This window comes from Panthera uncia, assembly GCF_023721935.1.
Source record: "Panthera uncia isolate 11264 chromosome B2 unlocalized genomic scaffold, Puncia_PCG_1.0 HiC_scaffold_24, whole genome shotgun sequence".
Classification (NCBI taxonomy): domain Eukaryota; kingdom Metazoa; phylum Chordata; class Mammalia; order Carnivora; family Felidae; genus Panthera; species Panthera uncia.
The window spans coordinates 45,545,738-45,617,826 of record NW_026057580.1 but is presented as its reverse complement, the minus strand read 5'-3'; the positions used below and the strand labels follow the sequence as shown (position 1 = coordinate 45,617,826).

General features: G+C 38.7%; 1 pseudogene; it reads right to left on the bottom strand.

Annotated features, from left to right (window-relative positions):
* Positions 1-31,449: 31,449 nt before the first annotated feature.
* On the bottom strand, positions 31,450-70,634 carry LOC125939103 (putative teratocarcinoma-derived growth factor 3; annotated as a pseudogene).
* Between the last annotated feature and the right edge of the window lie 1,455 nt (positions 70,635-72,089).

Sequence of the window (72,089 nt, the reverse complement as noted above, 5' to 3'; positions counted from 1 at the left end):
TTGTTCATTAGCATCATATTGAGAAATAGTTTAAATTTACTTGGAGGAATAATTATTATCGTTTTGAGGGCACCCACAAGTTTTGAGGGCACTGTCTAGGCACTGTGAGGAGTATCAGGACGACTCACTCTCCTACCCAATGGGACGTGAAAGAGACAGGTCAGGGACAAGAAGACAGAGAAAATAAGGTTATAATAGAAGAGATAGAGGAAGAGATGACAACAGGTGGAAAAGGAAATTAAAACAGAAAACCAGAAAATGTCAAAGGCAAATTTCCTCTCTTACAGTTTTGCATGGCATAGCCAAAGAACCAAAATATAGCAACAATTTGTCAAATCTGCTTTCCTTCACCTGCCCTTTTGCAGACCAGAGAGCCTTGCAAGAATAAGAAAAATCAGTCATGCCCATGAATATGTTTTTAATTGCAGAAATATCTGACATATTTACCCAAACATTTGTCTCTATGAATAAAGGGATGCTATTAAGGATTGCATAGAATTGCAAGGCTTTTGCATAAGGTTTTAGGAAATTTTAGTTATTAATATAATTGCTGTTGAAACATGAAACTGAGACACATCTCTGCATGACAAAAACATAACCACTTCATCTCTGCCTGATTCTTTCACTTGTGTGCTAAAATAAACTAGAGGTGGCTGAAGTTTAGAACAGTTTTTCAGAACTGTAAATCCTGTTGAGTGTAAGCCACTTAGAGAAGGGTGATTGGTCGAAGATTATTGGTCTCTTTCAGATGGTATCAAATTAAGGGCTGGATTCAGCTCCTGGAGTCTGTGATAGCAATTACAGATGGAGCAAACTTCAAACGCTTTGGAGCTTGTGTCTAATTCAGAGTAACACATGACATCTTGGACAGATCCCGACATGCTTATGAAAGTATAAATGGAGTTGGAAATCTCACGAAATAAGTTAAAGATATCATCCTTTATGAGGTATGACTATAAAGTAATAGAACTGCTTTTGAAACCAACATTGCAGAACTTACACGTGCAAGTTGAATGTTGTCCCTTTAAAAACAGTCATGTGAGAGGTTCTACATTCACCCAAATGTTGCTGCCAGAAACGGCCATGGTCTTTCCTTGCCAATGGAAATGCCTCTGCTTTGGAGTGTATATTGGAAATTTAAAATGGATGAAGATGTGCAGCCCAAGGTCTGATGAATAAAGTTAGTAGTTCAACTGAGGGATGGAATTCAATGGAGCAACAAGTAAATGAACCTTGTTAAGAAATTTTGCATTGTAACGTGTAACAAAAATAGCTAACACTTGCATTCTTACCACGTGCCAGATGCTGTCCCGAGCATTTGACACATGTGATTTCATGCAATGTCCACACTAACTCTGTGATGCAAGCTGTATCAACACCATTCTAAAAGGAGGGAAACTGAGGCACAGAGGAAAACAAAGCACCAGACCAGGCAGCTAGTGAGTGGCAGAACCAAGGATTCAAGCCTGGGGAGTCAGTCTCCAAAGCCCTTGCCTTTAAGTACTGTGCAATATTACCTCCAAGAGTCGCCCTAAAGGAAGACCTAATCAAGTTCCGATTTAGTGGAACAGGCTGTTGGATGTAACATTTGCTCATTATCAACTCTGAACATTCATAATGTATTAATGTGCGAGTATTCAAAGGCTTGGATTTGAAGTTTATGGGCTAGCTTGCAGGAGCCTATCCTGTAACGAGTGATCGAGCCTGTTTCAGTCAGCTTTGTGGCAACTGTGGGGGAAAGTTTATGCCACTACTATTCCCTCTGAATTTGGGGTTTTGAAAATTCTCTAAATATAGTGTTTGTGAGTGTCAGACTCTCTTATAGGTTCACAAACTTTCAGGGACAGCATTTATTCGGATGCTGTGCATTGAGAGTATTTGGAAATATTCAAAACAGCGAGGGATCCAGCCGAGGACAAGTGGGCTTGTGAGTGCCTCAGGACTCATGCCGGCCAAGGAGAGCCAACAGCAAGATATTCTGGCGCGAGTGCAGGCTTCATAATCAATCAGACCTGATAACATTGAGTAACTTTGTTGACTTCTCTGAGCCTCAGTTTCCTCACCTGCAAAGCAGGGGTCCCAATGCTCACAGGCTGTGTAAGGATTAAGTAACATATAATTTAATCTAATTTTGCATGGTACAATCTGTAACAACACATCTTTTATAAATAGGAGTTTTCTTCCTTTTTCAGAAATATCCTTGGATTCTCCAGCTGAAAATAAATTACCTTCCAAATCATTGACTCAGCTTTCTCAGTGTTAGGAGTGTAATTGTGATACGGTAATTTAGACGCACAGAGGAAGGTTATTTTTACTGGTCTTGTTCATGATTCACCCCTGCTATTTTATTTGCCTAAAGTTTAGTGCCTGCAGCAGGCACCAATTGGGTTCCAACTGATAGAGACAGCACATGGGAGGAGGTGTGGGGTCTGACAAAGGGCTTGCAGCTGTTGAGAGAGCAAATGGATTAGGCAGCCAAGACCAGAAGCATCTGGTAAAACCGACATTTTTTTTTCCACAAAATTGACGTTTCTGTCATAAACAATAATTCCTAGCTTTCTTTTCACTACATTTGGAAACTTTTTTTTTTTAGTGGGGGGATGAGAAGATAGAGGTAGTTCTCTGATTACCATTTTCTTCAGAGGAAAAGAGGAAGACAACTGAAATACAAAATAAAGGCCAAGGAAAGTGTGTATATTTGTGCGAATGCTTGTGTGTGTTGGGGAGGGGGGGTGCGGTGCGTTTGTCTGCAGCACAGAATAGGCATAAGGGGAAGCGTGGGCCCAGAGAGGCTGGGAAAATTCACTGAAGTAAATCTTGGGAAAAACAGTGGAAATGTTAAGGTATGCATCAAGATTACCAATCAGATAGCATTGATCATCAAACTGATGTCCCAGGATATCTCCGAATTTGCACTGTCACATGTTGTCCAGTTCTCCTTTCCTCATACAGACCAAGTACCACCTGAGCCTTGAGGAGTGACTCCAGGTGGAGAGACAGGGAAGGAAGCAGTATCTAGAACAACGCTGAGTCATTCCCCCAAATATCCCTCAGGAGGCTGAGGTGCTCACAGCGACAATGTGGTAATTTTGTCCACTTTAAAGAATACTCAGGTCCAAAACCCAGTACAATCTGAAAGCAAAGCCAGACCCAGGCCGGCCCAGGACTTCCCTGGCCTTGTGATGCACCCCTCCCCAGGAACAGCCCAAGGCGGACCTACCATTCCTCACAATAACTCATTCAATAAACACTTCAGACTGAATACCTACCCTCTGGCAGGCCCTGTTAGTGTGGATAGAGATCAGCAAGTAATCACAAAACCAAGGCACGAAAGCCTCTGCCCTCCCAGAACTTATATTCTTATGGTAAGAGAAAAACAATAAACGAGCTAAATAAATAATAAATAGATATAGTGTAGTAGATGGTGATAAGTGCGGGAAAGGGGAATAGCGTGTGAAAGGAGCAGTGTCAGCCTCAAGTAAAAGTGAGGGAAGAAGCCTGATGTAGCTGCAGGAAGCAGTCGCCAGGTAGAGGCAGGCAGGGTGCAGAAGCTGGGGCCAGAGTATGCGAGAAGGGCTTGAGGGACAGCAGAGAGGCCAATGTCAAGTGAGCAAGGAGGAGAATATTAGATGAGGTCAGAGTCATGGAAGCAGGACACAGACTATTGCTAAAAACAAGACAACATGGGGGCACCTGGGTGGCTCAATCGGTTAAGTGTCTGACTTCAGCTCAGGTCATGATCTCATGGTTCGTGAGTTCAAGCCCCGCGTCAGGCTCTGTGCTGACAGCTCAGAACCTGGAACCTGCTTCAGATTCTTGTCTCATTCTCTCTCTGCCCCTACCCCACTTGTGCTGTCTCTCAAAAATAAATAAATGTAAAAAAAAAAATAAAAAAACAAAAACAAAAACAAGACAACATGTCCCAAATGGAGTCACTTATGCTAAGCCTCACATCACCAAACCAAGACCTGACTTAATTACAGTTTTTGGCTCTTTCAGAATTGGAGTCTTAAACCAGCCAATCAGAAATTCCCTGGTCAGCAGTTGATCTAATAGACTCCTGCCATTCCCTATAGGAAAGTAACTTTGTAATAACTAGTCTGTTCTGTTGCTGGTGGTGTTATTGTCATTGTTGCCTAGTGTGGCTTCCTTGTTCTTGATTCCTTGCACCTATAAAAGCCTTTCATTTTGTACAGCTTCTCAGAGCTCCTTTCTATCTACTAGATTGGAATGCTACCCGATTTGTGAGTCACTGAATAAAGCCGATAGCATCTTTAAAATTACTCAGTCGAATTTTTTTAACACTGGGGAGGGCTTTTTGGCTTCTACTGTGAGTAAGATGGGACAGAGCACCTACTGTGTGCTAGGCATTGAATGGGGTTCTGTCTTATGAGTATTCTCTGGAGTGCTACCAAACGGATAAAACTAGCTCCTTTATCAGACAAGGCAAGTAGAGCTGAGAATTCACGATTAGCCCAAGATAACACTGCTGCAAGATGGAGGAACAAAGGGTGCAAACCAGAGCCCTTGCAGAGCAGAGCCTGAATCCCCACAACCTGTAGGGCAGGTAAAAATCAGAAACCCTGGACAGGGTGTGACCTGCCAAATTGCAGGGTTGCCTAAAAGCAATCCTGTTGTGAAAAAGTTGTCATAAAGTGTTGCCATAAAGTATTTACATCTGTCTTAGTGCCATCCTCTCTGGAGGACTCTAAATGACTCATGGTTTCCAAGACTGGTTTGTACGGGAATCACTGCGGGGATTATTTGAAAACACTGGTTTCAGAACCCAACTGGAGACGACTGAACCAGGAGATTGTGGTCCGTAAAACTTTCTGATGATGGACCTATATTTTACTGAAGCACTTCATAGATAAAAGTATTAGGAAGAAGGCATTTTGGAAATGAAGCCACAAGTACAAATCTCGTGGTGTACAGTCTTCGATCCCAACTAATTAAAGGACAAAACTCAAAGCCTTTACTGCCTTGTTAGTTGTTCACATAGTTGATTTGTTGCTTTATCTACTGAGTTGCTTTTACATTTTGGAATCATAGCTATTAAGTGTTCAGTAAATGTGCTTAGCTGACAAGTTTTGCAATAACCTTTTTTTATGGTCTACTTACTACTTTAAATTTTTTTAAATGTTTATTTACTTTTGAAAGAGGGAGAGAGAGACAGAGAGAGAGAGACAGAGACAGGGAGAGTGTGAGTAGGGGAGGGGCAGAGACAGAGGGAGATACAGTATCTGAAACAGGCTCCAGGCTTTGAGGTGTCAGCCCAATGCGGGGCTTGAACCCGGGAACCATGAGATCACGACCTGAGCCAAAGTCAGAGGATGCTTAACCGACTGAGCCACCCAGGTGCCCCTACTTACTACATTTAATAAATGCACCATTTTAACCTGTTAAAAACAAAAACCCAAAAGCCACGCAAAACAAGTGGTTTAAACCACTAGTAAGTTTCACCACCTTCCTCTGTGCCTGTAATCTCACCACACCTATAACAAAGAAGTAAATTCTGCTTTCTTAAGAACTAATAAAATAATCTCCGAAGGACCACCATAATCAACAGTTATTTTAAAAATCCAAATTGACGTACACCGTTCTGTTTCTTTACCAAAAATGTTTCACTTTTTATAGTGACCATGAGATAGCTTTGCCTTTTACATTACCGAAATGTGAATTGCTTCATGTGGTATTATTTGCTAATGCTGCCACACAAGCCATAGGTAATCTGCAATACTGTTCAGATACGGGGGAGGTGGAGAGCTTTGATGGTTCACACCATGGAAGAACCAAAGCAAGGGCGTGTGCCCTGGAGCTGTCCCAACCTTCGCATCTCTCTCACCACCCATTCTGCCACCAGTGGCCCGATCTCTAAAATCAACTGAGTCCCACCAGTTTACTGTGGCAGGGTGAAAACCAGTTCCTTTGCTTTTTGTTTTGTTGTTTTACAGATTTGTTCCTGTATGATCCCATTCCAGTGCTTGAAAAAGCAGAGCAAACATTACATAATCCCTGCTGATTGAAGGATAATGAATATTCAGTTTTCAAAATCACTTCCAGATAACATCGGCCACTTAAAATTAGTTTAAGTACTTTAATGTGTTTTAATCGGAAATGGTTGAAATCGAAGTGGCACTTTTCTACTAAATGAAGGTGTTTGGTTTATAGGAATTATTTCAGTAAGATAGTCCTAAATGTTACCATCTGAGAATAAACAGCAGCCTATCAACACTTCTTACGTATGTACACGACAGACCAGTGGCACTCAGAATGCAGGCCTCCTTCCAGTGCTGCCAGGCAGGCCCTGTACCCGCTTCTGGTTGATGGACTGGGAAGACTTGGCAGAATGTAATCATCCAGGAAAGGCCTCCTTTGTTCTCTTCCCCTGCTGAAGCAGTCATAGGACAGGTGAGATGACAGAGCCCTGACATCAAAACAAATGGGCTCCTGGGTGACCACATGGAGGACAATTGCACAATTGGTCTGACAAGGCAATCAGACTTCCAGTAGACTTTGCACAAAAGAAAAATAACGCTTCTTTTGTATTAAGTTGCTGTGATTTAGGTGCTATTTGTCACTGCACCATAACCTATCCTAGTCTGATGAATACAGTATGGACTGAAGAAACATGTTTAACAATGCCAGAATGCTAACAACACAGTAACCTCATTTAAAAAAATTTTTTTTAACATTTATCTTTGAGAGACAGTGAGAGACAGTGCGCAAGCAGGGAAGGGGCAGAGAGAGAGGGAGACACAGAATCTGAAGCAGGGTCCAGGCTCTGAGCTGTCAGTACAGAGTCCGACGTGAGGTTCAAACTCATGGACGGTGAGATTGTGACCTGAGCCAAAGTTGGACGCTTAACCAACTGAGCCACCCAGCACCCTTCACAGTAACCTCATTTTAGAGGATTCTCCAACATTCTGTCCATTTGGACCTTACTTACTCCTTTTTGGTTTGTTTGGTTTTTGATAAGTTTTTCTTTTCTGTATCTATGTATTATAACTGAACATTTATAATATACTTTTTTCATTGTCATCTCCAAACAGAGTTCAATATACATGTAAGAGAATTACAAAAATGCAAAATCCTTCTGGTCCCTTACTCGGTCATCCCCTACGTCATTACTACCTCTTCCGTATGGTCATAGGTCAGTCTCTTTCCACGGCATACACAGTGGCTAAGAGTACAGGCTGTAGGGTCAAGCAGATCCAGATTAAAGCCACCTCAGTAGGTGTTTCCATGCTTCGCTTTCCTCAGTGCTGAAGTCCGATGATTGGAGAAATGATCTCATGAGTTCCTGTTTTGGGTTTTGTTTTGCTTTAAGATACACAAGACAAATAGGTATAAAGCATTTAGCACAGTGCCAGAACAGATGTTTCATCACGTGATTTAAAGAGAAGGGAAACGAATGTTTGCTGAACGGATCTTGCTGTTCTACATGAATTATCTCACTTAAAACTCAAAACAGCCCTGCCATTAGGTACCATCCCCACTTTATAAGTAAGAAAACGATGGGGCGCCTGGGTGGCTCAGTCGATTAAGCATCCGACTTCGGCCCAGGTCATGATCTCACAGTTCGCGAGTTCAAGCCCTGCATCGGGCTCTGTGCTGACAGCTCAGAGCCTGGAGCCTGCTTCAGATTCTTTGTCTCCCTCTCTCTCTGTCCCTCCCCAGCTCATGCTCACACTCTGTCTCTGTCAAAAATAAACTTAAAAAAGAAAACGAAGATTCCGAAGGGGTTAAAGAACTCGCCCAATCTCACAAAAGCTGTCAGTGCTAGAGCTGTGAGTGGAGCCACATCTGTCAGAAGCCCAGCCGATTGCTCCTTTCACTGCACCAGCCTTGTCCTTACTCACCGTTAGGGATAAAAATTTTCTGGGCACATGTTTTTATTTACTTATTTATTTATTTTTATTTTGAGAGAAAGAGAGAGAGAGGGAGCATGTGAACATGGGAGGGGCAGAGGGAGGGAGAGAGAGAGACAGACAGAGACAGAGAGAGGGAGAGAGAATCTTAAGCAGGCTGCAAGCTCAGCACGGAGCCTGACACAGGGCTTGATCCCACGACCCTGGGATGACGACCTGAGTCAAAATCAAGAGTCGGATGCTCAGCTGACTGAACCACCCAGGCACCCCAGGCACATGTTTCTAGAAAACATTAAAAGGCAACAGCTCAAAATTGTAAAAATCCAACCACAATGACTAGATATTAGTTTAAAACATAATTTATATTATATATTAAAAATATTTTTAAATCATGTTAAAAATAAATTAAGCTTATATAATCAAGTTCACTGATGTTTCTTCTTCAACTCCTTAGCTCCTCAGTCTAGTCTCCTGTCAACAAAGATTGTACCTTTTTATTCATAAAAATGGTTTGTTATGTTGGAGCCATTTGAAGGAATTATTTCAATCAGCACAACTAACATTTTTCTCTTTAGGTATTTCCCTTATTAAATACAGTGTTTACAAAAATTTTCTAGTCAAAGTCTTTCACAGGAAACATGAGGCAGTTACAAAGTAGTAACCACTTTACTTGTATCCCTTCCTTCTGTAGGCGTTTTATTTTTCTATGTTTCTTTTGGGGCCTTTCCCATCATCTAAAGAACCCATTTAATCACGAATTAATAACTTTCAAAGACTTCACCCAGTAGATACCAGAAACCAAAGTGCAAGAAAAATCAACCAACTAAAGGAAGGATGTTACTTTGAATTTCGAATGTGTTTGGATTTAAAGTACATCGACCTCTGCCCGTGCCCTCATTTTTAGAATGCACCTCATCCTGGCGAATTATTCCTGAAATAGCAACACAAACGGCACCTCCGTGTATGTATTAAAACCTCAAATAAAGAGCTGCTAATTGTGATTTGAGGTGATTTTTTTAATGGCCGGTCCTGGCAATTTTTTATGACTCCCAAATGAATTTTAGTCTGAAAGGGTTTGGAAATCAAGGTGATAAACAATATGTCTAATTGCTGGGGTAATGTTCTACACACCCTGAAAATTTGGGTTTCGTGTAATTAAAATTTTATTTTTAAATAAACAAATAATTGATGCCGGGGCAATTGCCAATGCCAGTGGCATCCCTGCTGGAAGAAAGGCACAGTCCCCCGCAGCTGGGGCGGTGCCTGCAGGCGTCTCCACTTCTTGAGGAGACCTGCTTCAGTCCTTGACCCAGAGAAACATACAAGTACCTTAGGCAACAAAGCTTTACTTTGTTTCTTTCCATAAGTGGTACATATATTTTAGCTTTCAAAATAATCTCCTTTCTGGAACCAAAACAATCTTCCTTTTAAATTTATGACCTGCTTTAAAGGGTTTGATTGTCAAACTAAAGGTTAGTTAATGTCTTGGCTTCAATAAAACTTGATTAAAGCTGAAAGATATAATAGTTACAAAATCATAAGAAATAGAAAAAATGCCTTTGGATTTTTAACCTAAAACTCAGCAAAGTATCTGGAAGGTAGACTTTTCTAGAAAGAAACAAATGGTAGTTATTCTTTATGCAGTACATTTAAATTGTTTTGTAATGCCCTGCCCCAGCAGAAATTTTATTTTTAAGTTAAAAACAAAAAGCAAAAGGATATAGTACGTGTGCATTGTTGATAACAGAAAACGCAAGAGATCATGTTTTGTAAAAAGTATCTGTTATGTAAACCATTTTGATCTTACCTTTAAAAATGTATTATAAATGCCTATACTTTACAAGTAAGTGCTATATTATCTTGGAAGTTAAAACTCAAAATTTAATTGGGAGGTAAATGAAGAGCTGGAACTTTTTTTTTTTTTTTTTTTTTTGGTTTAATGAACCTACTTAAAGTTTAGAAAAATGCATCAAATTAAAAACAATCCTCAATTTAGGCTGCAACACAAAACACCCACAGACCTCAGGAAATCACCAGGCTCATTCACCTTGACCTTTGGCCTCTCACACATTCTAACATTTAGTTTTCTTCCTTCTGTCCATCTGCTTGAACCATTAGTAAAGTTCTTTTGCAACAGCTCGCACAAGTAAGCCAGCTGTCATCGGAGCATATTTAAACTCTGCCTCTTAGTTTCCACTGAATCATGTGTTTGCCCACAGGTCTCATTAAATACAAGGAAGGGCAGTAGTGCAGTCTCAAAACGCTCTGGGGGAACAGACCGTGTACATAAAAGGGTGGTCCAAAGGCCCTTAAACTAATTTGCTTACTTAGCTTTTTTTTTTTTTTCTTTTTTCTTTTCAATCTTCAGAGGAGTTTTCTGTGGAGAAACAAGATAAATGAGAAATGTATGCAAGGTGATCTATAGAATAAAAAAAAAGGATGATAGGTACATTACCAGAAAAAGAGAGAATGAAAGAGAGAGAGAGAGAGAGAGAGAGAGAGAGAGAGAGCCTTTTTTAAAAATAAGCTTTGAAAAATACAACTCTTGCACAAACTCCCTTTGATTTGACTTAGGAAATAAATGAATCGTTCATGGTAAGTTCCTGATTTTACCAGAGAGTACAGTGGAGAAGCGGATTTAAGAAAATGGCCAGATGCCACATCAGAGTTGTCAAACTTACTGCTCAAAGGTTAATTGAACTGTCTTTAGTAAAACCCAAAAAAGAAAATGAAAACGTGTCCACTTCCGTACTGTGGAAAGGGTTAAAATGCTGGACTTCCAAGTGAACAGGATATGAAATTTCAAGGCCCATTCTAAGGAGGAAGGCCAGGAAGCAATTAACACCAGGTAAAGCAGGCAAATTAGAGTGGATATCAGGGCATTTGGGGTTCCATTTTTCATAGGGGCAGTATAGATATTTTGGCTGGTCTCCTAAATACTTTTCATTTTCACTGCCATCAGTCTGCTGAGGCTGAGGTCAGACTGTAAAATCAATCACAATGAATATTAACCAGGGCACACTCTGCTAAAGCCAGCCCATCAACAGAATGATCAGAAACACAAATCAAAAGTAGCAAGGCTGAGATTTCACTTGTGCGTCACAGGAACGGCCAACATATTTGCATCTCTACTAATAGAGTCCATTTCAGAAGTAAAATTAACAGTGGCATTTCCCAAGTCTCTCCAAACTATATGGAGCTCTGATGGATCAAGTCACATCTCTTGGACCCTGTTTTCGATCTCGCCCTCCCCGTCCTTGTCAGGCAGACTCCTATGCATACCATACCTTACCACCCAGTCCCCAGGTACTACAAAATAATGTGTCATTAGTGATTTTACAAGGAACATTATTTCATACAGAAACCCTCTCTGTCCTAGACACATATTTGAACTCAAATTCAGTTTGTGATTCTGTTTCTGTACACTATTTTTCTTGATTACTTTGGGAACAAATCCTCAATGGGAATTTTCAAGACTGTTCAAGATTGGTGGGCACGTGGGACCTACTTATGCTCCCTTCCTCACATTTAAGTTTCTGCCCTTAAAACTGCATCTTCTCTGGGAGTGTAAGATAACAATAGATAAGGGGCATATCCTTCCCTCTTTCTGGCCTTCCCCTACTTCTGAGAGACTGAATACCAACAGTCCCCAGATCACATATAACAATGGAAATATGATCCACAACCTGCAGCAAGCTTTTCAGGAAAACAACCCCTTTATCTGTAATAAGCAGCCAGGAAGCCAACCTGCCAGAAGTCAGACTTGTAAGAAGTCCGAGTGTTACCTCTAGTAATAATCCAGGAAGCCAAACAATAACCCCTCTAACAATGGGTCCCAAATGACCAGTACTTGATTAATAACTGACAGCTCCCCTACTTTTTGTTTCCACTTCTGCCTCAGGACCAACCAGAGAAAGCCAAGTACACACTCTTAACCAATCAACTTAACACAACTCTTAACTAGAATGTCCCACTTCTAGTTAGCACACTGACAACTTCCCCACACCAACAGCCTCTAATCAGGGCACACGCGAAGCCTTCCCTTTTCTCTACCATAAAGCTTTCCCACGCCTCTGCCAGCCTTTGAGTCTCTGCCACATGAAAATGATAGTGCTGACTCTCTTGTTAAGCAAGCTCTGAATAAATAGCTTTTGCTTGTTCTCATTTGATCGGTCATTGTTTATTTCCACACTTCCAAGAAAGAGAAGCAATTCATGAGTATCCAATTCATGTCTTGGCTAAAGTACATTTTTCCAGTCTTTTTGGCAGTAACTGAATTCACACAAAAAATAATGAGATCTGTACTAATTTCTCTTTTTTTCCTGCATGTATCCTCCTTCTGCCAAAACTCCAGAAGAGAGGAGGTTATCGGCACTTCCAATCTCAGTTCATTGTCTTGCCACATGGAGTCCAGTGGTTATAAGTTCAGGCACTAGCATTTTGGGGACCAGAATATCCAATGAGGAGATCAAAGCTCTTTCCTCTGACATAGACAATTGCAGCACAATCGGCCTACCTGGCTTTAGAATGTGGCTGAGGCAGCTGGTGGCTCCTGTGGGCTAAGATGATTCATATTGTGGCTGTAACTGTGTTGCAGGATGGCGCTAGATTACCCGAATTTGAATGCCAGAAGGGGCAGGAGGATACTTAAATTCTGCAAGAATTTCAGGGCACCAGTGTTTGAGATTTGGAACATTTAAATGGCTACTCTTGAGCATTTCATATGCTTAATGGCATTTAGTGGTTCTTGGATTCATTATGTAGTCTACAGGCTCCTGGGGTACTCAATACCCCGGCCCCACCGTGTGTTCTCAAACTACCATAAAATTATTCACTACATAAATGCTAATACAGATTGTGGGTTTAGCCGGGTAAGAAGATGGACTTCATCAATGAATCATTTAAGAGAATGGGATCATTATGATAAAATATGTGCATTATATTTTAGGTATATTAAGGTAGAGAAAAAAAATCTGTGTAATTATTACAAACTTGAGGACTAAGAAGAAAAATTTAAATGTATATGTCATAAAACTCTATCTCTAGGAACCAGGGAATCAAGAAAAAAGAGGATCCTTTTTTAAATCAGGATTTTTAGTCTTTCTTTCACAAACTGGATGGCATGGATTAGAAAGAAAGAAAGAAAAGATAGAAAGAGAAGGAAGGAAGGAAGGAAAGAAGGAAGGAAGGAGAGAAAGAAAGAAAGAAAGAAAGAAAGAAAGAAAGAAAGAGAAGGAAGGGAAGGAGGAAGGAAGGGAGGGAAGGGGGAAGGAAGGGTAATAGAGAGGAAGGGAGATGGATAGAAGAGAAAGAGGGAAAGAGAAATAAAGACACACTGACTTACTCTGAGAAAGAATTTTACTCAAGAAAAAAAATTTCAATGCCTAGAGGTCAAGTTAAATGGATATGAAAAATAGAAAGGAAATACACTCTCTATGTAAATGATTTTGGGGGACTCATCAGGCAGTATTGGATTTAGATCAGGAAAGGTAATTGGAGACTTTCAGGCAAGAATCTAACTGACAAAAATCTGGGGACCCTGTGGAACATTCTTTAAAGAGTAGGATCTTGGATCAAAGGTATTCCAAGAACACACAGCAGTGGAAGCAACCAACCGGGACACAGAAAGAAGAAGCCTTGGGACCCTGCAGAGAACGGAGAATGCAGAGAAAAGATCAGACCATGTATTTGGAGAAGCCAGCCCTTTGAATAATGCTCAGGGACATGCTGATACACAATGGCCACAGAATTAGAGCCTGTGGTCACTAAACAGAAAGTCTACTCTTGTCAACACTGGATTTCCCAGGAACACAATAGGAAAAGGAAAATTAAGTAGTTTAAAACATATATGTAATTACTAAGGGAAGAAGAGAATTCCGGACTTAATATGGAGACTGCCACCATTTTGTAGGAAGACAAGGTTGCCTTCTTTTTGATGTAAAATGCCATTTAAACAGGGGGTTTGTGTTCCTGCATATGAAATGCATAGAGCTGCATTTAAGTTAATGATAGGGATTTCTCCCAAGTTCAAATGAATTTGTATTTTTAGGTCACAGGTTCAGGAAACTAGGACAAACTGATTGATTCCAGTAAGGCTGAAAAATACGTGTACACTTTTTTCTTTTACTTTGTTTGGAAAAGGCTTTTGCTACAAAAATTACCTTGGTCACGTTGGTTGTGGGTTTCCTCCTGTAATATGTTCTATCGGTCCTTTGTAACTTTGGAAAACCAAAACAGGAGAATGACAGAGTAGGGTTAATTAACCGATGGGACACTGAAGGAGTGGCATCTATTACTCAGCTGCCATCTATTCTAGTCCATGCTGTAGGTGCCACAGGTACCAGGAGTCTGAATGGGACAATCTCCATTCATGCACACATCCAGCAAATACTTACTGAACACATGCCTACAGTGTGCTGGCAACTGTTCTAAATTCTGGAGATATAATGGCGAGCAAAAACACAGACATTCACTAAATAATCACTCAATGAATGTATTCTGTCCAGTGGAAATAAATGTTCTAGAGGGAGGAAGCATCTGTGGTGTGAGAGGTTTAAACAAAAGAATCTACGTCAGGGAAATCTCTCCTACAGAAATGCCATGAACTGCGATCTGCAGAAGAGTAGAATTTAACTAGGGTGAACGACAGAAGAGCTTTCCAGACAGAGAGAAACTGCCACAAAGAGGGCCTGATTCCAAGGATATGAAATAAGCCAGAGTAGGTGGAATACAAAGACTGAGAGGTGCAGTGAGAGAAAGAGACAAAGGCTCAGTGAGACCATGTAGGGCCTCAGGGCTATGTTATAGATCTGAGTCTTTATCTTAATAGCATTATAAAACTATTGACAGGTTGTAAGCAATGAGGATCCAATTTGTTTCTGAAGTTTACTTCAAAACCCAACAGGCTGGGCAATACAAGAAGAGAGAATGTAGGAGGATTACATTTAGTAAGAATTGAAATAGTACAGATAAGAAATGAAAGCAGCTTGGGCTAAGGTGTTAAATGCAAATCAGTTGATGAATTTTTAAAACTTTAAAGAAGTAATAGTTGACAAGCCTTGAGTGTAGACTAGAGGTGAGAGTGTGGAAGGTACCCAAGATTACTCCTTAGTTGCTCACTTATGTACGTGAAGGACCAGATACTGATGCCTTCACTGAGACCAGAACACTGGGAGGAGAGGGAACTTGGAGGCAGTTGTAATCTCAATCTTGAATTTGAGGAATCTTTGTGACATCTAGGCAGATATGCCGAGGAGTCATGATGTGTGAGTCAGGAGTTCAGATGAGAGGTCTCTGCTTGAGAAATAGATTTGTAACTTACAGTCGTATTATTTACGAGGCAAAAGTCAAGCCATGGGCATTGAAGGAGATTGTCTAAGGAGAAAGTAGATAGTGGGAAAAGAAACCGTAGAGCTGAGACTGATGAACTTCTGAAATTTAGTGTCCACATGAGGAGGGATGAGTCTCAAGGTGACTGAGGAGGCAGGTCCAGAGAGGGAAGAGGAAAACCAAAGGAATATTCCACCACCCTGATACTTGCTCCTCCCCAGAAGAGGTAGGGTGTCTAACTGTTATACCTCTTAAAGCTTCATCTTCATGGCGTGAGGGTGTTTCAAGTAAAGAAAACTCTTCAAGTGGAAAGTTGACTATTTTCAAATGTTTCTGCTAGATTGTATGAGATGAAGATTGAGAACTACCCTTTGGGTTTAGTGGTAAGGAGGCCAGTGGTGACCAGGGGGAGAGGTTTCAATCAATGAAAGAATGAGGAGGAAGCCAGACAGGAGTCTTTTGAGAGGTGGGAGGTGACCAAATTAGATCTATAACTGTGCAGTCAATTGATTGGAGTTCCAGTTTTCTAAGGGGCCTGGCAGTGTTCAGCTGCTGAAAAAGATATCGGTTAATGGAGAATTTGATAAGTTACAAATGCATGCTAAAATGATAGGAATAACCAATCTGAATGCCAATATCACATTTAATCTCCCAACAAATAGAAGGCATGGAATAAGAGAAAATACTCCATCAGTCCAAAGGAAAGCAAGAAAAAGTTACAAAAGAAACACAGAAAAAGTGTAAGAAAAGAAAGTACAAAATAATAGTACTAATCCAAGTTTATCTGTAGCGGTAAGTACAAAAATACTAATTGTTCCAAATGATGGATTTAAAAAAAAAAAAAAAGATTCAGAGGGCTCCTGAGTGGCTCAGTCGGTTAAGCATCCAACTTTGGCACAGGTCATGATCTCATGGTTCACGAGTTCGAGCCCCATGTCAGGCTCTGTGCTGACAGCTCAGAGCCTGGAGCCTGCTTTGGATTCTGTGTCTCTCTCTCTCTCTCTGCTCCTCCCCTGCTCATGCTCCATCTCTCTCTGTCTCTCGAAAATAAATAAATAAACATAAAAAAATTTTTTTTAAAGATTCAATATGTAACAGCAACAAAAATATAAATTTCCTAGGAATAAATCTGGCAAAATATGTATAAGAGCTTTATAGAGAGATTCATAAAATTTTATTGAAATACATTAAATAAGGCTCTATATATGGAGAGATATGTGCTGTTCATGCACACTTAATTTATGTGTGTATCTATCTATATAAATATTTTTATGTATATACATATATAATGGAAGAAATAAGTATATTACACAACAGGTAAACGCAACTATTTTTAATTCCATACAACACTATAGGTAAATCTCAGGACAGAGATTGAATGAAAGATATGATTAATAGATATGTGATATGTTGTTTATGCAAACAAAAATACATTGAAATATAGAAAGGTGATTACCCTCTGAGAGGGGATGAATAGAGATAGATGGGGAGTGCATGGAGACCCCAAAGGAAATAGTAATATTTTATGCTTTAATCTGGGTGGGGGGCATACAAGGGTTCAATGTATCATCCCCCTTCATCCCCCACATATATTTTATTAATATTATTTTAATATTCTCTTTGCTTTTCACTTGTTTTATTCAACAATAAAACAGTCTCTAAAACACACACACACACAAACACACACACTCCCATCCTGCTAAAGATCAGTCACCCCATTGCATATATACCTCATCTGACTCCTAAGGTATAGTATGACCAGAGTTTATCACCAAAGTCTGGATTAGCGTGAGGATTTGGGAAAATTGATTAAAGGTACTACAGGGGCGCCTGGGTGGCGCAGTCGGTTAAGCGTCCGACTTCAGCCTGGTCACGATCTCGCGGTCCGTGAGTTCGAGCCCCGCGAGCCCCGCGTCAGGCTCTGGGTTGATGGCTCGGAGCCTGGAGCCTGTTTCCGATTCTGTGTCTCCCTCTCTCTCTGCCCCTCCCCCGTTCATGCTCTGTCTCTCTCTGTGTCAAAAATAAATAAAAAACGTTGAAAAAAAAAAAAAAGAAATAAAATTTAAAAAAATTTAAAAAAAAGGTACTACAGACCACCGGCTTTCGTAATCCACTGTTTCTATTACATTCGCTGTTTCTTACAATAATTTTTTGTCAAAATTATTTTTTCTAATTACTCTGGAAATGGTGTTGTTAATTAGAAGTCTCATACAGAGGCCTAGTTCAGTAATGTGCATTGTATTCTTTGTGCTTCCATTACCATAATTTAAAATACATTTTAATATCTGGTAGAGTGGGGGTATCCTTATCAGCCTTACATATGTGTATATATATAAATGTTTATTTATTTTTGAGAGAGTGAGAGAGAGAGGGAGAGACAATGAGTGGGGGAGGGGCAGAGAGAGGGAGACACAGAATTTGAAGCAGACTCCAGGCTTTGAGCTGTCAGCACAGAGCCTGACACGGGGCTCGAACTCACTAGCTGTGAGATCTGACCTGCACTGACATCAGACACTTTACTGACTCAGGCACCTAGGTGCCCCAAAGGCATCTTTATCAGTCTTAACTTTTCTTGCCTATTAATACTTCCAGATGATCTTCAAAATCATAACAAGTGTAATCAATATTATTTTCATTAAGATTGCATTAAACTTATAAAATAATTTAGAATTTATAAATAACATATTTATAATGTTTCCAACATAATCTAGAAATATCTCTCCATGTATTAAGATTTCCTGTTACTCTGTAAAGTTTGCTAACTTTAGATAGTTCTCATAATCCCTTTGGAAGTTACTTCAGTATATTTTCTCTTCTTTTTTTTTTTTTTTTTTTGCTATTTACAATGTCATATTTTTAATACCTACTAATTGTTTTTGCAATATAAAAATTCTATTTGCTTTTATTTTGTGTTTGATAATTTTACTTAATATTCTTATTATTTCTCAAAGTTTTTCATTCATTTTTTGGTTTGTTTGCCAGGTATATAATCATATGGTCTGAAATGATGATATAATCACCTTTCCAGTTGTAATATTTTATTTATTTTTTTATATCTGATTTCATTGGTTAAACATTTAGGAAAAAATTAAATAATAATGATCATGAACATGCTGAGAGGAATGTCTGCTATTTCACAATTAAACATGGTGGTGTTACCTGATGGATTAAGGTAGATGTGCTATAACAAGGAAATAACCTAGTTTTCTAACTTTTAAAAAATATTTAAACAGGAATAGCTATTAAGTGGTATCAAATGCTTTCTCAAAAAATCTATTGAAATTATTTCATGGATGTTCTTATCAGACCTATTGATGAATGTATTGATTTTTTTAATACAAACCGTCTGTTCATTCCTGGGGAAACACAATGGCTTGGGGTGACTGATTCTTTAATTTATAAATTCTAACATTTGTCACTCTTTTTAGGTAACTGAAAGATAAACTCATATAATTTACTTATTGAAGGTATATTTGCTAGATTTTGTTATCAAAATTTTGTTAGCATCATAAAATTAAAAAGATAACTCTATCTTTTAATTTCATTATAACAGTTAAACATTATGAATATTATTTTCTTCAATAGTTTAAAATAATAATGCACTATCAGGTAAAAAAACGTATTGTGCCTGCTATTTTTTTGAGGTAGCTCTCTATTAGTTAGAATTATTTTTCATAGCTGATGGTCTATTCAAATATTCTACTTCTATACTCATCGAGTGTTCTAAAACCAGAATACTTGTTTTTATCAAGCTTTTCAAATTCCTAAATATATCAAAGAAGTGGGTGTGGTCTCTTATTTTGTAAATATCTGTTTCCTATTCCTTGATTATATTTGTCATATATATTTTTCCATGTTATTTCTGGCTTGTTTGGCTCTATTAAAAAAAATTAATCCTGAGCTTTTGAAACAGTTAGCCAATGTAGAAATCAGTTCCCCTAAGTTTTCCTACCCTGATATATTTTTTAGTGTCTGGATAGTTAACAGTTCAGAATGGTAAATTAGAAGGCATGCTTTAAGTACTCAACTGGTATAACTTGTTATCCTCAGTTTACAAGCAGCTATTAACAGTCTGGACTAGCTATAATCTCTAGGACAATTAACCCACTGGTGTTTATAAACAACACATTCATTAACTTTATAAAAACCTAGACATCAGCTAAACTGTCAGAGCTCAGGTATCAACAATTTGAATTGATGAAGAGAAAAGCAATGGCTGGAAACACTGATAGTAAAACAGGCACTGAGAATTTAGGTATAATTAAAAAAGGTTTTTTAATGTTTATATATTTTTGAGAGAGAGAGAGAGGCAGAGTGCGAGCAGGGAAGGGGCAGAGAGAGAGGGAGACACAGAATCTGAAGCATGCTCCAGACTCTGAGCCATCAGCACAGCGCCTGAAGCTGGGCTCAAACTCATGAACCACATGATCATGACCTGAGCCAAGTCGGATGCTTAACCCACTGAGCTGCCCAGGTGCCCCTAGGTATAATTTTAAAACAAGATTCTTCACCAAGTAAACCAAGTATACAACATGTCACGTTTAAAATTATTGTCCTGTCACAAATTTTTCTGAAAGAAGCCACAAGTGGCACAGAGCTAGCTAGCAGCCACAAACAGCGAACACTTTACAAGTTGTTACCATGTGCCAGGCATTTTGCTAAGCATTAATCAACGGCAACAGAATCACTATGAGAAAGATGCTATTATTATGGGTGAAGAAGCTGAGGCTTAGATTAATTAATTTACCCAAGGTCAGAAAACTCTAACTGATAGAATTAGGATTTGAACCCAAATTTCTTTTTCTTTTCTTTTTTTTTTTTTTTAATTTTTTTTAATGTTTATTTTTGAGACAGAGAGAGACAGAGCATGAACGGGGGAGGGTCAGAGAGAGAGGGAGACACAGAATCTGAAGCAGGCTCCAGGCTCTGAGCTGTCAGCACAGAGCCCAATGCGGGGCTCGAACTCACGGACTGTGAGATCATGACCTGAGCCGAAGTCAGACGCTTAACCGACTGAGCCACCCAGGCGCCCCTCTTTTTCTTTTCTAATGTTTATTTTGAGAGAGAGAGTGCACAAGATCCAGAGAGGGGCAGAGGGAGAGAATACCAAGCAGACTCCACACTGCCATCACAGAGTCCTACACAGGACTCAATCTCACGAACCGTGAGACCATGACCTGAGCCGAAATCAAGAGTTGGACACTTAACCGAGTGAACCGCCCAGGCACTCCCCAAATTTATCTTTCAGTATATTCATATAGTGCCTACTATGTGCCAAGACTTGTGTTAGGTGTGGAGGATAAGGAGGGCAACAGGACAGACAATGCTCCTTTTATTTTTTCATTAAAGTAACATAGTTTATTCAGATTTCACCGGTGTTTCCACTAATGTCCTTTTACTGATCCAGGATCCAATCCAGGATGCCACGGTACATGTAGTATCTCACCTCCTCCGATCTGTTAACAGGTTTTTTGGTCGTTTCTAGTGTTTCGTAATGTTCAGATGGTTGAAAAATAGTGCTCAGATATTGTGAAGGATGTCTCTGAATTTACGTTTGTCTGATGTTTTCTCCTGATTGGACTGAAGTTATAAATTTTGGGGAAGAATACCACTGAGAGGATGTGCCCTACCTATATATCAGGTGACACACGATGTCACCATGATTTGTCATATTCACCTTAATTGCTTGACTAAGGTAGTGTCTGACAGGTTTCTCCACTATATAGTTAGGATTTTGCCTTTCCAGTCTACACTTAAAAGTGGGTTGCTAAATCCTGTGCACACTCAGGGGCAGAGGAAATAAGTTTCATCTTGAATTTGTGGTCATATTTAAAAACCACTACCTTAGTAAATTTGGAGAGACCCTCGGAGGCTACACAAATATACTGTTTCTACTTAGAGTTTTGGCCACTAATTTTAGCTCTCACTGCTAGACAAAGCTCCTATTTTTATGAAGCTTTTGTTCTAGCAAAGGGAAACAGATATTAAGGAACAAGTAAATACTATGAATATTTATACACGCACATGTAATTATTTCAGAAAATGAAAGCACTATGAATCTCTCCCTCAGACATAGTCATTTCAAATGTAGGGAATGAAGGAGAATGCAAATTCACTGATAATGGTAACCCTTCTGAAGAGTCAAATGGACAGATCTCCTGAGAACAGTTTTATTGCTTAAAAAAAGAAACTGAACATATATTAAGGTAACAATATTAGGTTAAATCATCTCCTAGAAAATGTTAACATCACTATCAAAGAAAAAAGAAAAAGATACTGGGATGGCTTCCTGAAATTCTTTAAACCCAAGACCTGAAGTGACTTAGCAAAACTTTAGAGTCTTTTCTGCACATTTGGGGCCACTTTCTTCTCCCCCTCCCCCTCCCCCTCCTCCTCCCTGTCTCTGTACCTCCATTCATGACTTCACAGTAGTTCATCCAAGAGGTGATGACCATGAAGATGGTTTTGGGCAGGCTTTCCCAGCAAGGTGAGGAGGGGCAAAATAATTTAGCCATTGATGTCAAAGGAAGACAGGAGTTAGGAATGACTCCGGTAAAAATTGAAGGAATTTAAGATTTTCATCTCAGTCTCGTAATTTGGGGGTAAACTTCCTCAACCCACAATGAAGTCCTATTTCTTGCCAGTTATTAAAGTTTTTTGCCCTGTCAATCAACGTCACTTTGGTTGAATGTAAGCCATGTGGATTTCATCAGGACCTCTATTTTAAACAGGATCTCAAGGAAACTTCTGTTTGGGTTTTGTACGCTCTCACAAAGAGTAAGCCTAAGATAGAGGCTTGTTTTATAAGAAGGAAAATTTGTGTTATGATCTCTAGATCTTCCAAATTGTTAAAATAAAATGGTGTGACCGCAGTGACAAGCTTACGCTTAATTAAAAGTGATTTCTGATTGCGATGTTCCTTTCACACCACAGAGACAGAGGCCACAATGGGCACAGTCCAGAAGAAGAAGAGTATGTTATGTTTCCCCTTGAAGTAGATTTGTTTCTAGTGAGAAGTTAATGAATTTTACCCTATTTAGTTTTGAGATTCTTTCCTTGATGGACGAAGGGCCAGGATGCCTTCCCTCCACCCTTCAGCAGCGTGAAACCCCAGTGAACATCTCCTAAGAGAGGGCACTAATTCAGCCTTCAGCGAGTCTTCACATAATTCTGAGGTGAAAAACACTAATATTTAAAAATTTTTTTAATGTTCATTCATTTTTTGAGATAAAGCGTGCGCAGGTTAGTGGCAGACAGACAGGGAGACACAGAATCCGAAGCAGATTCCAGGCTCTGAGCTGTCAGCAGAGAGCCCCGCATGGGACTCATGAGATCATGACCTGAGCCGAACTCGGACACTTAATGGACTGAGCCCCCCAGGTGCCCCAAATACTTCCTAATTGAAAGGAATTATTTGCATGTCTAGATAAATTGAGATTAACCAGCAGTTTGTTAGCATAAACATACACATTTATTTGTTTGTCTTCTATTTCCAGAACTGATTTAAGGCAGCTTAAAATAAAAAGAACAGAAAACATTGTGACATTGGCCTTGGTATTCCTCTGGTGCACTTTTTTTTCTTTAATTTTCTGAAACTTTTTTGAAGTAAACTTCACACCCAGTGCAGGGCTTGAACGCACAACCCTGAGATCAAGAGTCTCATGGTGTATCATCTGAGCCAGTCAAATGTCCCTCAGGTGTACTTTTATTCCATCCATGGTACTTGACTTCATAGAATGAACAGTTTCCTTTTTTCTAGGTGATGTTATTTTTTTCTCTCAAATTCAATTTATATACTTAATTTATTAAATGTGTATTACCCTAACATCTTCCAGAAATCAAATGAACAATAAGAAGTCACGCAAGGAAAATCTATCTCTTACCCACCCCTGTCCTGTAATCACCTAGTTCCCTCCTGCCATTCTCAAGCCATCCTAACCAGAAACACTCGTAAGAATTTTCTTAGGTATCCTTTGTGAGTTTTTTAATGCATATTCAATATGCATGTATATGTACACATGTGTATGTGTACACACATGTACACACATATACATACATACATAAAATATTCTTTATACCATGCACCTGGTTTCATGCCTTGCGTTTTTTTCACATAAGGATCTTGGAGGTCTTCCTTCAGAACATAAGAGTGACGTCATTCTTTTTTAAGTTGGGTAGTGTCCCACTATATACATATACTCTAACATGGGTATACCCTAATATGGGTATAGTCTCTTTTAAATGAACATTGGGTCACCATGTCAAAGTCCATAACTTTATATTTTTCATGTATTTTATATAATTGATGCATGTATAATTTTGGCAACTTTTGCTGAGTTGTTTTCCATAAATGGTTGTCAGTCTACACTCCAACCAATAGGAGTGAGCCTGCCTGTTTCTCACAGCCTCACCAAAAACTTCGTGTCAATCTTCTATTGGATTGTTAGTCTAGGGCTTTTTATTGATAATTTCTAGGAACTCTTGGTATGATCTTCCATTGTTAAAATCCATTGTTAAAAAAGTGAAATGGTTGAACTGCAGTGGTGAACTTTATATAAGGAGATCAGCTTTTTATTCCGTGATTATAATTGTGTGGGTTTTCCCCCTATTTTGTTATATTTTACTTTGCAGAAGGGATTATTTTTACTTGTTTTTTTTTCTTTCCGCCATGCAGAAATCTTTTTTTTTTAATTTTTGAATATGGTCTGATTACTTATCAATCTTTTTTTTATGGCTTATAGATCCTAACAGAGTTACAAAGATCACAAGATCACAAATGAATGTTGCTATTTTTTTCTATTACATTTATGGTTCCAGTTCTACACTTAAATTTCCTATATCCATTTTGTAGTGTATACTGATGTACATGACATGAGGTACAGTTTCAACTTTATTTTTTTCCAGATGGTTACTCAGATGCTCCAACATCATTTAATGAAAAATTCATTGTTTATCATTAATTTGTGATGCAACTTCAGCTTTTTCCTCTATCCCATTATTCTGTCTACCTGTTCCCGTGCCAGCACAAGAATTTAATTATTAACGTTTTCATGATACATTACCTGGGAGGTATAATCCTCCTTATTGCTGTTTTAAAATTTTCCTGGCCCTTCTTTTTTTGTATTGCTTTCATTCAAACATTAGAAGTTTCAAGTTTAAAAAAAGATCTATTGGCATAGGGGTGCCTGGGTGACTCAGTCAATAAAACATTCGACTTTGGCTCAGGTCATGATTTATTTCATGGCTCGTTAGTTCGAGCCCCACGTCAGGTTCTGTGCTGACAGCTCAGTGCCTGGACCCCACTTCGGATTCTCTTCTCTCTGCCCCTCCTCTGCTCATTCTCTGTCTCTCTCTTCTTCAAAATAAACATTAAGAAAAATCCATTGGTACAGTTTGGAGAACATAATCATCATGTAAGTTAATTCAGTGTGTGTCAACCTCTTTGTGGTAATTGAGGTTTCCTATCTAAGAACATGGTATGACTTTGCACTTATTTATATTTTCTTTGTACCCTTCAGAAGTATTTTAAAGTTTTCTTTATGTGTTTTGCATATTTATTGTCATATTTATACCTCTGGATGTTTCTTTGTATTGTTTCTATAGAAAATGGGATCTTCTATAGTAGCTTCTAAATTTGCTGATCACTTATTGTTTGTCAGGTATAGTAATAAGCACTGGAGTAGAGCACCAAACAAAACCAACAAGATCCCTGCCCTTGTGAAGCCTTACGGTAAATGAATAATCACACCAGTAGTCATATGATTATCATCATAGTGATAAAGCCCACAAGAGGGAACTACTGTGGCTGAGTTTAAATAGGAATATAATCTAGACTAGAAATTCAGATAAGATTTCCCTGAAGACACGTTACTTTAATGGTCAAAGAGAGGCGGTCCAACCTGTGTAATTAGGAAATCTTGAATAACTTCTTGTGATCCATTTGTGCTCCATTTGTGTATACCTTTTATATTTGCGACTTAGTCCTTGAAATACTGAGATATTCAGAGAAGAAAAATCCTTGTACTGTCAGCATTCGTCAGTTTGCCAGGTTCCAGAAACGGTTGTGTCAAGGCAAAGCACCTCAACTCCTACTAGAGTTGCCAGATAAAATACATACTTATGCAGAAATAAGTTGTACCTGGCGATCATTCTCATGTGCTATTAGAGATATTTATAAAGAAGATTTCAGGGGCACCTGGGTGGCTCAGTCGGTTAAGTAGCCGACTTCAGCTTACGTCATGATCACCTGGTCGGTGGGTTTGAGTCCTGCATTGGGCTCTGTACTGACAGCTGGAAGCCAGGATACTGTGTCTCCCTCTCTCTATGCCCCTCCCCAGCTCACACTCTGTCTCTGTCTCTCTCTCTCTCTCTCAAAAATAAATAAACATTTTAAAAAAATTATGAGGATTTCACTAGGAGCATCTGGGTGGCTCAGTCAGTTGAGTGTTCGACTCCTGATTTTGGCTCAGGTCATGATCCCTGGATCCTGGGATAGAGCTCCATGTTGAACTCAGTGCTAAGCCTGGAGCCTGCTTGAGGTTCTCTCCCTCTCTCTCTGCCCCTCTCCCCCACTCACTCTCTCTCTTTCTCTCTCTAAAAAAAATTAAAAAAGGAAAAAACAGTATTTATTTAAAAAAAAGAAAAGAAAATTCACTAATAGCTAACAACTTTAAAAGAAGATCCCTAAGGTTGTTTTGTTGTTGTTGTTGTTGTTGTTGTTGGTTGGTCAGTGAAATTACCAAGACTGGGGAGAAATATACCATGAGGAAAGTGAGAAGAAATTTCAGAATAAACAAATAAAAACATGCCTAAGTGATAAATCTGTTTGAAATGTTCTATATTGAAACCTCATATTGAGTTCAGGCTCGTAAACAAGACTGGGCTGCCCTTGTGGGAGAAAACACTGAGGGAAAGACATGAAAATGAGGTATTTCAGGCTGTATGAATTAAGGGCACAGTTTCTCCTTGATGCCACTACAGGTATCCTAGGAAACGAAGCCAAGGGTCAGGAGCTTGAAGGAAGTCAATGTTCTGTTTGCAAAAGAGAGGACATGGAAGAGGTGAGACAAAGATTCTGATAAGTGTAGAAGATGAAGAGGGGAGCAGAAGGGAACTAAGTACCAGCTGTATGAGGAAGGGGGTCAGTAATCAGGCCAGTCAACATGAGAGTCTATGGGGTAGGAGGTTACCTATTTTCTGCTAAGTCCAGAGTGAGCCCTTTAGATCTCTCCTAGGAAAAACAAATTCAGAACACTTGGGGGAAGACTAGCTCTGGTTATGGAAAAGTCTACATTAGAGAACATTTTATTTTTTTTTTGAAACGTTTGTTTATTTTTGAGAGAGAGAAAGTGTGTATGAGCAGAGGAGGAGCAGGGAGAGGAGACACAGAATCTGAAGTAGGACCGGGCTCTGAGCTGTCAGCACAGAGCCCGAAGCCAGACTGAAACTCACAAACCTCGAGATCATGACCTGAGTCCAAGTCAGTCACTTAACTGACTGAGCCATCCAGTTGTCCCAGAGAACATTTTAAATAAAACACAGTTTTTATATTCTCAAGTTTATTCAACAGCATGTGTTTTTCTAAATGTGTAAAACAATCTGTTCTCTTATACAACATAATCTGATTTACCCTCCTAATTTACCCTACATTCTTCATAGATAGGACAAAAATTAACTGTAGTCCCTGGCTTGTTTAAATGAGCAAAAGTATTTTATTGATGAAGTGCAGTTCATGAGGTTTTCCATGCTGTCTAGCTGCCTCAATCTCCCTCTTTTCATTCTGACAGACAGCTATAGTCTGTTTTGCTAATTCTAAGCCTACCATTGTCTTCCATAAACTCAGGTTTTGTAGTAGGGGCATCCTGGGTTATATCTGAGTCCTTTAAAGAATGGAGATAAATGATGCTCAGTTAAACAAGAAATCATAGCAGGCTGTAAGACCAGTATTTATGAGACTCTCTTGCTGGTTGTCTCCTCCCAGCTTCTTGGAATTGAAATTCCCTATGGCTGGAAATGACTTCCCAGATGTTATTCTTCCAGAATCCCTAAAGCCAGGTGCTTCTTTGATTCAGGGAGCTCTGGAAATAAATATTTTTGAAGCACCTTCCAGCAAGGGGATTCCTGTTTCTCTCCTTCCACCCAGGAGAGCTAGAGTAGGCAGCTGGGCTGAGGCTGACCAGAAACACTGGGGCCAAGGGCTGGCAAAGAAGAGTGCTTTTTTTTTTTTTAATGTTTATTTATTTATTTTTGAGAGAAAGAGAAAGCGCACAAGCAGGGAAGAGCTGAGAGAGAGGGAGAGAGCAAATCCGAAGTTGGCTCCAGGCTCTGAGCTGTCAGCGCAGAGCCCAACATGGGGCCAGAACCCACAAACCGTGAGATCCTGACCTGAGCCAAAGTCAGACATTTAACCGACTGAGCCACCCAGAGGCCCCAAGAAGAGTCCTTTTGTATACCAGCTCTGATTGGTCATAGTGGTCTGGAGCACGCCACTGGAAGAAGATTGTGAAGCACACTCAAAATCTGTGGGGAGGTATGCCACAGTGGATAAGTAACATCTGCCATGGACATTGAGGAGAAGTGGCAGAATATGGGCTAGTAACGTGCCATTACAAGTCAAAATTGCCCCACAGATTACCTTCTGAAAAGTTCTTCATGAGCATCTGGGACTCTCCTGGATAGAATTCACACAGAAACAGGAAATAATAAGGAGCTACATCCTATGGGGAAGATATCGTCCCACTTGAGAAGATTTTGACGGCCCTGATTTTGAGGGAAAACACTTTGTGAATTGTAACAAACCTAGAGAGGAACGTTTGATTAAAGAGGGGAAAAAGCGGCACCTGGGTTGCTCAGTAGTTAAGTATCTGACTTTGGCTCAGGTCATGATCTCTCAGCTCTAAGTTCGAGCCTCGCATTGGGCTCTGTGCTGATGGCTCAGAGCCTGGAGCCTGCTTCAGATTCTGTGTCTCCCTCTCTCTCTCTGCCCCTCCCCCACTCATGCTTGCACAGGCTCTCTCTCTCTGTCTCAAAAGTAAATACATAAATACTAAAAAAAAATTTTTAATAAAATTTTTTAAAAATGAGAGAGGGAAAAAAAGGGGCACTGGATGGCTCAGTGGGTGGAGTGTGTGACTCTTGACCTGTGGGTTGTAAATTCCAGCCCCAGGTTGGGTATAGAAATCAGTTAAAAATAAAATCTTAAAAAAAAAAAGGTAGGAAAATCTTGTTTATAACTTTTGGTGCAAAGAGGAAGAAAATAAAATAAAGGCAAGTGTGATGTTTTTTATTTGCTAAAATCAGGGAAGCTTGCGGCACACCAAAACATTTAATCCTACAGCAGTTTATGCTAATTTATGTGGAAAAGTCCCCAGAGAAAAAAACAAGGAATTGCTTCCTGTCATTCCGTGCCTCCCTCCCCCCTTTGCCGCCATTTGAGGAACGGCACAAAGGTTTACTGATTGGTTTGTTCATTTCTGCAGTGTTTCCATTTTCTCCGGGTGCTGCTCCTGCTTAACACAATCCATATTACTTAATAAAAGAATGAATAAAAATACTGAGATTTTTTTGAAAACTGGGAAACCTAGACAAAGAGTTGTACTTCATCAATGAGGGCTGCAAAGCTTTTAAGTTAGGAAGTAGACTTCCAGGTTGTGAATGCGCAGTACTTAAGTACTGCACCACTCCTCTGAAGCTGCCGCACAGTCCCAGTTGGTGTGGACGGCGTGCCAGCAACAGCCCCGGACTACTGGCCACTTGGCCCAAATGTTCCTCCACATGGCATCAGTAGCAAGCAGCAGTTCTCTTGGCCGGTTGGGGTGTCTGACACATCACTGGATGTTTTTTCCACACACAGCGCCAAACAGTGTGCTCAGCTACTCAGAATACATGTGTGTTTCAACACACGGTATTACAAAAGAAAAACAAAGTATTATCAAGTGTCTTTTTTCATTTTAAGTTCTCATTTGTTCTTCTGCATTCTTTTAGCATTTCAACATGTTTTGGAGGGTGCAGCAGGACAGGGAAAGAAGCGAGACGAAGGAGGTAGAGATTTCCCCTGCAGGCTGGAATCCATTATTGCTGAGTCATCTGCCTGATGCCAAAGTGGGTCAAACCCATCACAGTGTGGGACATGAGCGCCAGGACTGAGCGTGAAGACCCAGAAGGTGGTAATACAAGACTCACGGCAAAGTGGAGGGCTCTCCTTTGACATTCAGAGAGCGTGTTTGAGATGAGAGGAAAACTTACAAGGTAAAAAGGAAGGATAAATGGGAGGTATGGTCACAGATCCTGAAACGTGTGTTTTACTGAGATGTTCCAGGTGTGTTGAGTGATTCCAGGTGTTTGGGTTTTGCTAATTATATCTAAATTTTTGCCTGTATCTGGCAAGTTGAAAGCACAACCTTTCAAGTTTACAGGGGAAAAAAATGCTTCAATACTTGATATCCTTGTGAACTCTACATTTCTGTAGGCTCCTAAACTAAATGTCTAATAGTGTCAAATGCTGCTTCTCTATCAAAAAGCATGGGGGAGCTACGCTAACATCTATTACCCTCTTCACAGCCAAACCCCTATGTGTGTGCTGTCGTATTTGATTCATTGACTACTGCCCAGACCTTCAAGCCAGATACATAATCCTGAACTTGATTGACCTCACAGAACATGAAACTTGTTGGCAGGTTCCAAGATTTACCAGATTTTACTCAACCCCTTGTTTCAGATTTCACTTGCAAATTTAGAGAGTATATTGTATATCTCCATTCCAGAGTAAGAAGGTACGTATCATAGCATCTGCCCATAAGGGTTGCTAAATACATCTGTTATAGTATTAATTACCATAATGCTGAGTATTTTGTGAAAATGCTGGTCTAGCTTGACAAGTAACCAATATGTCAGTTCTTAATTTGAGACTGGAGGGTTTTTATTTCTTTATTTTTTTGGTTTTGTCTTTTATTTTAAGCAGTCTGTCATTCTCAAAAGACCTGGCCCAAAACCAAATATCAGCCTACATGGCAGGCTGACCCATTCAATGCTATTCAGCCTCAGCAATCTAAATACACACCACATCGTAGCCGTTGGCTGATCCCACTGAACCAGAGTCAGGGTTTGAAAATGGCAGTGATAAGGACCACACCAGCCCCACCCCCAGTGGCTCTCTTCCCTAACTAACTATAACAGAATGAGGTACCTCCTGGGATAAAACACAAAATAAATAGAACAGTGTCAGTGACTGCATCCATGCAGACATGTCAGCTGAATTTGGAAGACCAAATGAGAGCCAAATAAAACCAGAGGTGGGATAGTCGGGATACCTAAGAGTTGTCTCCTTACAGTGGAAGGAAACTGGCACACGAACTACCCTGCTGTGGAGCCCAGAGAAGACAGGCAGAGGGTTCCCAGGTGTAGAACCTGGCTTAGGTTCTCCAAAGACAGGTGAATGTGGCCACTGAAAGGGTGGTTTCCACTCTATTTAGTCACAGCTTGGGGCTCAAGGAGCCTTGCTTTGAAACTTCTAAATGAAAACACAGATTGGAGTATGTTCTCTCTTCATGTTCAGCAGCCTCACAGAGCAATCAGACCACTTCGCACAGACAATGGCTCCCCTGCCAACAGATTTCAGGCTTAACTCACAGTGAGACTAGCAGAGCCTCCCTGAGCCACTGCCAATATCGCAACAAAGAGGGACAACCCAGACCAGCTCTAGAGGCACTTAAGGATCCCTCTTGGGGCTCCTAAAAATACTCTGGGGAAAACTCTTTAAGAGGGCATTACATTATTCTCATTTAATAAGATCTTTGGGATTGCAAGTGATGGAAAAACAACTCAAATTGGTTTAAACAAAAGATTTATTAGCTTACATTATGAGTAATCAAAGGGGATGGTGCTGGCTTCAAATATTGCTGGTTGCAGCCTCTCTGTCTCTGCCTCTTTATCTCTGTCTCTATCTCTCTGGCTCTGTCTCTGTATCTCTCTGGCTCTGTCTCCCTATCTCTGTCTCTTTACCTCTATCTCTCTGTCTCTCTCTTTCTCCCCTCTCAGTTTTGCTTTCCATCAATAAGTCCTTCCATATCAGCAAAACATCCACCAGGCTTACATCATCTTTGTAGCCAGTGTTCCTAAAAAGGAGTGCAACCTGCCAGTGTTCACATCAGTTTTCAGAAGGGCTTGAAAATGCCTGGATTGTGTAACTTGCTCATCCCAGAATCAATTATTAAGGCCAAGGTTTTGAAGTCCTGCAATGCTCCAGCCTGATTCAGATGTCTACTCCAGGGTTAGAAGTAGTCAATGCCTGTTGATTGACAATGCCTGAAATGGGAAAGACATCCTAAAAAGGAAGAAGCAAAAAAAGGAGGCCCAAAAAGTTACAAAGAACCTAATACTGTATAAGCAGACTGGGGCTTAGAGCAAAAATATTATGAGATTAACTACTAACATAGAATCAATAACACAAATACCATTTCCCCCCTAAAGTGTGTGGATTTACCAAAGCACACTTGGGGTGAATGCACATATCTATTTTCTTTTTCTGATTATGAGAAATGAAACAGTAAGCGGACCTCTTTGCTGATCTTTAACATGAAAAGCAGCTTCTGCCTCAGGGCCTTTGCATCAGCTGCTCCCTCTTATGGGATCACTCTTCCCCCAAATATCCATATGGTTAACTCCCCCATCTCCTCAAGTCTTTGCTCATCCTGACCATTCTGTATAAAATTATAAGCTACTATCTTCACCCCCACCTCCTCCCATGCTTTTGCTCTACTCTTCCTTTTTTTCTATGGCACTTATTATTTTATAAATCATTATTTATTTATTTATTTTTAAATGTTTATTTATGTATTTTGAAAGAGAGAACAAGCAAGCAGGGGAGGTGCAGAGAGAGGAAGAGAGAGAGAACCTAGGCATCTTTGCACTGTCAGCATGGAGCCTGATGCGGGGCTTAAACCCAAGAACAGTGAGATCATGACCTGAACCGAAACCAAGAGTGGGACACTTAACCACTTAACCAGGTGCCCCTATAAAACATAATTTAAATAACATATTTATTATTTTTCTCTTATAGTCTTTGATCCTTATTCAAATGCATGCTCCAAAGAGCAGGGATCTCTGTTGTATCCCAAGCACTCGGAATGGTACCTGGCACAAAGTAGATGCCCAGTAAATATCCATTAAATGAATACACTTCCCCAAAGTATCAAAGGCATAAGAAGACTGTTAAGATTTGGGGAATTTTAGCACAATACAAATAACAATGTCTAATTAAATATTATATATATGTTCTAAGAACTCATTAAACAATTCTTGGCTGCAAGGAATTTCTCTCCTATACCCCAGTTTATTGCCCTCATCATAGACTTCTTTTTTCTAAGCCTTTTTTTCTCTCTCCTTCTTCTCCGCTTTAGGACAACCCCTGGAGAACTACACATTTTCCTCTTTATTAGGTAGAACAATTCAGTTATTTCTTTTCTCACTTATTCAAATATGATACACGCAAGAAACCTCATCAAGAAACATGATGGTGTTAATAAAAGTATTCCCTATCTCTGAAATGTCACTGCCCCTCCCCACACTGTGGACTGAGTAGTAAGGTTTTTGCTCTAAAGCTCTTTTCTGCTACTTAAGTCAGTATGTCAGAAAATGCCAATGTCAAGACACTAACCTCAATATAGAAGACTTAATGGTGATTTTTGCTTTCTTCTTTTTGCTTATTTTCTACTTTTTCTGAAATAAATATGTAGTACTTGTGTAGTAAGGAAACCATTAAAAAATTATTCTGCTATTATGAGTATGTACATCTAGTAAGTAAGCAAGCAGCTTTCAAGACATCTGAGTCACAGATAAAGTAAGTAGAGCATATGTGTGCTGAGCATAGGTAGGAAAGGGTGAAAGGAGCAAATAGCCACCCAAGATTAATGAGGCAACTACCACTTCTGGTTTAAAGGAAGGAACAGAGACTTCTCTCTTTAAACAATTAAAAAACTGAACAAAACACATGAATTAATGGTTTTCAGACACTGGAAAACAGGCAGCACAGGACAGTGATCCCTGGGGAAAAGAAAACAAATGTGGTGAGCCTTACACGGATGGGAATAACAGGAGACTGGAAGGGAATCTATAGAGAGAGTTTTGAGGCCACAGAGTAGGGAGGGAAGATGCAGAGAGAGCCCATCGGCTTCCCTGAGTTGAAGATAAAGACTTAAGAATTCAGGGAGACCATGGCAGCTGGAATTTGGAGGGTAGAGAACTAGAGAGGAATTAGCTTCATGAGGAGGAGTGAGTTTTGTGGAAAGGAGAGAGCTTCACAGGAGACAGCCAGAGAATTTCACAAAGTCCCCCTGGGTATTCAGCTGAATTCTGGTCAGCACATGTGAGAAAACTGCCTCATTCTGGGGAATGAACTGTAGGGAAGAAGCAGGCAGAATACTAGAGCTCATATAAGGTTGAGAAGAGTTTGTATTCCCATCAACCAGTAAAAAAAAAAACAAAAACTCCACAATAGACAAGAAATCAGATACAGTGCTCAGAAAGGTACTGATTGCCTCAGTGGGTCAAAATTAGCTCTAGACAAAAATGGTTTTCTTTTCCCGCCTAATAAAGCATAAAAACATGCCTTGAAAGATAAAACTATGTCCAAGTACTTAACTGTATGCTGGAACAAAGCTCAACAATATTTAAAGAAGTAGAAAAATATCTAGAACCTAACAAGTAACATTACAATATCTGACATGCAATTTAACAATTACCCAACAGGCAAAGAAAAAAAAGAATATAATTCATAACCCAAAGAACAATTGGTCTATAGAAATAGACTTAGAAATTATATGGAAGACAGAATTAGTAGGCAAAGAAATTTAAATAGTTATTATAAACATATTCCATATGTTACAGAAGACAGAGAAAAACATGAGCATGATAGAGAGACATGGAAGACCAAAAAAAAAAAAAAAGACCAAATTGATCTTCCAGGTTGAAAATGACTGGATAAAATTAACAGCAGATTAGATAGTGTAGAAGAAAAGGTTAGTAAACTTGAAGACAGAGCAATAGAATCTATTCAGAATGAAACACACCAAGAAGAGTGACAAAAATGAATAGAGGATCTGGAAATGGTGGGAAAGCAACTTCAAGCAGCTTAATATACCTGTAATTGCAGGCCCCAAAGAAAAGGAGAGACAGGAAGAGGTGGAAATATTTGCAATAATAATGCCTGAAATATTTTCAAATTTGGCAAAATCTGCAAATCCACAGATCCAGAAAGCTTAATGAACCCCAAGCATAAGAATAGTGAATAGGAGCACCTGGGTGCCTCAGTCGGTTAAGCATCCAACTTTGGCTCAAGTCATTATCTCATGGTTTGTGAGTTTGAGCCCCATGCCAGGCTCTGTGCAGACAACTTGGAGCCTGGAGCCTGCTTCGGATTCTGTGTCTTCCTCTCTCTGCCCCTCTCCTGCTCATGCTCTGTCTCTCTCTGTCTCAAAAATAAATAAACACTAAATTTTTTTTAAATAGGCGAATAAAACTATACTAAGGCAAATAATAATCTCATTGTTTAACTAGTAATAAAGAGAATATCTTAAAAGTATCAGAGGAAGAGATAGATATATTATTACAGAGGAAAAAGGATGATAGCCAAATTTCTCGAAGCAATGCAAGCCAAAAAACAGTGAATCAATCTTTCAAGTACTGAAAATAAAAAGTCAACCTAGAATTCTAAGTATATCAAGTATCTTTAAAAAATAAAGGTAAAATAAAGATTTTTTTCAGATATGCAAGAGCTTATAGAATTCATCAGAAGAATTTAAACACACACACACACACACACACACACACACAAATATGGAAGAGGAAACTGAAATCAAGTAGAAACCTGGGTCTACACAGAAGAAGGAAAAACATTGGTGGTAGTAAACATGGCAGGAAAAAAAACCTTATGAGATAGCAAATATTTATGACAGTTTAGACTCCTTTCATCAGCCATTGATGACCTCGTTTGGCCATGGATTCAAAGGTAAAGGTTGTGTCTGGTCATCAGTTATCAATGAGCTTCTGAACTCAGTGAACTCTGAACTTTCTGGCCTTGTGTGCTTTCTCCTGCATCTTTGCAATAGAGCAAGGGTACATTGGTTCTGGGCATCTTCTGTCTTTGGAGCCCCCTGTTCACTCTCAGCTCTGATCCTTGTAACCACTCAGTCAGCAGGGAAGGTTGATGTGGCAAAAAGGATTCAGATAATGATATCCTTCCACCCCCCTGGATTCTATCCTAAGTGTGTTAATCTACCCCATCTTTCCCCCTTGTTTCTGGCTAGAGGTTTTAAATTGACTCAACGTATCATGTGATTCATGCATCTTAACTTGGCTGGTGAGTCTTTGTGTGTCTGGTCAATGAGGCTACTGTAACACCACAGTATTTTCCACTGCAATATACTAAGAAGTTTATTTGAGGGGGAACATTTCCCCCTGTATTAATTCATATTGCCTGTGACCCACTGAGCATTATTTTTTTTTGTCAAAGTAGTCAGCTTCTTTCCAAAGATATTCTATGTGCTTTGTCAGATGAACTCCTTAACTAGGAAATTTTTTTCTGTAATGAACTGCATTTTCATGGGCTATACGTAGATCATTGGTCTTAAGAACAGAATTCTGGGTTCAAATCTTACCCTGTTCTCTTGCTTCAATTACAAGGGTTCTCCAAAACTCATTATCTGGAAATCTATTAGAAATCTAGATTTCTCAGATATGGTGATGTATGGAGTGGGAATCAAAATTCCCTTTCTTGTCAAGTTGTTGTAATGATTAAACGGCTTAACACTTTTCTAGTGCCTGGTATGAAGCTTAACACATAATAAGTAACCAACAAATACGTTCACTCTATTTTTCTTCTTTCCTTTCCCCCTGCCTTTGCAACATAGCTATCCTCACCCTTTCATTTCAGCTCCAGAAATGGGGCATAGCAATCCCTGCCTGCATGCTATCTGCATCACCTTCTGTCTCCAGTTAGCTTCCTCCTCCACTCTGAGACACTTCCATTTGGGGGCTCCACCCTCTACAGCCTCTTCCCAGGCTGGAAGCTGTTTTTGTGGTCCACACACTTGTTTATAAAGAGCGCTGAGAAAATGCCAGGGCCCACACTTTCTGTTCTTCAGGGCTTCAATATCATTGTCTTCTCCCTCTACTACTGAACCAGTTACATCTTTCCTAAGGTAGGAATCAAAGGTCTGCCACAGGCCTAAGCCAGAGGAACAACTGTAGAAAAATACATAATAGTTCAAGACCCTGCAGTCAGCTATTTTAGCATCGCTGGGAGATGATTTTCTCAGAGACTCTCTAAAACTTTGGGTGCCTTGGCCACTCCCACTCAATTTCCATGCTGAGAAAATTACTACCTTGTTTCTACTGAGAAGAAAACTTTATCAGAGATAGTGTTGTAATCCTATCCAAAGAGAAGAAATGGCTTTCAGAAGGTAAGGGCCGTCTTGTGATTCGGTGAACTCAAACTCAATTTCAAGAAAGCTCCCCCATTTCCTAGTTGGGTTTGTCACTGCTAGTATGTCCTTTCTCTCCCCTGGATCTAGACCCAGTCTTGCTCTACCAGACAGATAACTGCCTCCTGTTTTTGAACTTGTTACTCTAGTTCAATGAGGGAAAGAACTCACTTGAATTGATATTTATGTTGAAGTCCTTCACCTCTATCATTGTACTCACATACTGTTTGTATTTTATGGGATATTCATCCTTTCTAAGGCAAGCAGACTTATAGTGTGTGACTGTAAAAATGAGAGATAAATACACTGGAGAAGAAGAAGAAAGGAGAAGAGGAGGAGAAGACAAAATAGAAAATACATATGGAGGGAAACAATTTCCTTGGCCAATAAGAAAAGCATATTATCAAATTCCTTGGGCATTTTTGTAAATTCCCAGGTTCCTTCTGGAAATTTAACCCCCCTAAGGTAGTAATTACACACACAACTAGAAAGCCATTTCCTTAGTGTTCATTTTCATACATTCACTGGACTAGTCACCCGAGCTTCTCAACTCAAAGCAAAAGGTACCAGATCTTCCAGACTTGGCCAATCCATGTTTGTGTATTAGAGCCCCTTGTCCAATTCAATTCAGTTAGAGCCCCTTGGACACAAACACACACATGCATGTGCACACACACACACACACACACACACATTTTTCTACATGGAAAATGACACGTTCTCCAAATTACCCGGTTTCAGATTAAAAATTTGAATACAACTTGAAGCATAAAAATTGACATAGCCTCAACTTTCTAAATGCGCTCCTGACTATATTAATTTATACTGAGGCCAGGAAAATCAAAGAATAAATTATAAAAGAAGTCTGTAAAACCTGAGCTTCATACTTGTAACTTGTTGGGAATAAAGTGGTCTTACTTTTTTTAACCTGAGTCTTCCTTCCAGGTTAACTGTGCAATACCTTTGACAATCAGTTCTCAGATTAGGGAACATATAAACTGAATAACTGAATTTTTCACTCTTTTAATCTTTTTCTTTCTTTTCAACGTGTTTCTTTTCAATAACCGCATTTGTAAGCCACATTTCTAGATGGACTAAGTTGCCTCTAGAGTAGGAGTTAGATGAGCAAGGAATCCATTCAGATGTAAAGAGGTCTTCAGGAGATCTTCAATTTAGTATACTGGTGATACAGTGAGGTGGACAATGGGCCTAAGTAGAAAGGAAGTTACAGGAACTACATCCTCCCCACAGTTCTTATACACCTATCCTGCTCTCTCTGTCCTTCCTTTCCTGAGCAGAGAGGAGCCAGGATCATTGTATGGAAACAAAGATGAGGCAAGCAGGGGACCTCCCACAATTGTCTCTACCTACTCTGATGGAGACATAGGATCTTGGGATTTGAAAGCCAGAATGCATAAACTGGTTGTAGAATCAGTTCATTGTTTTGGCAACTAAATCACTTGAACTCTCACCACCCATTTCAGGGAACCAACTCCAGACCATCCTGGCAATAGTGACATGGTTATCAATCTCATCCCATTAGAATTGGTATCTGTATTTATTTTTTCAGTAGGCAGTTTTAGTAGGAAGTTTTAAAACTGTTAAAAATTGGTACTCATGATTTTTTTAAGGTGAGGACACAACATCATTGGAAAGATGGGATTAAAGGGTGAAACTTGTTCTGTGAGAGCCTCGTTTGTTTGAGAGCCATGCTAGAAGCCAACTGCATCTAGTTGCCTTTCCTTTCTTTTCCTTGAGGAAAGTGCAGGGAAAGAATAAAGGATGACAAAGGGAGGTCAATAAAGGGATGCCTGAGAATCACAAGAATTCATTGTTCTAGTTTGTATTATAGGAAGAAAAATGCTAAGAGAGAGAGAACGTCTTATACTTGTAAAGCTAAAATAGGACGGAGATTCTTTCTTAATCTCTGAATAAACTCCATTTCCCCACTTTGTACACCTAGAGAAGCTTTCTCTCAGCTTCCAGCAAGTGGAGGACAAGTGGAGAGAGAGGACTATAGACTGGCAACTACGATGAAGGACAATGAAGGGTTTTAAGAGAAAACTGTTGTAAGACAAATGAAAAACTGCAATAAAACTGCAAAAAGTACTTATTTGAATAAGATAATTCAAATATGAAAACATGCATGGCTCAGGGATTTCCTTTTTTTTTTCTTTAAAGAAAGTTCATTTTAAAAAATGTTCTTGATATTTGAATAGAATCCTCAAAGCAAAAACAGACTCCATGGCAGAATCTGGAGAATCGCGTGAAACAAGAGCCTTCTGGCTACTGGGAGGTATTTGATGGAAAGATTAAAAATGTAAGTCTTTATAAGGTACTGATTTTTTCAGAGTGGCTAAAATTAACAACTCAGGAAACAATAGGTCTTGGCAAGGATGTGGAGAAAAGGGAACCCTCTTGCACCATTGGTGGGAATGCAAACTGGTGCAGCCACTCTGGAAAACAGTGTGGAGGTTCCACAAAAAATTAAAAATAGAGCTACCCTATGACCCAGCAATTGCACTACTAGGTATTTATCCAAAGGATATAGGAGTGCTGATTCAAAGGAGCACATGGCCCCCAATGTTTATAGCAACACTGTCAACAATAGCCAAATTGTGGAAAGAGCCCAAATATACATCAACTGATGAATGGATAAAGAAGATGTGGTACATACACAATGGAATACTACTCGGTTATGAAAAAGAATGAAATCTTATCATTTGCAACAACGTGGACAGAACTGGAGGATATTATGTTAAGTGAGTAAATCAGTCAGAAAAGGACAGATACATGTTTTCACTCATACGTAGAATTTGATCATAGGCAAAGGGAAGGAAAAATAAGATAAAAACAGAGAGGGAAGCAACCCATAAAGGCTCTTAAATACAGAGAAACTGAGGTTTGATGGGGGTGGGGGTGGGGAGAATGGGCAACAGGCATTAAGGAGGGCACTTGTTAGGATGCGCACTGAGTGTTATATGTAAGAGATGAGTCACTGGATTCTACTCCTGACGCCAAGAATACACTGTATGTTAGCTACCTTGTGAATTAATTTTTTTAAAAAGTACTGATTTTTTTATTTAGTATGTTTCTATCTTACTTTTTAACACAAATTAAAGTACTATTATGCTTTTTCTTTTCTTTGAGATAACTGACAATTTTTAACACTTTTAGCTTGCATTTAAGCATATTTTATTTTAAAGTTTTCTTTATACGAGCATTAGAAGTTTTTAAGAGTTTAAACCTTTTAAAGGCGTTCATTCTTACAAACAATATTGATGAGAAAAGTAATGCTCCTAAAATACAGTTAATCTCGGACTTCCTTTGAGGGCTTGGAAGAAAAACATAGTTTTGTAAAACACTTAACAAATTTTATTATTTCTAGCCACATTTTGGGCCTTATACAGCTGGTAGTGTCTATTCCATTTCATTTCAAAAGAGTTTTGATTTGGAATCCAAGACCCATTTCCAGAGGAAAAGGTATCATTTTGAGTGACTTTTCTGTACCACACCACACATCTCTTCCCATGACTTTCATCTTCTACTTTCCTGGGTGACTTCTGTCTATGGAGAACCACGTCCTGGTAATTCTGATTACTCAGAGTCTCAAATGGCCTTCTTCTAAGAAAATATAACCTTCTTCAAATTGAAAAGAAAGCCAAATTCAAGCTTCCAAATTCTATTATGATAATTTATTTTAAAAATAAAACATTTTATTCTTTTTCTTTTAATGAGAAAAAAAAATTTGAAGCACATAACTAGAAGCAAGACAATTAATTATAGCCATTTAAAAACAATAAACTGGTTATCTATAACCAACAGATATGTCAGCTACGCTTGTGTGTGTGGGGGGGGGGTAGATTTTCATTTTTTAACCTAATTTTGATTTCCAAATTGTTTTTAACATGTTTGTATTATTTTTATAATAAAAACACCCATAAATATTTCAAATAAACATTAACTGAATGAGTTAACTGTTAAGTTTCCTCAAGTGTTTGCTATAATTTTTTATTCATAATTCGGATGCAGTAAAGCATGCCAATTTGTATTCACAGGAGTGAAATTCCCTAAATGTCTTTCAGGTATCCTATTCTTCAACTTAGCTAAGACTTTTAAGAGTTAAAAATGGCATTTTACAGAAACAGGAACATTAGCTTCTTAACATCGTTGATGAAAAGGAGATCTGTGCTCAGAAGACAATACCCAGTGGCACCAGAAAAGCAAGCAGGTGTGGATACCAGAATTGACTGTAGTTTCCATAGGAAACTTGTCCTCCCAAGGACGCAGGCTGGATGGGTTGTTATAAGTCATCCTAGTTGCCACCTGACTTTCTATCATTGTTGAAAATATCCGAAGCAGGTCAAGCATTTTTTCCATTCCCCCCAGTGGTCTCCTCTATGGGGAGGAATACAACCCGTTATTCATGAAGTTACATGATCCATGGCTACTGTCTTCTCTAGAGACCAGGAGAGAGCCTGCCATTAGTAGATACTCTATAAATACATGTTGAATGAATATGATATTGACGAAATGTAGTATTTCATTTACCGGTTTTGTGTGTGTGTGTGTGTGTGTGTGTGTGCGCGTGTGTGTGTTCTGTCATGTTTATGTGTTTTGTTTTGTTATCTATTTGTGCTCATTACAAAAATTAACTTTCTTAGGGGCAAGAACATTATCTTTTTGGCATCTAGTAGAGTATTGGTACCCAATTAATTTTAAGGAAGGTCCAAAGTTTTAAGTTCCAGGATAACACTATGGAAATAAGCAGGTTAGTATAATGGTTAGATGTTTAGTATAATGGTTAGGGACCCAGACTGTCTGGTTTCAAATCCCAGCTCCATCCTTAGGAGCTGTGTGACCTTTGGGCAGGTAACTTAAATTCTCTTTTAAAGTAGAGATGGTAACAGCACCTACCTCATGTGGTAGTTGCAAGAATTAAATGAGTGAAAACACCAAAAATGCTTAGAAGAAATCAAGCAATAGTAAGTATAACATTCAGCCTACATTTGAAGTCTTCTAATACTAACCTTTAGGTTTTTTTAGTTAGTTTACTCTTAGAAAAACACGACTTCCTGTTTCTAAGGAGGGAAAAAGCCTTTTAAAAGTTATAAAAAGACTCAAAGTCTCCTTAGACATCAAATAGCTCTTACAAAACAACATTTTGATGAGTTAAGTGTAAAGGAATCAAAAACATACGGATTAAATTTCCTTTATAATACACATGGGCTTAAAATGAAGAGAAAAGTGCTTAGCAAAACACACTTTGGGTTTGCCAAACCCAAAACATTGAAAAACACTTCAAGACATTCTGCAGGCCCACGACAGAACCAGGTCTTTCCCATCCACAATTAAAATCCTCACTCATCTGGATTCTGAGCTTCAAACTGGGCCACAGCTTGTCATCTTTTGATCCCTCCCCTCAAAGGGTAACCTTCCCCGGATTTATGAGGAAGTATACTGCACCTTGGAGCAGTACATAAGCAGTTTATAAATTAGAAGGCAACAAATAGATTGTCATCTGCATATGATTTTCAGCTTAATATTTTATTGAAGATCTACACTATGCACGTGAATGCAGTAATATGTGTTGCAGATACTGAAACTAAGATGTAAACAAACATAATAAGTTGCCATTATATTGTTCTGTTTGCAACATAACCATGAGAAAGAGGCAACTTGGACATTTGAAAGTATTATTCAAGATTGAATAATATTCTAAAAATTGTTTTCTGTATAAAAATATGCTTTTCTAAAATGATTTTGAATTTGAGAGTCTTGATACTATTCTGTCTACATGTTACAAGTATTGGAAAACATCTAGTTGCCTGACCTGGACACTCTTTCTCCCATGTATTAAGCCTATGAAGTGTTCTATAGCTGTAATTTATAAAAACAAAGAAGCTTCAGGTTTTAGATTTCTTATGAAATAGATAATTTTCTACACTGAACTGTTTACAGGCTTTCATAGAGGAGCAAAGAAAAGCAACCTGCAAAACTAACAGATACTCCAGAAAAGCAGACAGGAATCAAAAACCAATGTTAATGTTAATGACCGGTTCACATCTAAAGAAGCAGTTTTTTGATAACAGAGGCAGATAAAATGAACTATTATTTTTTCCTGCTAAGCCCTGCTATGTTTGATTACTTCCTATAGCAACCTGGATCCAATATCATAAAACTTAATGCATCAGTTAGTAAGTTTCTCTGTAAATAAAATACTAGGGTAAAACAGAAAAGAATATGTTTCTGAATATATCTTAAATTGAGACTGACAGTGGCAAAACTAACTTAAAACATTTTTTTCTCTATTTTGAAGTGTATTACTTTTAAATTGTTTCTATTTTTTTTCTTAAAACGATATTAGCCTTCCATGTATTTTTCCCTGTTTAAGAGCAATGGGATGACCCCTTCCTTTCAGGACTGTCAGATTCCCTTTGAGTAGGAAGTTCACCACTAAAGAACAATCTTAAGAACAAAATGTTGATCTGATATGCACTTGTGTCATCTCATTTTTAGAACAGATTAAAAGTTTGATGAATATAGACAGTAGTTTACATTTCATTAATTTTGTAGAAATGTCACAGAAGAACTCAGTGCAGGACCTTTTATAATCGCCACCAGTCCCCTACCCACAGGTGGAGTTTGCCTAGGAACCTTCCTTTTGATGAATTCTTAGTCAGATTTTCTGCAGACAGGTTATCTTGGCTTACAAAGAGACTGATAGGTTCTTGATCAGTCATGGAAAGTGTTTCAGTTATAAGATAAAAATTACCACTTTGAAAGTAAATTTTTTTAACTTTTTTTCTTTTTCTTTTCTGCACTTTCTTTTCATTTTGATTTCTCATGATAAAAGGGATAGAAAACCTAGCTCTGATTTTTGCCACAGTAAAGTTTGTCACAATTTTCAAACATTTCAGTGTTCAGATAGGAAGAGCAGTCAACATTAGTGAAAACCCTGCATTATAGATTATTTTCAAGAAAATGCACTTGAATGAATTTAAATTTTTTAAATGATTCAAAATAACCTTCTAAAGTTACCTATACTTTTCAATTGGTTTGACTGTGTTTATGATTATTCATACATAAGTGAGATTTTCTGGAATAATTAATAACAAATAATGCATAATAAATAATAATGCAACTGTTCTTTAATGCTAGAAACATTTCCCAGAAATCTTTTTTTAAGTTTGTTTATTTATTTTGAGAGAGACAGACAGTGCAAGTAGGGGGATGGCAGAGAGAGAGGGACAGAAAGAATCCCAAGCAGGCTCTGTGCTGCCAGCACAGAGCCTGAAGCGGGGCTCAAACTCATAAAACCGTGATCATGACCTGAGCCAAAACAAAGAGTCGGTCCCTCAACCGACTGAGCCACCAGGCTCCCCTCCCAGAAATCTTGATTATGACACTTAAGAAAGAGTTAATTAAGGAAGAAATACAGCCCAGCCACTATGTAAACCATCAAAAGCATCAAATAAATGAAAATCAAATGAATGAAGCTTTAATACAATTAACATACATTATATAAAGGAAATGACTACAAGTGCTCACTACTTGACCTGTTTCATATTTCATGAACTGAGTTGACTTAAAATCAATAGCTGTAAGAATATCTGTAGTCTCTGATTACTTATTGTCACTTAGGTAGGCAAGTATAATGGCTATTTGATCATGTAGAGATATTTGAAAAGCATAATAGCACTCATCAAAATAAAATCTATAGGTTTACTATGTCTGTGGACAAAGACTCTAATTAACCTCCCTTTTCTTGTAGAAGCTGGTGAAAAGGACTCTAAGTTCATCAAGCATGTACTAAAGATCCCATTGCTGCTGGCCACTGAGGAATCTAAGACAAATAAGATGTCACAGTTTAATTATAGGTTATTTGTTTATTTATTTTTAAATTAAGACTTAAAGCCTGAAAAATTAGAGACCTAAGAGATCAATCTAATCCAACACTCCAGTTTTAAGTTCCAAAACAGCCAAAAGATTTGCCCCAATTCAGGGTCATTTGGTATGTTTAAAAACTTAGAAAAGAATGATACATAATTTATGCTCGTTTGACATGTATGTAAAATCTAGTGAATTAGTTTATGTAGCCAATATTTATTGTTTTATTGCCTCATAGTTGTCTGTGCCATTCTTTGGTTCAAAATAGGTTTGTTTGCGCTTTCCTTTGGGCCAAATCTCTAAACATCGCATTTGGAACAGTGTTAATTAAATCAAGGCTATGTGCTAAATCTTGTTTGAATCAGTTAATTCGGTTATGTGCCAAGGTCTTAAGTCTGACCAAGCATCTCATAAATATGCTTGAGGTAATTTGGGCAAGCTATTACAGCTAAATCAAACAAAATCCATTAGCTTTGCCAGAAAAACCACTGAGCCTAAATATCCTATTGAAAATGAATCTGTAGGCAGAACAGGCCTTGCTGATAGCTAGGTGAAATTACTCACTGACCTTTCAAGAATCATTCAATTTTCTCTCTCTTTCTCTAATTATCTCCATATCAGCTTGCCTTACAGGAACAGCTGAAGTGACATCCATTCTCTGCTCATGTTCAGCTGAGTGTAACTATTTTGAAAAAGACATTGGTCATAGTGACTAGGAGACCCCATTGGTTGGCCTCTCCCTTCTTCTGCGGAATCCCAGTTTTACTCAGATATTCATTATTCAGGGTCCAGTGTAAGCAATCTTGGGTTTCTAGGGACTATCTGAGTTGGAGAGGCCCAGGAAAAGGACTGGATTTCTTGCTAGTCTGGGTAGATGGGGGCTAAACAGTCATTCTAATTTCATCTAAAAATAAATATGATCTTATTTTATAAACCACATTGGTGAAGCAAAACATGTCAAGTATATTACTGTAATCATTTTTTGAAATTTGGAATACTGGGCATTTTTTCCCGAGAACAAAAAGTTATTTGGGCACAAAATATCTTCTTTTTAAATCAGGTGTAGTTGCATAGGTGGAATAAATCTGGATGCATTATATACCTATTATAAAAAGATTTGGTTAGTGATAAAGAACAAATTAAACTGGGCACTGCCAAATAAATAGCAACCATCTGTAAGAATATTAAAGACTTCTAGAATTTTAATGACTATCTTAAAAAACTAACCGTACCTAGGTGCTCTCAGATAAAATCAAATTAAAGTAAGTCTAATTTACCCACGGTTATTGTTCTGTCAGTTCTATAGTTGTATGCACACAATATTCTTTATCACATACAGAAACATATAAATATTTGGTCAACTTTCAAGAGATTTAAATTTTAAATCACTTCAATTAGCTTTTAGCAACCATATCCTGCAACATGAAGATTAATAGTGACCTTAGATAAGAGTAGTTTCATAGAATGTGAGTATAAGCCTGGTTGGAATGTGTTCAAAATAAATGAAAGATGAAGAAGGCATGATCCTGAGCTGATGAGTGTGAAAGCTTGGTAAAGTATCTTCAACCACAACCTTGGTACTCTTGCCCCTTTCTAATGTTTGGATAAAAGAATATATTTGAATAGAATAGATGTATATGGATTGGATGTATGTATACATACATATACACACATGCACTTCCCCCCACACATCTTAAATGATCATGCATTGCTGTATCTCCTATGATTCACCAAGGGAGATAGTAACTTAAGTTTCTAAGTGATTCCCTCATAGACAGGTTCTAAAGACTTCAGTTAATGAACATATTTAAATGCTTCAAAATACAATTATATTAGTAAGATTGACTACATAAAGAATTAGATAAAATGAGTTTTATTGACTGAAATCTACCCCTAAGTACTTTAATATTTCCTCTAAAATTTGCCATGCATTCATTAATTTAGAAGACTGTGTTTTCAGATATTTTACTAAACTTACACCCAACCTTTGTAAACACCTTTTGAAACACCTTTTTTTTAAAGTTTACTTATTTTTGATAGACGGAGGGGGAGAGAGACAGAACATGAGTGGGGGAGGGACAGAGAGAGAGGGAGACACTTTCAATATCCTCATGATCCTATCTTTTAATCCAGCCACTGCTACACCAGCTGGTTCCACACAGGTTTTGACCAGATCCACAGTATGTTGGAATCAATGCATCGCATTGTCAACAGCAGATCTCTCTTCCCGTCCAAGGTTTCTCTGAACCTGGCTTATGGTGCCCAGGAGAATCCACTGTGTATTGACACATGCACAGCTCTGAAGTGGGGGGACCTGTCCTGAGAGACCACCCCTGCCCGGTAGGAAATGGGGAAGATATATAAAAAATACTTTGTTCTTCTATCACCCAGGTAGACAGTTCTGAGATGCGTTTCATAAAGCTCTGTGAAAGGGCTCAGCGTCAGTTAGTTGCCTTCAATGTAGCTATCTCCATAACACACTCTTATGTTGGTTTTCCCTCTTCCACTTTCCTATCCTTATCTTGCACCCTTACTCCCTGGGATCACTTTCAAATAAACTACCTGCATAGCCAGACTCTGCTTGACGTTCCTTCTTCAGATCACCATTTTTATTAATTGGACTATATTTAAATTTTTTTTTCAGTTTTTATTTAATCTCAATCGAAGCTGTAGTAATAATCAAATTGTAAGGGAATACATGAGGATGTTGGGAAACTGGTGCCAGTGTGGCCACAGAGGTTTTGGATCTTCTCAAATAACCAGATAAAACAGAGAATGCAAATAGATAGCAAAACCAAAAATCTCATAAACAACATTTCCCCAAAAACCCAGGCAAGGTATCTCCACACACCCCAAAAGGCATGCAGGGGAAGACAAACCACGAGTAGGCACAGAATATGAGTGCTACCACCATCTTTGTGGGAGAAACCAAAGGGAGGAAACAAAGCATTTGAAAAACCAGAGAAAAGGAGCAGCAGGTATTCACTGGAAAATAAAAATGTTTTCCATATACCAAAAAATAAAGCAGGCCAAGATGAGAAGACCAAAGTGGAAGGGATTTTGCCTACCCTATTAGTATTGAATGCAATCTACTCCAATCTTATGAACTCTTAAGAGTGACCAGGCAGATCCTTCTCAGCACTGGGCTTCACAGTGAACAGAAAGTGCTAGGCATGGAACAAAATTGAGCAGAAGAGGAACAATAGACACAAAGGAAAGAAGATTTAGATACAGTGTGAGAGAGCAAGAGAGCAAGCCACTGTATTTTTTAATACTACATGAAAACAATAAAAGAGGGTGCCCTTTATTGAGTTTTGTTTGTTTATTTATTTATTTTGAGAGAGAGAGAGATCATGGGAGTGTGAGCGGGGGAAGGGCAGAGAGAGACTCCCCAGCAGGCTCTGTGCTGTCAGAACCCAAGGCGATTTGAGGCTTGATCTCACAAACCATGAGATTATGACCTGAGCATCAAGACCCAGGTGTTTAACCGAGGCCTTCTGAGGGTGCCCTTTAAATCTAGAAAATTTTATCTGAGGGGTGCATAGGTGCTCAGTCGGTTAAGCATCTGACTTCAGCTCAGGTCATGATATCTCAGCTCGTGAGTTCGAGCCCCGTGTAGGGCTCTCTGCTGACAGCTCAGAGTCTGGAGCCTGCTTCAGATTCTGTGTCTCCTTTCCTTTCTGCCTTCCCCTGCTCACGCTCTGTCTGTCTGTCTGTCTCTCTCAAAAAATAAACACGAAAGAAAGAAAGAAAGAAAGAAAGAAAATCTATCTGAACCAAGCCTCCTCCAGAGGTTTTGGAAAACTGAATTCACATTAAAAAAAAAAAAAAAAAGCAACAGGAAACTATGAAGGTCAAATCCCTTAGAAACCATGAAGGTTACTATAAGAAAAAAGAGAAAAAGAGGTAGAATCACAGTCCCATAAATAATTACAGTATTCTATAAACATGCTTGAAAAACAGGTCAGTATATAATGTAGCATTTCCAAATAAGCAAAAAGGCATTAAGGAAATGATGACACAAGATGTGCAAAACCAACATATATCAGATTAAGAAAAATTCAGAAATGAGGTGACAGATTTAAAAAAAAAATTGAAAATAAAAGAAACATATCATTTTAGAAATGAAGACAAGAGCCAAAGGATCACAAATATAAATAAACACAACAAAAAAGTGCCTAAAGAGATATAAGTGAAGAGAATGAAACTTTTGAAAATCAGAAGTAAATGGAAAGGGAAAGGGGAAGAATGGGTAGAGAGTTTCAGTTTGGGACCATGCAAGCGTTCGAGAGATGGTGGTGACGGTTGCACAACACTGTGAATGTAGTTAATGCTACTGAATTGCACACCTTAGACTGGTTAGATAGTATATTTAATGCAATGTGTATTTTACCCCAATTTTAAAAAGCAGATTAAGAATGAGGTTAAAAAGGGAAAGGGAAAAAAGATATGAATAAATATTGTCGGTAGTCAAAAAGTTTCTGCTAAAGAGAAAAACAAAACAAGAAAATGAATAAACACAAACAGTATAATTCAGGAAAACTTACCTAAAATTAAAACAAAATGAAATTACATATTGGAACACAGGTACTTGAGAATATTGACTCAGAACAACCAATATCTGCACATAATTTAGTGAAACTAATGGACTTTAGAAAACAAGAAAAAATACTTTTTTGCATCTATGTAAAAATAGCAGAGGATTTATAAGGAAAAAATAGATTATTGTTGGAATTTTTGATAGCAGCACATTATACCAGAAAAAAAAAAAATGAAGTAACACTCGAGGGGAGAGAATGAGAGTGTATAAAGGCCAGAGACAAACTGTTGTCAACATGTAGGAACTCAAGGAATATTATTCCCATGGATCTTTCTTTGGAATTTATGAGAGAATGAGCTTCAGACATCTAAAACGACGAGGACATTGACATATGTCAGAGGGGGGTATGAGCATTTAATACACCGTTACCTATAGAACTAAGATTTAATAAGAAAGGTATCCTAGAATATAAAGAACATATGACCTGATAATATAGATACAACATAATTACCTTTAAAAAAAAAAGGTAGGGGAAGAATAGAGACTGCATATGGCAATAAATCTAAATGGCTTTACATTATCATAATAGGGACCTTAATATAAATTTTGTTATTCTGAAACTATCCCCTGTGTAACATGGGATAAAGGAACTGAGTACTATCGAATTCTATCATCTCCTCAATCTTTGATAACCAAGATTTTCAGTGTAGACAGAAGAAAATACAGATATAATACAGGAAAGGTAAAGCACAAACCCTGTAGCCCTATATTTGAATTGGAAATATTAGAATGAATTCTCTGAAAGAGCCTAGAAATGATGATAAGCCAGTGAGTGATCCTAGAGCTAAGATTGTGGTTTTTATGTATCATTTCCTATTAAAAGACATTGGGGCTTCTTGGAGAAATGGCCAATTCCAGGTCAGAAGCATATATAAGATGACCTAAAATATCTTGACATACCAAAGAGCAAAAGAAGACCATTCTATAATATCAGAAGACTCTAGAGCCAACTGGAAAGAAGCTCCCACAGGCCAAATACAGGACAATGAATATCAAGAAGGGTAAAAATGATAATCAGTTAAAACCCATCAAACATATTTATATTTTGTAACAATATTTACAATAAACTAATTGGTCATCTCCTGAGAATAACAGATAACTTCTCCATTATCTAAAAATTGAGTAAATAAAAGAAAACAATCAAACATTTATACTGCCACTCCTTTATGAACTGTATGTACCATTGGGTAGCCAAATAGTAGATGAAGAAAGCATTTTCTTACAAAATTATGCCAACCAGTAAATGAAAAAGAAGTAATAGAATTAAATATTACCTTTTTGTAACCCCAATAAAATAATATATCTACGCTTTGAACATCCACTGCTATAAAGATTAAAAAAGAGCAAATAGCAGACGTTATGTGTCTCCTGATGAAAACCATCATATTGCCAAAGGAATTGAACCTGAGTCTCAATAAGTATTTGGATCCAGCTGCCAGTCTGCAAGAGTACAAAAGGACAGAGAAACACGTTGAACAGCACCATGAATATGCATTCAGCAAAATTCAGATTGTTGACTCTGGAAAGGTGAGATGCTCTGGGTTCTTCACAGATATATTGTAAGAAATGGCTGAGAATCCTGTAGACTACTGTAGATTAAAAGAGGTGTAGAAGATGTATCAATTGTTTTAAATGGGAAAGACTGTGCCATAGTGTTCAAAGTTGCTCACTTGAGTGTTAAAACCAAAGGAAAACGCAAGGGGGTCTTTACCACACATATCAGGATCTTCCTTACTTTTAGAGGGAGGGGGGTGTTATGATTGGGATAGCTCCATGAAAGTTGTTCTGGAGAGGCTGCTGTTATTAGTCAGGGTTCTCTAGAGAAACAGAACAGGTAGGACATATAGATTATGGATATAGGCATAGGTGGTATAGATACACATGTACATATACATATGCATATGCATACACAGGCTCATGTGATGATGGAGACTGAGAAGCTTCGCCCATCTGCCTCCTGCAAGCTAGAGTACCCAGGAAAGCTGGTGGTATAATTCAGTCCAGTCGGAAGGATTGAAAACCAGAGGAGCAAATGGTGTAAATCCCAGTCTATGAGTTGGTGAAGATGAGATGTCTCAGCTCCTGTCTCAGCAGGAGAAAAGGGGGAATACTTCCTTCCTCCAGTTTTTCTTTTATTCAGGCCTTCAGTGGATTGGGTGATGCTCACCTACATAGAAGAGGGCGATCTACTTTACTGAGTCCGTAGATTCAAATGTAACTATGTCTGGAAACATCCTCACAGATACACCTCTTAGCAATGTTTAATCTGGGCATCCTGTGGCTTGTCAAGTTAACACATAAAATTAATCATCACAGCTAGTAATATTCTATTTCTTAACATGAGTGGAGATTTCAAGCTGTTTGTCTTATAATAATTTTCCAAGCTTTACATTTTGTGTGTGTTTTTCTGTACCTGTTTTATTTTACAATAAAAGGAATAAGATAAATAAAATACAAGCATATCAATTATAATTTATATATCTACATGAAAGGTACATTTTGTAGGTAGGAATATTTTTTATATTGATCATGTGTAATGTTTCAACCTACTACACAGAGCCCAGGTTCCTAATATAATAGAAAAAAATATTATTAATATTATAATCTCTTCAAAAATATAGGCAGTGTCTTAAACATCTTTTATGTTAGCCCATGGACCTAGCATAATGGTAAGACTAGCTACCGTTATTTTTTATTTTTAGAATAGCTACCATTTACTGAGAGTTCACCATGTGGTAAGCACTATACTAATTGATTTACATGAATTATTTCATTTAATCCTCCTGCCTCCTTAAACGCAGTGATTGTAATTATCTTAAAGAATATTCCAGATAAGGTGATTGAGGCTTATAGAGGTTAAGTCCCATATGTGAGGTACCCCAACTCTACATGAAACAGTTAGAATGAACCCTAGCAGTCTGACTATAGAGCAAGTTGTACCTCCAGAGCAGATGTTCCAAAAATACTTGCAGCATTGAAATTTTTTTTATTGAAGTATAATTAACATACAGTGTGATATTAGTTTCAGGTGCAAAATATAATTATTCAACAATTCTACACATTACTCAGTGCCCACCACAATAAGTATACTCTCGATCCCCTTTATCTATTTCACCCCTCTCACCACCCCCTCCTCTCTGGCAAATAACAGTTCTATTTTTTGAGTTCCACATATTAGTGAAATCATCTGATATTGGTCTTTCTCTGGTTAACTTATTCCACTTAGCATTTTACCCTCGAGATCTATCCATGTTATTGCAAATGACAAGATCCCATTTTTTATGGCTGAGTAATATTCTATTACATATATATATATATATATATATATATACATACATACACACATATATATATATATAACTTTTTTATCTGAAACTAGATTACTTTTTAACACCATACACAAAAGTAAACTCAAAATGGATTAAAGACTGAATGGAACGTGAGATCTGAAACCATAAAACTCCTAGAAGAAAACATAGGCAGTAATTTCTTTGACATGGGCTATAGAAACATTTTTCTAGATATGTCTCCTGAGGCAAGAGAACCAAAAGCAATATTAAACTATTGGGGCTACACCAAAATAAAAGCTTTTACACAGCAAAGGAAACCAATAAAACAAAAGAGCAATCTACTGAACAGGAGAAGATATTTGCAAGTGATAAATCCAGTAAAGGGTTAATATCCAAAATATATAAAGAAATTATGCAAGGCAACTTCCAAGGGAAAAAAAAATCTGATTCAATGAAATTTTTCTAAAAAGTGAAATTCACTTTGCCTTCCTAATTTCCGTTCATTGCATCATTATAGATATCTAAAAAGTCAATTATAGCTGTGTTTGAGTTGAATATATTATACCAAATAACATAGATAATAAATAATAATGTAAATAGTACATTACATAAAATTAATGAGATACCATATATCAAGAACATATGACAATTTTCACAAAGTATATATAATCCCATGTAAAGTGAGCGTTTGGGCCGGTAGTTTAAAAACAAAAGGAAGAAAAGGGACCTATCTTCAGATTTATAATCCTTAGGAAAATCACTTAATCTCCCAGAGCTTGCTTCCTCATTAGCTTCCTTTAATTTCCCAGTGATTTTCTTAATCAACACTAAATGAACAAAGTGAGATGGACCCAAAGGGTACTTAGGAGAATCAATGATCATGTTGATCATACTCTCCACTTTTTAAAGTACTTACCATGTTAAAAATAAAATACTGTGGGTTATGGCTACAGTGCATATGTTACGTTAGTGTCAGTATGAACCTTTGGTCCAAGTGATTTTCATAGTTTTAACTGTCTATTCAAGTAAATATATGCAATCAACAGAATACAGAAAAAATGATGCAATTATTTTTATCAAATTATTAAACATAAAGCTTTTATGTGGGAGCACCTTAAAAAGTCGTTCTACTCAAAACAGCATTTATATCACTCAGTTTAACTTTAGGTTTTCTAAGAAAAATTCATATAGACTAGATAATTGGATAATGAGCCTATCCAGAAGAATGATGACTCTAGAAATACCCTCATTTGTGGTTGTTTGAAGATAAGAAAAGTTAGTAGTATTATTGAAAAAGGTAACCCAAGGACCCATGAATGTAAATACCTGAACTAACCTCCTCAACGAATAGATAGCTGATGCATTATTGAGAGGGAGAGAGAGAAGGTAGTGGAAAAAAAATCTATTCAAGCAAGAGTCACAACCGGAATTATGAGTTAACATTGTGATATCTGAATTTCAGTAGGATATATGATTTTAATAAAATTGTACATGAAACTCTACATACCCGAACCTTGCTATTATAAGAACACTTTTACATTATGCAATTAAACTTTGGAATCTACATAAATACCAAAGGGTCTCTTCACTTTACAATGAGGTTTATGGTTATGTTACATGTTTGCTATTGCAAATATTATTACTAACCTCATTAGAAACAAATTGCTTTCTGGGGCACCTGGGTGGCTCAGTCCGTTGAGCGTCTGACTTCAGCTCGGGTCGTCATCTCATGGTTTGTGAGCCTGAGCCCCATGTCGGGCTCTCTGCTGTCAGCATGGAGCCCACTTTGGACCCTCTGTCCCCCTCTCTCCCTGCCCTTGGCCCACTTGCATTCTCTCTCTCTCTCTCTCTCTCTCTCTCTCTCAAAATAAACAAATAAATTTTAAAAATATATTTTAAAAAAGAACCAAATTGCTTTTTGTTGCTATCATTTGTATTGGATTATACCCAGCAATGTTCTGTGTGAATTTTTTTACTGTTGTTATTACCAGATTCTGTATCAGTTTAAAAATTCACTTACCATCTAATTTTTTTTTAATATTCATTTATTTTGGGGAGAGTGCAAGTGGGGGAGGGGCAGAGAGAGGGGGACAGAGGATCTGAAGCAGGATCTGTGCTGACAGGATGACAGCAGAGAGCCCACGTGGGGCTTGAACTCACGAACCGCGAGATCATGACCTGGACTGACATTGGACACTCAACCAACTGAGCCACCCAGGTGCCCCATCCTCTAATATTAATTTACTACTCCATGACACCTTTTTTTTTCCTTTTTTTCTACTTGCCCTCCTTTCCTTCTATCATCCATTGAACGAATAATTATTGACTGTCTACAGTATACCAAACACTATGCTAGACAACATAGTGTGATCCTGCCTTCATGTTGCTTGACAAGGGGACATAAACAAACACACAGGTAAATATCACCAAATGTGATATTTGCAAAACAGAAATAAACTCTGAATGGTTTGGGAACACAAGGAAGAAGCATTGGGCTCATTGGTAGGGGAAGTGGAGAGTGACACGCTTGTTTCAACATCACCACCATCAACAGTGAGGGGAACTGTTCCAAAGCTGGTAGATAGAATCAAAAATTTTCCCATAGGATTGTCTGCAACCAGACCCATTTCCTTCCATAGCTCCAGCTCATTGCTCTCCTGAGCTGGTCTCCCCTATTTAAAGCACCACTTAAAAAATGTTGCCCTTAAAGGACTAAGATCAGGAAACTGACAGCTCACAAAGCAGTCTGCTGGCACCAGAGCTCCAAAGAACAGCCTCTAAAAGCAGAGGCTCCACTCGTTAGCCCAAACACAAGTTGTTATAATCCCTTTCTGCCTTCTGTGCTTATATAATACAGGCCTTCTTCGATTACAAGACACTTTGAAGATCTCACCTTCTCCCATTACTTGTCTTCTACATAAAATGCCCACAGATGTGAGTCTGTTAGAATGTGTGAGAACTGCATTTGATAATTTATAAACCAATACTTCCTAAGGTTTGAAATTCGTTAGGATTCAGTGGCATTGAAACAGGGCATGTTGCTGCAGGAGCACCCCCTACTGACCACAAGGAGAGATGTTGTAAAACTGGAGGTAGAAGCTGACAGGTCTGGAAATAATACTTAACTCTTCCCATCTAGTCACAACTAGTTATTGAGTAGTATTCTGTGATACAAAAGGACTGAGATTATACACTCAAGTGGCCAAAGCAATCATCTTATTTTTAAAAAATTTTAAAAACTAATACATTTAATAAGTTGACCTCTCCTAGAAAAAGTCACAAAAGGGACATGTGGTTTGGCCAATTTCAAGCATTGTGGAGGTGTTTTATTTTTTTGTTTTTCCTCTAAATGTAGTCTACACCTAAGTAGACTATGTTCTTACACGGGAAGATTCAATAACATGAAATTTCCAATTGGTCCAGATACATCTATAAATTCAACATAATCTTAACCAGAACCTAAATGGGATTCCTTAACAGATAAGATAAGTTGATTCTAAAGCTCATCTCTAAAAGAATAGACAAGAGGTTTTTTATTTGATATACAAAATATGAAAACACAATAGAAAGCTACGATAATTAAAACATTATGGTATTGGCAAAGTCAATGCACCAGAAACAAATCCAGTTATTTAGGGGGGAATTAGAATGTGGTAAAAGTATCTTTTAAATTAACTACAAGAGGATTCAATGAATGATGTTGAGACAATTGGATATGATGCCTATCTTAAGAGATGCCCAAGAATATGTTACAGCTGGGTTAACAAACAAAGCAAAAGAAATAAAAACAATAGAAGAAAATGTAGGACGACATTTTTATCAAAACTAAGAGAACATAGGCTTTCCTAAACCAAACATAAAGTGATCCATAGTTTCTAGCTCTAAGAAATATGTATTATTTTGCACCTTACATAATATCTAACACATACAGAGTGTATTTCCTCTGTTCTGATCTCTTTAGCCTCACTCTTAACACCTATTTTGTTATTGTTATTGGTCAGGAGCTTTTTTTTTGAGATGAGAAAATGAGGCAAATGGAAACGAATTAGGCTGGCTAATAAATGTGGGGCCGTGGACATAGTTTCAGGAATTCAGAGACATTATTTATCCTTTCAAACCCTTGGATTTCCTCAAACTAGTTCAAAACTCACATGCGAGCTGGAGTATCTAGGTATCTGGCACGTGCTTTGAATATTCTATTTTTCCCTGAATACTTATATCTCAGTCCAGAAAAAAAACCACCAAAAAAGCAAGGAGCAGAGACAACATCCTCTCCATTTCTAGGGAAAGAACAGGTGAGAGGTAAAGAGCTTCAGCTGCCAGAAAACTCACTTTTAGAGCTAATGTGAAGAGGCACGTTAATGACCATACTAATCTGTGGAAGAAGGCCACTTAAAACGCCACTGTCTGAACTGGGTTAGGAATGTGTTGAAGAAGCCACTACCCGCAATTTAACATTCCAGTAATTGCTCTGTAAAAAGACCCTTGAGCCACTGTGTGAAGGAAATGGTCTAGACAGCCCAGCACCAGGAATGTGCCATTGTGTGTGTAGCAGATTGAGTTTACACTCTAGTCCTGATTCACAAAGGGGGCGAGTGTGCCAGTGGGCCGCGGGCCAGGATGTGGGTGGTTAAATAAGTGTTCTCGGAGGAAGCAATGTTCTTTTGGGATCTGCATCAGCACACCAGCTGATCAACAAATGCAACAGTTTTGAATGAAGTTAGACAAAAAGATAAATTGGACATGCTCTTTTCCAATGTGTATTGGATTCGTGGGTATCCACGAAGTTTCAAAATTTTTACAGACGGTTAAATTTCCAGGTGATTCTGAGTAAGTACCAATGTTTCTCTGCAAGATTCTATGCGGAGGACTTGTCTCTGCCAATTATACATGGGAGTTCTGTGACTATACCTACACTACTATATTTTCGAAACTACCTACGTGATTTGATTGCACTTGCATAACTGCATTCACTTTCTACTCACATTCAGACGAGCAGATAAAATGGGGACAGGAAAAAAATCTAGCTGTTCCTAGTGGATTGGCAATACATTAGAGAAAAAGAGCTTGCTGCCAGAAACAATTTTTTGTCTTCATTCATTGAGAAGAATCTTAAATCGTTTTTAATGTTTATTTATTTTTTAAAGACAGAGACAGAGCATGAGTGGGGGAGGGGCAGAGAGAGAGAGACACACACACAGAATCCAAAGCAGGCTCTGAGCTGTCAGCACAGAGCCCGATGCAGGGCTTGAACCCACAAACCATGAGATCACGAAATGAGCTGAAGTTGGACATTTAACAGACTGAGCTACCCAGGCACCCCTCATTACAAAAGAATCTCAAACCCTACCTCTTTCATGAAGAATGTCGTTGTTTAATGAAAAAGAGTAACTACTCCCAGACCCCAACTTGTTCGAATTGATTTCCCAGGATTATCTATTTACTATTTTGCCTATTATTATTATAATATAATAATATGATATAATATATAATATAATATAATATAATATACTAATTTGCCTATTATTAACATAAATGCTTTTATATTCCAGGTGTTTAATCTCATAATATTGCAATATTCTCATATTGCATCCTGGGTTTTAAAGAAAAAAATAATGGGAAAAAAAGATTTACTTAAAAATTTCCCCACCATTTACTTTTTCCCAGCTTTGGCAGAAACAATACTACCATCATGAAATTCAATTATGCAAACTTCTTTTCCCTATCAGAACAAACACAGGATTTTTAAAAAGATCTTTATTCCAGTGAGATGCAGGGTCAGACATCTAACGTATAGAACTGCAAGAAATTATTTTACGTGACTATGCTTGTGGTAACATGTTACAGTCAACAGTAAACGGATCCAAGGTCCTACAGAAGCCCCTCAGTCACAGAGCTAAACACACAGGCCAGGCTCAGGAGACAGAGAAGCTGATGGAAGACCGGGGGAGGCAGAGCAGTTACAGACCCAGCTACTGCTTCATGTCAAGGTGAGTCAGCAGATCAGCAATCACGTGTGTGTGCGCTACAAAATAGCTTCCTTTCCACTTCCAAATCTCTCAAGCATCTCCCCTGCGGCCTATGTCATACAAAGAAGAAGATCTCGGGAAATTCAGTTCAGCCTGGCCAAAATGACATTTTAATTAAAAGCCATTTTATAGGTTTTCCGTGCCATCGACTTCACCGCTGATTTTTTTCTCCTTCCTTCCCCTTGAGAAAACGAGTATCAAACTGACTGATTTTAAGATTTTAATCTGAAAATGTTTAAATGTACCAGGATGTTTTCTTTAGAAATAACAAAGGAGCAAAATAAAATATTCCCCATGACCCTAGGGTACCAGGCATAAAGATTATGTTTCATATCCACATTTATTTGTTTCATGACTTGCAAGAGGCAAATTAGGTTCCTAATTGAGATCTGCACAGTTTCATGATGAACATTTTATGAAAATGCACGCAAATTGTCACTATCATAAAAAAAATCTATTCAAAGATGCAATGCATCTGTATTTTGATGTGGGAAAATGAGTAAAGTTATAAAAGGCAGAAGGCGTATTTACGTTCTAGGCCCCCCTCCACTCTGGATTGGGTGGGCTTATAAAAAATCATCTTATTTATTTGATATTTAATTACCTCATCTGTAAAACAGGAATGAGCTCTTTAGCAACCTTCAATTCCAGGAAACTTGTAACTTTGAATTATCTATGATTTTCTAAAGTCCAGAAATGTAATAGGAACAATGGTTCCTATGAGGTGGTTGTCCTGAACAGATTTCCTGTTTGATATAATCAGACTCTACTCAGGCAGAAAACACCAGAAGAGTAACTGGATAGATAGCAGCCATCAAGACCTGTTTTTGTTTTTTGTTTTTTGGGTTTTTTTTTAAGAACTTAACTGAGAAGAACAGTAAAATGCCTGGACATGCTAGGGTTATCATCTATTTGGGGAAATCCTAAGCCTTTGAAACACACGGCAAGGAAAAACTGACCTTACCTGAAAAATACCTTACCCTGAAAAATAATGTAGCTGTGTTAAAAGAACCACAGACATGGAGTAAGTGAATGCTTTGAATCTCTATTGTTTTACACTGAGCCTTAGTGACCTCAATCAGGCTTGTGCTTTTCTGATCCGCAACTCTGAAAAAGCAAATTTTGACTGTAAAATGTATTAAGATTTTAACTTATTTGCCATATGTGTTATCTGAAAGAGAGGGGAAAAAAAACCCTGCTGTGAAAACCTTTAAAAAAAAGTTTGACCACATTAAAAGAGTAAGGCACAAAAGGACAAAAGGATAATGATTTTTTTCCCCCTAAACGCCTGGCCTGAACATAAGTCCTCCAAAAGTCCCTCTTACCAGATGGCTAACCCAGCAAGGGAAGACAGCCAACTTGATTTCAAATGTGAGAGTGATTTTTTATTTAAATGAAAGATAGAAACTGTCTCAATTTTATTATATCTAAGAGGGGAGCTCAAGTGTTCAGCATGTGGGTCTGGTTTGAGTAAAAGTTTGTCTTTTTTTGAATAGAAATCATATGTAATCCCAGGCAGTGGCCTGAACCATTTGCTAATACTAATTGTTGTTGGTTGAAAGTGGAGTAGGAGATTGTTAAAGTCTTCCCTGGCAGAAACCTGATCTGTGGAAATGTACTTCACAGGAACTGTGATGAGGTTTGCAGCTGGCAGGGGAGTATGACAGTGCGGCCACATGCGTCTCCATCTTGCCTTTGGCAACCAAATCGAGACTCACATGAAACAACTCTGGGAGTTAGCTGATGGCCCGAAATGCAGATCTGGCATTCTTTTCCTCCCTACCCCCTTCTCAGCCGGTGATTTGACAACAAAAACTGAAGCGGGTGTATGTCCCATTTCTAAGAACATATATTTTCAAAAAATTATTATTTAATGATGTGGCTATTTTGAACTATGATTAATATAAGTACATTTAAGATATAACATTGGCAAGTTAGAAAACCACCAAGTAAGGCCAGATGTGTAAACTGACTTGATGTTTAAATTTAAAACACCAGCATCAGACTGAAAGGTCTGTTATTCTATGAGTCAAATCACAGAGAATTCATACACAAATTATGCTTACCTGTTATTCCCAGAACCTAGAAAGAATTGCCTTTTAAAGTTATCATTAACTAATCTATACATCATCAAGATAAGTGGATTTTGTTAAAAATATTGAATTATAGAATGAACTTTTGATTTCATGGTAGTCTTGACAACACTTGAGAATCCAGTTATGTTCTAGAAACTGTACTACAAATTGTGTTATGCTTTAAATTATTGTGAGATATGTAAAATTGTTGCTAAATTACTGTTTTATTCTTTCCTGATTTAGCTTTGTTCACTAATACCTAGATATCCCACCCCCATCAATACTGTAGGAACTCTGTAGAATTCTGTCATTTCAGTTTTATTGGACATTACCACGACTACTTCCAGATCATGGAGAAAGGAATGAGCAAAGTTCATTAAGGGGAACTAGCACATAATATCAAGTAGATATTCTAAATGCACTTCAGAGAAGAAACACGTTCCCACTACCCATGCACCTACTAGCATTCACTTAATGAGTATAAAAACCTGTGTATGGTCCTTTCACATTTGTTAGAGTTAATAATACTCTATTAATAATAATTAATAATAATACTCTAGCTTTTCAACCATTTACTATCACCATTTCACAGACAAGAAAACACAGTCCCAGGGATCCTGAGCAGACCTGGGGCTCAATACCCACCCCTTTCCAGACATCTACTCATCTAATAACAAGAACAAGTGCAATTACAGATCCTACCTGGGGAAAGGTGTAGAGTAGCCCACCCCATGAAATAAACATAAAATGAAAACATAAAAATAAAAAGAACCCATGGCTTATCATTTATCAGGTATCTTATTATCTTTGGAATATTATAGAATAAAACCCTATCAGAATGCTGCCATTGGCCTATACAATAAAATTTTGTCCTGCTGCCTGGCAAAAGCTCTTCAATTCTAACCATTTAAGAGAAAACTATGTCTTCTACAAGTTAGTGTTCTTTTTTACAGTGTATTTTAAACAAATTATATTATGTAAATTTTATCTAGAAGTGTATTATTCTTTTTAAGCAATTTTATAAAAAGGCTTCTTGATTTGGTTTTGGGTTTTTGTTTTGTTTTGTTTTGTTTGTTTATTTGTTTTTAAATCCTTAGGAGAGCCTGGAGTAGATAAGCAAAAGTAATGGTGTGCTATCCACAAGAATGGTGTCCTAGCTTCTAATCCCCTCCTAAGATAAAATTTTCCTCTAATGAGTCCTTCTGAATGTATGTCCCAGTTTCTTCAGCTACAAAGCATGACTATTATCAGATATTTGCTATGATCTTCTCTTCCTTTCACTGATGCACATTTGAACCAATTTTACCCCCAGTCTATAGCCCTTCACCACCGCCCCCTACCCCCCCATCCTCCAGCCCTGCTAAGCTTAGCCTCTCTCCCAGAACAATGACACAGTTGAAGCCAGAACCCATGTCTTAGCCCCCAAGACCAAGCACGGTGTCTGGCATGTGATTTAAATGATTAAATCTGAGCTGATTAACTAGAACTTGCTGTTTTCATATAGCAGGTAATCCTATCTAATAGACCAGCGCTTCCCAAACTGTGCTGTGAATTGGAGTCACCTAGGGAGCTTTAAAACACGCTGGTGCCTGGGTCCTACTTCCTGAGATTAATTGGTCTAGGGTATGACCTGAGCATCAGAATGCTTCAAAGTTCCCCAGGTGATTCTACCAAGAAGCCAAGAGTGAGAGTCACTCCAATAGCCAAATGCTTCCCAAGTTGAGAAATGCCCCAAGTGATCCCGTGTTTGCAGGGTAACTGCAATGTCTTAGGTTATAACATAGAGCTATTTTCCCTCCCTCAACGGCCTCATTCCCTGTTCTTTGGGAATAAGCAGTTACTGCTCTTTAGTCATTGGCTTTCAAACCAGTATTTAGATCAATGCAACAAAAGAAATGCTTCCGAACTTTTAATGAGATGCATTTAGATGGAATTTTAAGTTGGTTTTTGAGCAACTTTTCTTCTAGAAAAGAATATCGTTTTACAAACCCAGGCAAAAAGGGACAAAGGGACATACATAATTTGCAACTCTCACTGCCTGTGATACACTGAATTCCATGCCAAGAAAAGTGACTATTTGTGTCTTCACACAGAGCCAATACATTAAAATACCTGACCTTAAATTATATTACTGAGTGTGGCATTATTTTAAACAGTTTCTTGGTAGAGGCATTTTAAACGATCATTATCTTTATGTTTTAATTTACTTTGAAAACTGTTTAATATTGATCTGTTTAATCTCTTTTATTTCTGCCAAAGAAGGAAAACTAGAGCACATGTCAAGGTTTACCCCACAGTGCTGAGGCCATTATCTTACTGGAAATCCTCTAGTGCTCATTCAGCTTGACTCATTTGTTTATCTTGAGTTGCAGTCCTGTGGTTCTTGTTTGTTTACTTATAATTAGTCACTTGCAAACAATTTGTACCAACAAGTAGCTACTTAGCACCCTTACCCCCATCTGTTGCAAAGACTGCTAGCTGACCGCTAAAGCTACTTCCGCTTCTTCCCGGACAAGTAACAAGCTACACTTTCCACTCCTTTGCAGTCCCATATGGTCACATGACGTGAGCCAATGCTCTATGAGCAGAAGTGATGGGAGCCCCCTTCCAGGCTTGACCCAATCTCCAATGCACATCCTCCGGTAGCACTTTTGTTTCCCTCTTCCACCAGTGCTAAACTTCTACAGTGTTAAGTGACTGAAGATTCGGGGGTATATCAGTGACAGGGATACTACCCAGCTCAGAGCTGGGTCCCCTTCCTTTTTTTTTTTTTTCCTTTTCAAGTCTATTTATTTTGAGAGAGAAAGAGAATGCAAGTGGGGGAAGGACAAAGAGAGAAAGGGAATGAGAATCCCAAGCAAGCTAACTCCACACTGTCAGCGCAGAGCCCAATGCAGGGCTCAAACCCACAAATCTTGAGATTATGACCTGAGCCTATGTCCGATGCTTAATCGACTGAGTCACCCAGGTGTCCCGAGCTGGTTCCCCTTCTAAAAGAGCTCCACACAATATTGATGCAGAAATGGCTGTCACAGCTGCCACTAGTGTCTGGGACAATTACCACCCTTGAGTCCTCACTGCTCCCCTTTCGGTTACTCATCAGGGCAACACCCCACAAGAGCCTCTTAGCTCCTAACCCTTGCTCTATAGACCCAGAAGGAGCCCCTTTTTACCCATTTTGCTTCAGAGTTTGGTGGTGGTGGGCATGTGGGGAGGGGGGTCCAGAGAACATTTTTGAGTGTCTGCTGTGTGCTCCTTCATTCATTATCACATTTTAGTCATCACAAAGCCCCATGAGGTAGGCATCACTATCCCCACTCTATATAAGGAGAAACTGAACACTCACACAAGGTTACCAGCTGGTGAGTGGAACGTTCCAGCTACAGACTGGTTCTTCTGACTAGAAAGCCAGGGATGGCGATGCTCATCATGGGCCCTCTTGTGCTGACATATACCCTCTCTACCTCCCTGTCTCAGGGTCTCCCCTGGAGCGGGCGCCTCTGGGAAGGACAGTGTGGGAGCCTGTCTGTGGAAGCCAAGTCGTTTCATGGAGACCAGAGTGGGTGGAGGATGTGTTCCTGGCCTCCTCATTTAAAACTTGGAACACATTTTTCCATGGAAAAAATATTAGGCAGAGAGAATCCATTTTTGTAACGTATGCAAAAGCACTTTGCAAACCATCAAGGAGTATGTAATATGCCTAAAAGGAGTTACTACTCTGCAGTGCATTTGCACTGTAATTCCGACACTTTGTGGATTAAATAGCCTGTTGTGAAGCAGAATTTAACCGCTAACTGTTATGCTGACTGTCTCAAAGGAAAAATACATTCCAACGGCCAAACAACTGACTTACAACAGACATTTGGAACCCAACCCATTCATAAACTGAGAACTGCCTGGATTAACATGAAGAGGACACATCATCACCATCTTCATCAAGTATTATTTATTAAGGGCAGTGCATGGGGTGAAGGCTTCAGCGTAAAGGAAAAAAAGAAGGGAAGTGTTAATCTAATTTTTAATGGCTGCAATTCCACGTCCTGGTTGTGAATGAACTCAAGCTGTTCCAAAACATCCCACTCATCTTTCTTTTTACTTCCTTCCCCTCAATTTAGCACTTATCTTTTACTCTCCTTTCTTTTTATTTTCCCCTTGCCATTCCATTTTTTTTTTTTTGTCTCTCTTCCACATCTATTCAACATTTGTTCCTGCACTAAACAAACTCTTTGCAAGGGCTAACTATATTCTCAGACTCTGTGGTAGAGTCTAGAAATAACCAAGATGAGCAAAATGCAGTTCTCAGCACACTCCCGACCTGACAGTCAGAGAGGGGAACCTGAAAACAAACCAGATTCTGTCCTGAAAAATACAGAGAGACACAGAGTGAGTAGAAAGGGTGTTTTCTAGGCAGGAGTTAAAGGAGCAATGCCATTTCCTTTTTTGCTCATCTCACACCTGCATGCCCTTTTCCTCCCTTTCTTGGTCCACACCGGTGTCCACCTTCATCACTTCTCTTCATTACTTCTCTTTGCTACTACTCTGCAATTGTCCTAACCAGTCTCCTTGCCTCTGTCGCTCCCCACTGTAATCCAACGAATATATTGCTGCCAGATGAATGTTCCTTTGGAATGGCTCCAATTATACAGTGCCCCCTAATTATCTCATTGATACTTCTTGCTCTCAGAATTTTATGATAATTCCTAGCATTGCATTTGGAGGCCTTCCTTGGCCTCATCCCTACACAGAGCTCCCTCATTAGTTAGTCAAGTGGAAATGCATAGTATTCCCCAAATCACTTCCTTCCTTAACACTATTCCGTCTTCCTTCCTCTACAGTGCTTCTCATACCACGTAGACTGAAATTCTATGCATCCTATAATACTCCTCTCCAAGGCCATCGGCAGAGCTTTCCTTATACCCCCAGCTGTGGATCTTTTATTGCTTATTTGGAGGAAGGAACCAGTGTTTGCTGAGCATCTTTCATATATCAGGCCCAGTGCTGGGCACTTTTCATGTATTAACCTGTTTACTGTTCATAACATCTCTGTGAAGCCTGTTGGTTTCCCACTTTCAGATAAGGAAACCTAGGTTCTGAGACGTAGAGTGTGCTCTAGGTAAGGAAATGGCAGAGCCAGAATTTGAAGCCATACACCCGTGGACCTTGAAGGCCATGTTTATCTCTTTCCATCAAGCCTCATTGCTTCCTTCATTATTTCTCTTGCAGCAACAGACTTGAAAAGTGGTACGTGCATTCCTCAATACCTCCATAATATTGTGGATACTTTTCTCTCGAAAACATCTTTGTCTATTAGACTGCCTCCCACCGTGACTGGAATTGTAGAAACTTTCAAGTAATGTGACATTCATGTGAAAGTGCCGCACTGGCATGACATTGCAGGATTCAGTCAACAAGACATATGCAACTTAACTCATCAGCAAGCAACCAGTAGAATCCCATGTCCACAGATATATGAATACAAAGAATCAGACATGGAGTTCTCACTGGTGCAATTTTCTAAAGAGATTCCGAATAGAACAAAACCTAGAGATACTGGCCTTTGGTGTTTGCATCTGGCAAAGTTTGAGGATAGGATAATGAGTGTCAGCAAATACTGAAAATGCTTTGTTTATTTGCTTAGATATTCAAAGTGAGCCATTTGCCAAATTTGTGGACCCAAGGACAAGACTGAGACACAAACAAATGTTTCTTCTCAGCCAGTCATAGTTTCTAATACCATCTGGAAACCTACACCAGTTAAGAAAGAAACAAATATGCCTTTTTTTGCTTTCCTTCTAAGACCTCAAAGCTTGTAAATTTGGGGTCTGTTGGGGAGGGAAAAGAAGAGAGTTCCAAAAATGGAGGCCCTCCAGAAACTCAAGCCCCCTGGCAACCAAGACTTCAGATTGCAGAAGCAATCAGAGAGCATGTTTACGCTGATCTCAGTGGCTCAGGAACAAAATAGAGGTTGCTGCTATCTCTGTTCACACTGAAGGAGCTTCCCTGTGACCCAGTTTAGAGTTCAGTCCAACTCCGTAAATTACTAAGATATTTTTATTGATACCATGAAAGTGCACCCTCATTTCTCTATTGTCACAAAAGCATGTTGTTGAAACACTTAAAATATCTTGGCACACTTTAAAAGTGCTTTTTACAAAAGAGACATGAAATTAATGGTGCATTTCAGTCAACACGTCCTTTGCAGTGCTTTCTTTCCCCTTCCTCAAAGCCACGGAATAAAACAAAGTGGGTCCAAACAAGATCTCTGAACATTTCTGTGATGGGAATAACATCTGGGTAGTCAGGAATGGGAATCAATGTTGCAATCTCCTCTCCTACCCTAATGTACACGTGAACAGCATTAAGCTGGTTTTATCATTAGATTTCACTTTTCAGTGAAGTTTTAATTACCAACCCTTATAATGTCATTTCTGGGAGGGGGTCTTGCAGTTTACCTCCTATTTTCTTGCTTCCCAAATCTTTCTCTTGCTGTGTTCCAGCCTACTCTGTTTCCTGCCCCCATTCAGAAAGCTTCAGATCCAATGTGATTGCTCACCATTCCATCACCATCATTTTTTTTTTTTTTGAACAGTGTATTATCCTAACCACACAACAGTTTCCAGCCATCAGGCACATAATCTTAGCTGCACATTAGCCTGGAAATGGGCTTTTCCCCCCTTTGGTTATCTTATCCATAACATGTGCAACTATTACCTCATTCACCCTTGTGCTGGTTCCAGAGATTAACCCCAAAACTGTCATGATAAATGCACAATTTAAAAAATAGTCAGTTTCCTCAAACTTCTTGTCAGTCTTGTTTTATATTTCATCCCCTGTTATGACATGGCTACTAGAACTTGCCATCTTTTATACTGTCTGGTTTCCAAACATTAGAGCCAAGTATGATGTCATATGGTCTAGTAGCATAACACTTATCTAAAGGAAAAAGCACATCCAGAGCTTTTCCCAATGTTTTTATTTGTTATAATAACACACAGAGCCCAAGTTAGAAAACATATTTTTAAAGGAAACCAATGAGACAAGCTTTAACCTTTAACCATGAAAAAGATTCCTTAAAATTTCAAAGGAAAGACAAATTCTATCCCTTAGACACATTAGGCTTTGACTGGCAGAGGCTTTTTCATCCGCATTCAATATCACCAAGATCACTCCGCTAGTCAGGCTGCAATTTTGTCATAAGCACTGTGCAGGCATTATGGAAAATGTTAAGAAGTGTTCATGTCCAAACCAATTTAATATTTATTCTTTTTTAAAAAGGAAAATAAAACAACAACCTAGGTTCTCCCATTTTCTAATTAGCACCAGTGGCGTCACATTTAAATGCCATAAAGGGAAGATGGTGTCATGGGAAACAGAAGGCGTGGACCTAGGAACAAGAGATGGGGCAAGTCTCTTATGTTTCTTCATTTATTAGAGATAATCTGTTCTATCTCTAAGTGCTTGAGGAAGAGCAAACAAATAATGCATGCAAACACACTTTAAAACTATAAAGTACTATACAAACATATGGTGTCATCTCGGTCAATTTTCAGTCCCCACTCTTAATTTTTAAAACTATTGGAGTTGGCGCCCTGCATGCCATTTGCACTATGTACACCCTTCTCTCCGAGCATTGACCACACAGCAGTATGATCATATCTACGTGATTGTTCCCCCTACATGCTTGCAAGCTCCCTCAATTCATCTTTATAGCTCTGCTGCCAAGGGCAACCTTGGGTCATGTCTGTTGATTGAGTTACTTGCTAAGTGAGTACCTATATAAGGCCCCCAATTTTTATTAATTCATTTCTCATTTTCTCTCTTTTCATTAAAGCCTGAAGCTCTTGTCTTTGCCTCATTTTTTTACTGACTACACAGAATGTTCATTTTTGTTCCACCTCCACAAACTGTCTCTAGTGTTACTTTTCTGTGGAGGAAGCACGGGGGGGAAGTAAACCTAAGAACCTGGGGATGAAGAACAAACATCTTCTAGTAGCAAAATTCCAAAATAGGAATCCAAAGTTGCAGACTACAAATACCTAACTTAGAGAGAAGGGAGTGGCTCTGGGGTGCGGACTTCACCGTAGCTGATTACGAGTGTTGATATGGCTGGAGAAAGGATATGTCAGTCAGAAGAAGACAGTTATCACCAATGGATACATGGAAAAGAGAACCAGAAAGATGGATATTGACAGAATGACTACAACATTGTTGGAGAGAGAGGAAAGATACCCTCCAGTGGAGGGGGCCGCATCACACTTGGGTGAGGCAGTGAGAAGCACAAGAGTGTGAGATCCAAAATCACCTCAGGCTAAATCCCAACTGTATCATTTACCAGCTGTGTGATCTTTAAAAATTTTTTTTTCAAAATGTTTTCCAGTTTTACTGGGCATGTTTACATGCACGATGTATTTAAACAATGGGTTTTACAATACATAGTTATATCACTTGGTTTACAACCAAATATGCTGTGAGTGTTCTCTCTTTTACAACCGTTAAAATACTTGCAAGGTATGGAGAAAACATAATTTATTAAGCTCCCTTGTTGGGGAAATTTAGATAGAATTTTTTTTTTCCAAAGACACTTCAATCTCTTTGCCACGCATTGAGAAGAAAGGGGTGTCCTTGTCTTCTATAGCTTTCTATAGATGATAGAAACCTGCCTTCCAACTTAGCTTTTTAATTTGCTTCTCAGACCCATCTAATCGTCAACCAGGTAATCCATTTTTGTTTGCCCAATTTCTTTCCCATTTGCTTCCTCTTTTCTAGCATCCCTGGTACACATGCGCACTTCCAATACTTCAGTGTCCTGTCCCCCACCTCTAATATCTGCCCCCTGACCTCTCATCTGCTCACTTTACAGAGGCTTCCTTTCCTTTCCTTTTAAAGATGAGTTCTTGATTGATTTTGATCAACTCTCTACCCAAAGCTTTAGCCTCAATTCCATGTTAGGAGCAGCCTTTAATGATCTGAAGATAGAGTTCAATTGTTTAAAGGAAAATAAGAAGAAAAAACCCTTGGTAGAGATACATGTACTAAGAAACATAGAACTTGGTCACAATGTAGATATGGCTGGCTTTTTTTAAAAAAAGTTTTTTGGAGAGGGCAGGGCAGAGGAAAGTAGTTTGTACTTTAAGAAATGTTAGGGAAATGTTAGGGACCATGATGAAAATCTTTCCACTATTTCGAGGCAACTAACAAATGATTATCTCCCAGTTAGGGAATTGGAGTGACAGCCTTTACAGGTTATGGAATTGTATGACAAATATTGCATATGCAAGTGTCCTTTAACAGTAACTTCGAATTAAAAAAAAAATTTTATGTTTATTTTTGAGAGAGAGACAGAGCACAAGCAGGGGTGGGGCAGAGATAGAGGGAGACACAGAATCTGAAGCAGGCTCCAAGCTCTGAGCTGTCAGCACAGAGCCTGACTCAGGGCTCAAACTTATAAAATGCAAGATCACAACCTGAGCTGAAGTCGGACACTTAACCGACTGAGCCACCCAGGCACCCCAACAGTAACTTTGTATAGCAAGGCAGATGCCAGCTAACAAAAAAGTGGTGCCCAAAGATGCTTATTAATTCTGGAGTCCTGGAAACCAGAAAGTGCTCATCCATCTCATGGGCCTCACATCCCGGTAGAAATGTCTGAGGAAAGCAGTGAAGTTGGCTGCACCAACATTTACACATGGAACGTCTCTTGGAGAGCCAGGTGTCATGGGGGCACAGACTCACAGTTGTCTTTGTGTGAATCATGCTCACAGTTCCAGCCATAGAAGGAGGGGGGCAGGCAAAGAAAGACCCCAGCATGTAGGTTCCCCCATTCAGACAGCAGGTTTTATTTAGCTCTTTACTGTCCTGGATTCCTATGGACAGCACAAATTGGAAAGACCAATGATGAATTGAAGGCTCCTCCTGGGACCAATTGCAATCATCTCTTAAGGCTGGGGTCTCCCTGGAGGGACATGCAAGTTCACGGTGGCTCAATGCAGCAACTAATTCCAGTTCAAATGCTTTGGAAATGGCCATGATGAAAATCACACTGCAAGAGAAATGCTCTATCTTTCTGTGGTCCATGGCTGGCTTTCCCCAGAAGGTCTTAAAGGAAGCAGGAGCCAGGATGTCCAGAGACAGGGGCTTATCACCAAGTTTTGTCCTAAGGAATGCTTTGAACTCAGCCAGGGACTCAGCCTTGCCTGGGACTCTCCTCAACAACCACTACCTGTGTGATCTTATGTAAGTCACCTAACTCCTCTGATCTTTGTATTTTCATATGTAAAATATGAAAAACAGAATGTTTATATGGGCACAGAGTCTAAGTGTGTTGGTTGTTTGCCCTTGGTGGGAAATGCACCTCACTGCCCCTACTCAGCCTCACGAGAGGATCGTACCACATATCGCCAGCTCAGGAAAAGATCCAAATTCAAAATTCGAAGTAGTTTTCTACTATATATCATCAGTAGCTATTTATTTATGTCTCTTTCTTTCTTTCTTTCTTTCTTTCTTTCTTTCTTTAAAGTGTATTTATTTTTAGAGAGATAAAGAGTGCAGGAGCAGGGGAGGGGCAGAAAGAGAATCCCATGCAGGCTCCGTACTGTCAATGCAGAGCCCCACGCAGGGCTCCAACTTATGAAACTCTGAGATCATGACCTAAGCCGAAATCAAGAGTTGGACGCTCAACTGACTGAGTCACCCAGGCACCCTTCAGTAGCTATTTATAAATGATGTCTGAATCATTCAAAATATGTTGTATAGAAACATCAATGAATATGTTTCATTTCCAGCTAAGAAATAGCTGAAGGGTTCTATGCCAGTGATAGACTTACTTTATGTATTATTTGCAGAATTTTTATGTTATGTTTTTCACATGAAAAAGAAGTAGACATCCCCATATTGACACCCAAAACCTTCTGCATACAAAAAGAATAATAACATTATCTGTGAGGAAATATTTATTTATTTATTTATTTATTTATATTTGAGAGACAGCAGAGGAAAGGGGCAGAGGGAGAAAGAAAAGGAATACCAAGCAGGCTTCACACTCAGCGTGGCACCCAATGCAGGGCTGGATCCCACAACCAGGTTCAGAATCTGACACAAAATCAAGAGTCAGACAGTCAACCTACTGTGCTACCTGGGCAAGCCAGAGGAAACATTTTTTAAAAAGAAATTATTTATATGTGTTTCTTATTGTTATGTTGTTGCTTTCGTCACCTTGGAATCTGACTGACAGAAAGAAAGGAATGTTAGCGGGATTTTCATGTATCTGTCTCCCACTTTGTGGGCTCTACGCCTTGTGCAGACTCTGGTGAATGCTACGGCCCTTTCTCCCACAATTAACAGACACAAAATTTTGCTATCAGTTTCATCAGCTTATGGACCTACACACCCAGGGTCAAGAACTCTGGGTCAGTCTATAAGATTTCTGGTCATGGTGGGCTCATGATCTCAACTGCAAGGGAGCCAGAGTCACATGACTTGGCTTATTTGCGTTTGCCAGATTTAACTTGTAGATAACTACATTAATCTCCA